The 72,089-nt window shown below is 31.8% G+C and overlaps 2 protein-coding genes across 2 annotated transcripts; one reads left to right on the top strand and one right to left on the bottom strand.

The window, feature by feature from the left end:
- Positions 1–17,522: 17,522 nt before the first annotated feature.
- Positions 17,523–57,611, top strand: LOC132753551 (gamma-aminobutyric acid type B receptor subunit 1-like). Its single transcript, XM_060744029.1, has 16 exons — positions 17,523–17,805; positions 35,044–35,181; positions 38,555–38,725; positions 41,927–42,028; positions 42,637–42,702; positions 43,652–43,847; positions 44,341–44,487; positions 45,409–45,570; positions 46,269–46,358; positions 46,812–46,962; positions 47,410–47,524; positions 49,893–50,000; positions 52,009–52,131; positions 52,981–53,127; positions 53,968–54,156; positions 56,687–57,611. Exons 1-16 carry the CDS (start codon positions 17,566–17,568, stop codon positions 56,798–56,800), a joined length of 2,259 nt encoding a protein of 752 aa, XP_060600012.1. The 5' UTR covers positions 17,523–17,565; the 3' UTR covers positions 56,801–57,611.
- A 5,446-nt stretch (positions 57,612–63,057) lies between these two features.
- On the bottom strand, positions 63,058–65,013 carry LOC132753550 (uncharacterized). The gene is made up of 3 exons (XM_060744028.1): positions 64,802–65,013; positions 64,153–64,518; positions 63,058–63,826 (listed from the first exon to the last, which is right to left on the bottom strand). Exons 1-3 carry the CDS (start codon positions 64,992–64,994, stop codon positions 63,600–63,602), a joined length of 786 nt encoding a protein of 261 aa, XP_060600011.1. The 5' UTR covers positions 64,995–65,013; the 3' UTR covers positions 63,058–63,599.
- Between the last annotated feature and the right edge of the window lie 7,076 nt (positions 65,014–72,089).

Below are 72,089 nucleotides of genomic sequence, written 5' to 3'. Positions count from 1 at the left end.
GACAAAACTATTTGTGCTATAACATTTGTTTACAGGTATTGATTTTTGATTTAAAATTATTTAATTGACAGTCCGTTTAAGTTTTTGTATTAGGCTGTTACCAATTTTTTTTTTTGTGCGGTCCTATCAATTTTACATACAAATTTTTAATGATAAACGTACTGAATAAAGAACTTACTTATAAATATAACGTTTACTTCGTCATTTTCTTGTTTTTATCCTTTTCTTTGAATTATATTATATATTTTTTAATTTGATTGTATTGTATTTATGTATATTATGTAAATATTCGGGAATAAATATGTTTAAACTTAATGTATAATAATAAACATTGTATAAACGAACTGCTTGTTTGTAAAGAAAACAAATATCGATTATTCTGTTTATAATAAATAAAAAAATAAATACTTTTTGCGTCTATTTTTCGAAACTCCACAAAGGGACACTGAACCTAGACCCGCTACTGTTATAAAAATTATTCATCTTAAATTATATTAAACTTGTCCCAATGTAGTGTGACCTATTTCTAAACGATACTAAATGTCATTATACAAAGACAGTAAAAATATTTAACACGCCATTAAATGTTCATCTTAAATGATATTAAACTCGTCCCAATGTAGTGTGACCTATTTTTAAAACGATACTTAATTGTTATTTTACAAAGACAGTAATCGATATTAAACTCATTAACTTATTAGTAAGCGTTATTTTTAGACTACATCTTCCTATAAAAGCCCTATTTATCAAGACCACGTAGCACAACTTACGGTGACAGTATTGGTAACAAGAGACCACTAATTTATGAAAGAATAGAGTAACGGTAAGATTTCTTGCGCTACTATTTTTATTTTTTATACCTACTTGAAAAGCAAATATTTCTTAGATATTTTTAGTTCGTTAGATCTCTCGCGCTATTTTGTACTTATATTTTTCGCAAGGTATTGAAGGTCATTAATGACATAGAAATAAAAATAAGAGCGAACGAGTTACTTAGCTCATTTTTATTTTAGAATTCTAACAAGAAACATGGAAAACACCTTTGAAGCAGTATTTGAGACTTTGATAAATACTTTTACTGATGAAAGTCAGCTGATGAATTTTGCGGCAACGTGGGGGCAATACATAGCAAATACACAATATAGGAAATTTTAACAATAACTCGCTTTGCATGCATTTAAAATCCTGATCAACCGGTACTTATAAAATAAACTTTAACATTGCTTTAAAATAAGGACGATGGAAGAAAAGCTTGATACCAGCTTTATTATTATTATAAATAATAAATTCAGTAAAAAATGTTACAAATTATGAATAACCAAAACAATAGTTTTTTATTTCCAAATTGATATAAGGTTAAACATATCAAAATAGAACCAATGAAATTGATTAAAAACATGACGTCTTTTCTAAAAATAGGAAAGGCTTTGTGGAAAGTATATAACAATGCATTTACCTTATTTTGATCATTCTGATTTTTAAAGTTTAACGAGAAACATTGTTTGTTTTTTTTTTCAGCCTTTAAATTTTTTTAAAATATCAGTATGGATTTAGAATGATTTCGGGGATGAGTATACCTCAGAAGATTTGTTAGCAATTGATCAAATAGAAAAAGCGATTGTTACAGTAAGCTCAAAAACAACGGAGGGACATAATTCTCGGTTACAACTGCAAAAGTTATTTTTTAAAGAACGCGGTACCTAGTTCATTGTCAATGTTGGCAAAAGTATGGGTGTTCCTTTCCGGGTGTATGACTGTATAGAGGTCGATTTTCAACGCAAGTGTTTACATAGAATGAATGAACTGTTTATTGTATAGTATCCACGCGCAAAAGAAATAGGACAGAAGAATGGATTATTACCTGTACATATACTGGTTCATGTAAAGTATACACACCCCCATTTTTTTATATTCAATGCCTGTATCCGATAAAAAATATGAAAGAATTCGTTCACGAAAATGGACAACAAATTTCTAAAGTTTATTGATCATATTCACGGTGTGTTGGAGAAAAGAAGCTCTATCTTGAGAGAGAACAGTTTAAAACTGAAAACGACATACATAAAAAGTAAAATGTATATAACTTTGTATTATTATATGTTACCATATAGAAAATAAAACATATTTGACTTGAAGTAGTATTTGTCTTCTTTATATTTTAAGCGTATCAATCAATTACATTTACATGGTATCATTATACATAACAAGGCAATATTTTTCTTTACAACCTTTTATTGGGTACCTTTACATTCATTACACATGAAACTAAATAAAAATCGAATAAAATCGTCATTCAATTTCCTGCATTGCAATCAAATTGTGTTAAAAGGTCCTTTATGTTTCTATACATGATGTAATATACACAATTTTTTGAATTTGAATCCTGTATTGGACTGCAATTCATCCAGTAAGGCTCTTTCCAACAATTCCTCAAAAGTGAACAGTATACTGACTGGGTCGTTTACTCAATGAATTAAAAGACTTGTCTGGTCCACGACCTAATGTTTTCCAGATCCTTCACTCGTGTCTGTATTTGAAATCACAAATCTTTCCTTTTTGTTTATGAATTTCAACAGCCGCACACACTGTCACTAGATATCTTTTCTAGCTGGTAATTATCCATTTTAGAAAGTGAACCGAGTCCAGTCAACATCCGTTTTAGCTTTTTAGGCGCGCCGACTTTTCTATATTGGAATCACGAAATCGTTTTACTTCCGACTTTGCCATTTCAACCGCTTGTGTCAACGGGGCTAACCATATTGACCACAGGGCGTTGTGCATTTTGAAGCTTCTCTTCCGTTTCTTAAGCTTTTTCTCCGTTTCTTTTGAGCTTCGTTTCTAGTGTCACGAGCCTTCTTACGCGAATTACCGCTACCGATAATGTAACGACTCTATGATCGGGTGTGTCACGTAACCGTCTCTCACATCTTTAAAATGCTGATACCATTTCTCGGGGTCATCTATATACGGCACCCATTTTTGTTGTTTATGATCGTACACCTCTACGGAACCCATGTTGTGTTTTGAAAAGTAAAGGAGCAAAGATCATTCTTACGGTATTTTTATTCTTCATCTGATATGTGATCTTCATCGTCATCATCTTTATATTGTCACCATTACAATCAATGTTGTGATTGGGCCATAACGCCTCAAACAGGTCTTTTCTAAGTTTAACGGCTTGTCGGATAGATTCTTCAATGGTCATATCGTGCTGATGTCTAAGTTTCTTCGCTGACTGGAGAATTTTTTGCTGAGTGGGGTCCTCTTGTAATGCGTAAAGTCAATCAAAAACTGGGCATAATTTTTGTCTCATCTTCTTTCTCAAATGTGGCAACGCATCATTAGCAGTGCGAGCATAAGCCTCATCAAAAGAGAACTCTTGATCTATGTACTGTTTAGCCCGTCTTTAAAATTGTTCTTTACAAAACTGTCGTAAAGGCTTTTGAAATCTTCTATCCCATATGTTATGACGTTTGCGTTCTTCTCTTTGAGCTCTTCTTTTATACGCTTACCAGGAGGGTCCCGTAAAGAAAGACTTTCTTTTCATTCCAATATTTTTCATCGTCTGACTTATTCACCTCCTCCTCCATAAAATCATCATCAACATCATCATTTAAAGTATTGTCAGACAAGTTTTCTTCTCCCACTAAACTCATTTTCGGAATCAGCCGCAGGCTGTCTTTTCCTACCTTGACTTTCAAAAATGTTTTCGCGCAACGGTCATGTTCTGAAGTAGAGGATTTCAAGTCTAGCACTAGATAACCGTGCGGTCTCGATGTCGCTCGTTCGAAGCGTTTCATAAAGATGTTATATAGGAGGAAGGATATATTTCTCCTCGCTAACGTAGCCACCTGCTGTCTGTCAATAGGGTTATTGAATAATACTAGGTACTGCGTATTCAACGCGATATCTCTGCAGGCTTTTCCTTGAGGAAATAAATTTTGAGTCAGATACACAATAGATATGTTCCTGTGGTGACTGCCTTTGGTAAAAAGATTGGCAATTCTCTGGTCACATTTGGCCTCTGTCATCAAATCGTCAAAAACGATCAAGTTCCTTTTACGCCCGTCAATATACTCTGGACTATTCAAGTAGTCGGGAATGCCATGTACAAATTCTATCCCGGGTATTCTACGCTGAAGTTCGTCGTATAGAATCTGCCATTGACCGTAACACCCAAAATGATGCGCTCCGGTGGCGGACTTACTATATCGGATAAAAGCAATGTTTTTGTCCATTCAGTTTTTTCCGCTACCGCTAGGCCCGGAGACGACCATCGAAAACGGATGCTGAAACGTCATCTTTTCTGACCAGGGGTTATTTGTGGTGATGGATGGTTATCTCTTACTATTTTGTCAGTCTCGTGCAGGTTACGATGATGTCTCAACATGGCGTCGCGTCTTGAGAAAAGTTGTTGACAAATTGGACATTGATTCATTATTAAAAAAAAGACAAAAAAGTACACTGAAGTATTCGTTCTTATACTGGTTAGTCACCCTTCTTACGTTGGAGTGAAGTGTTGTTGTTGATGGTGGGTGGTGGTGGCGGTTGCGGTGGTGGAGGTGGTGGTGGTGTAGGAGGTTGTGGTGGTTGCGGTGGTGGTGGTGGTGGTGGTTGTTGGCGGTGGTTGGTGGTGGAGGTGTTGGTGGTGGTGGAGGTGGTGGTGGAGGTGGCAGTGGTGGAGGTGTTGGTGGTGGTGGAGGTGGTGGTGGTGGTGGTGGTGGTGGTGGTGGTGGAGGTGGTGGTTGGTGGTGGTGGTGGCGGAGCAGGAGATTAATAAAAAGACAAATCCTGTTTCCAGTCATACATGTTTATTGATAAAATATACGCAGATAAACATATTCTTACAAAGAAACACAAAAATATGTTACAAAACAGTAGTACACTATCAAGTGTTATGGTTATACAAACGAATGTCAACATTTTTTTCGTCTAATTTGATACAGTAGATTGTCGTTGAACTTTAACCACCGAATCCTCCAAAACCGCAAGGTGTTGACCTAGTTGTTGATACAAACGCGCCAAATCCGCCTATTGGGGGCGGTTTGGTGAACAGATTTCTATGTTCCTTGTATTTATGTAGTTTGGGTGCTTTTTCTTTCGTACCTTTTATATAATATGATTAAGAAAGGCTAACATCGTGTTAACATCATTTAAATTTTTAGTTATGGATATAAAATATTCATATTTGATTTTAATGTACTTTTAAAATAAGACTTAATACAGCACGCTTGTCACACGGTACAGCCTACGGGTATATAAAATGTGTCATTTATTAATTAAAGCTGATTTCAGCCGCGTTGTTTATGAATTAGCTCCGATACATATTTTTGAATTCAATATTACTTCGAATATGTATATAGAGATTGGCCAAATACCGGACTCTGATAAAAGATTAAATTTGTATATTAAAACTAAAACCTCCAAATGACTGTTGCGTTTGTGGGCTTATTCCGTTATATGTAAATGACGGTCATTTGCGTAAAAACCGGGTAAAAGTATATTTTCATGTCACATATACCATATAAATAATTTATCTAGGACCTGTGTGCATCGATGGGATATTAAACATAACTCAATAAAATAACCGCCGCACATGTACCAATATTCGCATTATATGCAAATATATTACTATGTATGGAAACAAGATGGCCGCCGCACGTGTGCAGTCTTACCGCCGCACGTGTGCAGTCTTGGGGCTTAGTTGTACAGCCTATGGGTATATAAAATGGGTCATTTATTAAGGATTTATTACTTTTAGTATTGTTTAAAAAGGCTAACATGGTGCAAACATCATTTAAATGTTCAGCCTTAAGGTGTAAAATATTCATATTTGATTTTAATGTACTTGTTACACGGTACAGCCTACGGGTATATAAAATGTGTCATTTATTAATTAAAGCTGATTTCAACTGAGTTGTTTATGAATTAGCTCCGATACATATTTTTGAATTCAATATTACTTGGAATATGAATATAGAGATTGGCCAAATACCGACTTTAATAAAAGATTAAATTTGTATATTAAAACTAAAACCTCCAAATGACTGTTGCGTGTGTGGGCTTATTCCGTTATATGTAAATGACGGTCATTTGCGTAAAACCGGGTAAAAGTATATTTCATGTCACATATACCATATAAATAATTTATCTAGGACCTGTGCATCGATGGGATATTAAAACATAACTCAATAAAATAACCGCCGCACATGTACCAATATTCGCATTATATGCAAATATATTACTATGTATGGAAACAAGATGGCCGCCGCACGTGTGCAGTCTTACCGCCGCACGTGTGCAGTCTTGGCGTTAAAGTGCACGTGTGCAGTCGTGGCGTTAAAGTGCACGTGTGCAGTCGTGGCGTTAAAGTGCACGTGTGCAGTCGTGGCGTTAAAGTGACGCATATACTACTAATATCAATCGCATATGTTTACTATTGCATTAAAAATGCACGATGTATACAAATCTCGTAGAGATGATGATTATGCTTTAATAGTGCTATGTTGAATATGCGTTATCATAATTATGTTTTTTGAAATGAAATACGATACTGGCATCAGTGATAGCTGTATAAGCATCTAAAGTATATCACACAAAAAATTGTATAATGAAAATGAAAATACTTGTCTTCTCATATAATCTATATCTATTCGATAATTATATTTAGTTTAAGTATAAAAATTAGAATTTGATTTTTATACTATTTTCACTTTATATTTTCATGTTGCATTTGATCTGCACTTAACCAATATGTTATGCATGTTATTAACACCAGTGTTTCATAGTTATGCAAAATTGTATATATGTGTATTTGTTAGTTTCACATTATGTAAATCACTTAAATGTGGACATAAAGAGTATGTGTATATATAGTTATAACTATATAGTCTGTCCCATCAAATTTGAACATTCCATTTTTTATTTAATATAATAGTAAAATCATTTAAATTAATGTCTTGTTAACCCTGACGTCAATATCTCTAGGCATGTTTTTCATTTTTTTCATAAAGTCACGAATATTGTCAAAATGCTAAAATTATATTCTTTCCCGTTGACTTACGTTGTAAACTGACGTGACGTCCATTTCAAAATGGCGGCGCCCATATAGACGTCATTTAGGGTTCGTCTCACAATTAGCGTGAAATTTACTCGGTAATTATAAAAAAATATTATTCTTATTCACTTACTGATCAATAGCTAAATGTTATCATTAAAATGGAAAAATGACAACAAAGTTGGAGTCAAAAAGGCAATTTTACTAGAAACCATTATTTAAAATAATCAAAATCATTTGAAGTGAAAATATCAGTAAGGTTTAATCAGTATAAATTCTAACACACAAAGATTTAATTCGTTACCATGATATAATGTCGTATTTCATATTTTTTAAGAAAGTGATTTGATTATAGCTTTTCAATCAAGCGCGTATCTTGAATACCGCAACGCGTCGTAGGGGAGCGGGTATACTCTAGCTAGAAGACTATAAAAATGGTTCGCTAATTAATGTTTAATTTAAATATTCTGTAGTTGTCTGAATTCTGTCCATTAGTGTGCATCACGTCTATTCAAAAATAAATAAATTGACCAGGTTCGATGGGATACAAAAATATGTTACCCTTCTTATTTCGGGTGCGATGTTCGTGCGCTAAAACTTTCCGTAGGTTTCAACTTTCACAAGAAATCGCCAACAAATACTACATTATCATGCAAATCTGGCAAAAAATATAAAGAAAACTGATTCACTATACGTTCAGCATTGGTTTGCTTGTTATTTAACTAACTCCGTCGCGTTTGAGGAAAATGTAAATCATAAGAATATAATATCATGCTTTCTAGTTTAAGCAATCAAACGTAGGCCTATACACTTTAAGCTTGTAAGTACATATTTAACTTTCCGTCTCGCAATTAGTTTCTGAAGTTTTGAAAATGTTTCATTTACTTGAATTTATTATATTAATTATATTAAAGTGTATGATAAAATTACTTTATGACTTCGTGAATAACAAAGCATATACGAGTAGTAAGTAAGTAAGTAAGTAAGTAAGTAAGTAGGTAAGTAGGTAAGGTAAGGTAAGGTAAGGTAAGATAAGGAAAGGAAAGGAAAGTATAGTAAAGTTGTAAAGTAAAGTAAGTAAGTAAGTAAGTAAGTAAGTAAGTAAGTAAGTAAGTAAGTAAGTAAGTAAGTAAGTAAGTAAGTAAATTGTTTATTAAAGTGACATGTGTTATGAACAATAGAATATAAAATAATGAAGACAATTATTAGTAAGTAGGTAAGTAAGTAAGTAAGTAAGTAAGTAAGTAAGTAAGTAAGTAAGTAAGTAAGTAAGTAAATAAGTAAGTAAGTAAAGTGTTTATTAAAGTGACATGTTATGAACAATAGAATATAAAATAATGAAGACAATTATAAGAACACCCGGCCCAATGAGCCTATATGTCATCTATTACATTTACACATTTATTCGTCTAGAAGTGAGAGATATATTATACTATTTACAGGTTGATATTAAAGAAAGATTTTGTGAAAGATCAAGACATTCTTATACTTGTATACATTTTAAAGATTCTTTTGTGATAAGCATTCATTAGATATTTAGCAACTTTGCTTGGATGTAGGTTAAGCAGTGTTTTTAATTTATCAGTGGTATTTATCGAGGTAAATTGACTATCCAACCATTGTTGATAAAATATACTATTATGTAGAACAAAATTCTTTACTCGACTGAAGGTTAAATGAATAATGCAATTTAATGTAGCTTATAACATGAAGTTTTCATTTCAGTATATTCACTAATTGCCATATTTAATGGAATTGCTTTCCTGAATTAAACATACTATTTGTGCTGAAGGCGATTAATTTTATCTTAGTTCTTACGGAGCATGTATTTTAGTAATAAATCAAACAAATCGCATTAGGCTGAGATAAGTTGCAACAGGTCAAGGACACGATATTTTAAAAAAAGAATCGCCATTAAAATAATGAAAAGTTGACGTCTTCTTCAATACATACGCTCGCATAATAACATTATGCAAAAGAAATAGATAGTTGTTCCTAAGAAATAAGTCTACGTCCATTCCTGTTGCAAGGCGTATTTCACTTATCTTAAAAACATTTAAGTTCATCACTAAAGTTTTACCTCCAAGCATGAAAACGGCAACAGCATGTTGGTAAATGACTTTTGATCTTAAAGCTACTATCCCAAACATTGTACTTTTGGCGTTTTTGAAATAAACTGTCATCAAAAGATGAAACTTCACCACATGCCCGCATATTTTATATGGAGCTGGATTATTAATACATTTCTTGTCCGAAAAAAAACAACATATAAGTTCAGTTTTTGCAATCAATGTTCATGATGCTGTAAATTTAAACAATTGCAACGTTTTATTTTGTAAATATTGACTTAAATCATAAACCCGTTAACTGGTTGCAAGTAGATCCGTTGGTTGAAGGTAGAACAATTGTGTTCTTGTTAATTATCTTATCCTGCAATCAGTTGCTGCACAATATATCAAAGAAAATTATGTCTATAAAAAGAGACAAAAAAGAAGAGCATATATCGGTAATCCGGTTTCAAACTGACAGTTATATAAAATGGTCTGTCTATACTTGCAACATGTTCACGGGTCTGATAAAAGGTTCTGTTCTAGTAGCAGTATCTTTATTTACATCTCATCATTGCATATACATGTTAAAATACATATATCTTTTAAATCAAAATAAATAGATGCAATGACATTCCATATGGAATTATAAGAGATGGTCGTGATAAATCACATTAAAATCGAACAGTTTATCTAAACTAATCATGTTGTTAAAATAAGGTATAAGAAAGACAATGTTTTTCTAATAAAACGTATATCAAAATATAGTTAAATTCTATGTCTGTGTCAAGTGAAACATAACAACTGTTAGGTCACAGTTATCTCGTTAAAACTGCAAATTTTACAACTATACATATTTTAATAACTGTAAACAAATAAAATTATGTTGATGTTTTAAGACCCGTTTTGTGTGGGAGATTTTAAATAGAAACAAGCTTTAGTCCTCGCATCTCCATTTGAACTATGTAGAATAGAAACATCTGACAACATGCAATAAAAATAGTAATTAATAGAAACAATTAATACAATAAACAATGAAATGTTTTTGGACTTGAATCAAATATCTATGTAAAACTATACGAAAGTGGAGCCTGATAAGCTAATAAGATAATGCTTCAATTTAAACCTAACAATGGTAAAAGAAAGATCCAGCCTGGAAGATATTCTGCTGAAAAACATTGGCAGCAACAAAGTAAGGAAACCATCATTGAATTGTTTCAATTTATATTTATGGTGATGGCTGCAATAATAATTTATTATATTAACATGACGAACTTCTCTGATCACTTCGTCAACAAAGTGGCGTTAGAGCTTACTAAAGACACCATATGCAACAAGTATGAAAACATTCAAATAGTTCAGTATACATTTCAACTGGTAAACAGAGGAATTTCTAGAAGGGTTTATGACTTTTGTATCTCAATTCAACCTTAAACAGATAACCACTTCTCTTTGAAGCAGTCATGGACTTTTTTGGGATTTGACGAGCTTTACCTCCATTTTACCACCTACACCAACCTCTAATAAACATATCGAGGTTAATCGAATACTTTTTGTGTGGGTCGTCAAATGCGACATCATCATCTGCCATTTTGACGAAGGAATGTCTACTTATCTTATAGTGTATAATAGTAAAACGAATTGATAATTACGCAAATTGTTAATGATGACAACCTCACAAGGAAACCAAGCAACTTTAGACTGTTTTAAAAGAAGCGTGATAAAAGACCACGTAACCAACGGCTACGCAAACGCTGCTCAATAAAAAGAAATTGAAGTATTAACTCATCATCGCTTTGAAACTTTTAGTTATTGTTTTAAGTAATGATATTTGATTAAAAGAATGTGCCATAAAGAGCAAAACGCAATATTTACCGTTCATGATGTAGAATTACATTGTTATTTGTGCGTGCTTCCGTAGCAAAAGATTTTTTAATTTCTTTACATACACTATTCATATGTTAAAATACAGAACCATTCTTTGTATCAACTCTTTGGAGCATAAATTTATGGAAACAATGTTTTTTTGTATGTTTCGATAATATTTGTATAATTATCAGTTACCTCTAATGATGTTTATTAAGCACGTCGATGTATGTCAGTTCCTTTTTAAATGTGGCTTTCATTTTAAAAACAATCAGATTCAATTAATTACAATACGACAGAATTCGCTTTATGTCTTAAAAACGTTTACAAACTATCAGTTAAGAATCTGTTTATCAGCCTTTATCGAGTTTATCGTGGCCATATAAGTTGACACCAACAACACCAGCCGATTTACGATTAACAAAGACTAAAATCCATAAAAAATATTATAACGAAATTAAACGAAAGACAAACTTTTAAAAACCACAAACACCAGTTACTGTAACCTGAGTTTGTACATGCCTTAATGTTTGCATTGCGAAGTACATAATACTGAATAAAAATAGGCCTGTAAATCGTTCATTCCCATGCACATTTGTTGTTTGTTTGTTTGTTTATTTCATCCACCTTGTTTTAACTCCACCTATTTATTATATTTCTTCCATGTTTGTAATATGTACCGCCAGTATAGGTGTAGCATTAACAAAAAAATGTCTGGGTCACAAGCTTATCTTAATCAGTGGTCGTTTTGCGTTGTCCTGTTGCGCTCTAGCGTAAGGGATTGACGCGACCATTGGACGGTGTAAACCAACTTTGTCGATGGCTTTCCTCTTTGAACATGTTAGTAACTGTATGAACCGCGTACTTATAAATGACATATATTTTTACATCATTTACGGTCACATACTAATTTCACCGTGATACTCGAACAATTCACAGAATAATGTTATCTTTAATTTTGATGCCATTATATCAATGACACAATCAGTGCACTGTTATTGGACCATGTTTAATATGGCTTTAGACCTAATAAATCTTCAAGATTGCACACATTGATTTGCAATTAGCAGCATTGGTTACCCGTAGCAACATGTAATTTTTTCATATTGTTACCAATGCTGTGAAAACGATTAATTGTTTTATTCTGGTGAAAATTTGCATTTAATCAGCAGTTAGAAATAATAAGGTATTAATTTCACCAAGTCAGTAATTCCTTTACAATTCAGTGAGTACAATTTAGCTTGAAATATCAAAGTGAGTTATTTCGTTAGTGCATTAGACAATTTCTTAAGATTTTAATCAAAATAGGAATCATTGTATATATTATTGTGTTGACATTGAAAAGAAATAAGCTTTAACAGGATGTTTGCTTTGCTAAAAGACCCGTAATTGTTCATTCCAATTTCACTGATTTGTATATACTCTGAAAAACTATACGTCCAAACGTCACAAAGTACACTACGTTTAATTATTATGCACGTCCGTTATATTCATAAATTAATTATGTATTGTTTCAGTTCTTCCAATAAGTCCAAAAGAGGAATGTATTGTAAACAACTCTAAACAAAATGAGTCGCGTGCAGTCCACATTCCACATATATATCATAAGGATTACAAATATAACAAAAAGTCAATTTATAGAAACAAGCAACCGGTTTAATTGTGTATAATTCGTGCAACTTCGGTAAAATAACAATTGGCTTAGTATTTGTTAATAAAAATCATGTCATTGAAGGGATCCGAAATACATACTTGGAACCATCTTATTAATGTTTAAGCATCTTCAGAAAATAAAAATAATTCTGTTTGATAAAAAGAGAAAAAAAGGATGATAACCCGGAAGCAGTTTACAACATAAGTACAATATAATTGTAGACTCGGTTTGATTGAGTCTGTTTATTAAGGATAATGGAAATGTGCAAAATCCCTCAAGCCCCATAGCACCGGCTTAAGCGGTATTCCATCAATGTGCTTGAATAAATGATCCCGATTATCACAATTAATATAATAACATTAATAAAGATGCAAGTCATCAATAATATGTAATAAAAACAATCACATCACATTTGGAAAATTTTCACGTCTAGATTCGCAAGCTTTGTAAGATTGTTTATACGAAACAACACTTTTCAGTAAGAATAAGAACTTCCTGTTAATTTAGATTAAAGAAAACGATACTTAACATTATTACTTTAAAACAGCAAATTATACACATGAGTCCGGCCATAAAACTGAAAACTTCCATAATTGCAAATAAGTCATTTTATACACGCTGCTTGGGATTAAAGGGATATTCAGGCAAATTAATGACAAAAAAATTAAAATGATCTTTTGTACTCAACTCGCGCTAAAATGACATTTCTAAAAGTTTCAGCATGAATTTCTCTTTAAATTCTATATATTTTGGATTTGACACATAAATATATCTATATATGTTGAACAAAATTTAGACGCCCATAGAATCACCGAATAGTTTTAAAACAAGTCAGGTGACTTGAACAAATCCTTGAAGTTACATTAACAGATATTGTGGATATTGTATGATTGAAACAAGTCAAAATCATTCATTTGACATGTTCTTTAACGTTTCCAGAGTTCACTGTTACAACTATTGTGAAGTCCTAGCGCTCTAACCTGACCCACGCGGGTCAGGTTAGGAAACCACCATTTTATTCTTTATATGGAGGAAAGTTTTGTTCCTTTGACTGTCTAATATATTCATTTTGAGGGCATTTACAGAATTAGGGATGAAAAAATTCAAAACTAAGAAATGAAAATTTTGCCTGTGTCTCCCTTTAAAATGCAATTAATGCTTCAAAAAAAAAACAAAAACAAAAACGCAGAATGTTTTTAAAAACACCGATATTAGATGATGAACGGATAATATTTAGTTACAACAAATTGCATTCTGTCATCTTTTTGTTACTGAATTACAAACTTATTTTTATGTAGCGATTTATATAAAAACATGTTGTTTTTTAGCAATGTAAAATATAAACTGAAAACATATTTGTACATTAAATATGATAAACGAGATTAGCAAGGAAAGGTGGCGTTCAATGGACGCAACCCACACAGGACCCAGCAACAAGAACCATTGGCATGGAGCCCAGGCGGACCCCAAATAAAAAACATGACAGGACACAAGGAAGAGCACGGACAGGCTAATCACTCAAATGATTTTAAACTGATAAGGAATCCAAAGAAAACTGACAAATGATTGAATAAAAGGAACTAATTTGTAACTGATAAGGAAATCAAAGAAAAAAATAAGTGATCGAATAATAGGCCCATAAAGTCAAAGGGCACAGGGGAAGGGGACAGGAGACCCGGGGAAGGGTGGGGGGGGGGGTAAATTAAAAGAAATAAGACTAGGGGCATAGGGGGGAGATACTTACCGTAGACGAGATACAACGAGGGACACAAGCAAAAGTGTCACCAAAACAGTATGAGACAGCATAGACATACATCTGAGGAACACAGATGGCGCCGCCTTGTACTGCTGGGGAGTTAAAACCGGTTAATGGTGCACCAAACCTCAATCTTAGCCCCACCATGTTCCTATAAACGAGACAGTGTAAATAAAATGAATCCCCGCCAAGTTAAATTCTAACAGTTGTTATTGTTACAAAAGGTTAAATAAGTAAAACAAGTTTTGAGAAAGAAAACAAATGCAGTTTGTCAATCGTATAGCGTTAGGCATCACTTGCCGACTATCAAAGGTTCCCCAATACTTTCTTGCATGCTGTGATGTTTCAAGGTTGCTCTTTACTATATTTCAAATAACTCTGAAGGCAGTTCTAACTGCTTTACAAGCACCTGGTAAAAGAAAGACTACACGATTAAATTTCATTGAATAGTGCTGCACTTTTTACTTAGTGTATTGTTGTCGTCGCTCTAAATACATTACCCTCTAATATCTTGCGAATACCAATAAAAATTGCCCTATCTAATATCATGGCACACTTCACCTCACACAATTATATTTCATAGAGAAGATTATAATCTATATGCAACAAGAAGTATCTTACATATCTCACCGTGGTAAGCCCAATTAAATCATTGCTTGGTTATTTCTGAGCAATGTAATGCATATACATGTATATTTGAAATCATACCTAGTAAAGATCACCTCTTTAGTTTGTTGCGTGTTTATTTGTGCCTCATAAGACTTCAGTGTTGTTTTTCTGGTCTCTCATGCTCATTGATTCCAGCACATTAAGTGTTGAAAATAGAGTACAAGCCGGTGCTAAGGGGCATGATTGATGTTATATATACAATCAAACAGAGTCTGCAATTTTCATGTAGATTCTACTAATTTGCTGATTTTAGTGCTTCCGAAGGATCACTTTTTCCAGATATTTCATTCTACCAAGTAAAAGATAATATCTCATTATTTCTTTATAATTGAAATTTGTATATTCAATTTATTTTCCGACGGTTCGTAATGATCGACAAAACCACAACAATGATTATGAATAGTCCATACATTACCCGCCCTTTAAATCCGGGAAAAGTAGCTTACAGACACAGATACCCTACGGTCAGAAAAAGAGAATATCTCCAATATCAGGTGTCGTATACATGTTTAATTAATTAATGCCACATAAACCTCTTGTAAACGAATTGAAATGTCTACTTATAAAAGTATATATCATTTTTGTCAATCTATTTGAAATCAAATTCCTAAGTCACACCAATTAAGGTCTGTTCTTTGTGATTTATTGAAAATAATAAAGGTTTTATGAGGACGTGATTTAATTAGTTAATTGCACGTTCAACACTTAAGTATACCATAACATGATAATATTGTTGCTTATTGCTCCTTTTTATAAACCATTATAAATACAAGCAATATAAAAGGTGTTTGGTTATGTATGGCAAATTGATTAAATTCTAGCTTTTTAAGAAAATCTGATAAAAACGTAAAACAAACAACTTCTTTTTCTATTTTTAATTTTCAAAGCACATCTTTTAAAATGTACTTTGCTAAGAATGTTTTTAAAAAATTTAAAAAAAATATACTCTCAATGTATATAAGATTTTTCACATTCATTTCAAACGTTACAATAGTTGATAACAGTCAATTATTCATTAAAGTTCATAGTTCATTCTATTGATATTATTTGCATTACATACCACGAAAGACAATGAAACTGCCGACAATATACCTAGTTTTAAAGGAAAACTTATAAAAACAATTACCATAATTTGAATTTAATCGTTTTTTTTTCTTTCTTTCTTTCTTTCTTTCTTTCTTTCTTTTTTTCTCAGTCACGGTAAATGTAAAACAAATATCTAAAACAAACTTTGGAAAGTGGGGAGCCATCTGAAGCAAAAGGGAAAAACAAAACGGATGAAGATTGCAGGGTCGTTTTTATTTAACTTGTTAATAAGACATACTAGAAATATATGACATCGCAAGCCCTCTAGCGCCTGTTTTAGCGGTATTCAATCCTCATTTATGATATCATGTTAATGGTAAAATACTGATATATTTTCACCATTTCAGATTAAATTAAATTAAGCTAAAATGATTTCTCAACAAAACATTTTTCATAGTTTTGTCTGTTAACAATCAAAATAATATTTATTAATAATGATATTTTGTATATAGTGAAACAGTCTAATTGACTTGAAATGCTTAAAATACCGAATCATGATTTGTTAATTCCGAAGCACTCGCATATTAAACATTGTTAAGAACAACCTACATTAAAAGTCATTTACGCCAGAATATACAGACCTGTATCAATGCAAGCACCTGATGTTATTGCCATCTTCGCCTACAAAGTCTATAGTTATACAAAAGTGGTCATATCTTTTTAATGAATTTGAGGTATTCTGCTGGAATCGTTCTGTTACATTACCTCCTCCAGTTGTACAGTTTTATTTGTATGGAAATGTACCTGAAACACGATAATGCAAACGTGATTGCTTTTAAACGAATTTAAAAGCATTTCAAAACTTGATATTAACATTAATATCTTATTCTCGACTATCAATTAGTAATATCATTTCATGGAAATATTAAAAAGTCGACGAGACGTATTAAATGATGTGATAGCGTGTGCCAGTCTTACCTAAGATATGATAATAAGAATTAACACATACATGTGATAAACATTTTTCTAAAGAAGATTCATCGCTTATTTTGGTATTGGATAAAACCGTAACGTGATTGAACACTGTCCTCTGTTGTTTATGCAAGCTGTCGCAATGCCTTTTAAATTAAAACGTTGTCATAAGCTAAGTTTATTCCTAGAGTAAGAGAAGCGTGGTGCTCTTTTGTACAACGAGGCAAATTTGTCATCAGAATATCGATATTAGTAAGAAATGTCGCATGAATGAAAATTAATTATTCTGTGTTGTAGAAGAGGAAACCGTTTAGCGGCAGTTATTCACACAAAGGATTTATTAATTGGTATATAAGGAGAATAACTGACAATCACAAAAGTTCTTCTTTTTTTTCTAAAAAAAAGTAAGGAAAAAAACAAAAATAAAAAAACATGAATGTTTATTATTGCTTCAATAATGATTAAGTAAATATTTCATAGATATGTGATTCAACAAATACCTAGAAGAAACAAACTAATGAGACTACAAACAATGGACAGCAAAGTAAGAATGAAGATATATTTGATATTATTAATCGTCGGTAGTAACGAAGGAAATCGAGAATTGAGGCTACTGGGGATGTTGCCAAAGACAGGGTCGGGTTGGGTTGGAGGTGATTCATGTCAAGTTGCTGTCAGAATGGCACTGGACGACATCAATAATAACAAGAATATCCTAACAGATTATAATCTAACATACGACTGGTATGACAGTAAGGTATGTTCTGTTTGTATAGTTGTTTATTATTTTCATTTTTTTATACAATAGTTTGTTGTCGCTGTTATGGGTCATATCTTTGCTTATGAGCATCTGTCGATTTTACAGTATGAATGAAGTTTAATATTCAGATATATTCAATTTTATTTCTTTTACCTAAATATCTGATTTTCTATTTCAAAACTGGTTCGCAAAATGTTGTCAAACTCCACCATAGAATTATTGTTAAAAAGCATTGGTTTATAAAATGATTGATACAAATTGTCGTCAACTTTGAACTGTTTCTTTAAACATTGCTTTCCACGTATCTCGATAAATGTTTAAATACTTCTTTAAAACAACGGTGTCGGACTATTTGATTTAACATTGTCAACAATTTGTAGTTACTGAGACAATGAGATGCGTCAAAGATTGTATGTAACAATTGTTTGTTCAATGTGTCTTTCATTTCGTCTATGATCTATAAGAAAGATGTATGTTTATTGTGTATTTTCTTTTACGGAAACGATTCTTGTACCGTAAAACGCATCCAATACATGTCAACAATTGATAACGAGTATACCGGCTACCAGCTATTGTTCTGTGTTTTCTGTATTTATAATACCGTTTTTCGGTCACTTCCGGTCAGTCAAAAACTTCCTGCCTATTCATAGGAGTCATATATTAAATTAAAGAATATCCTTGCTCTGCATGTCACAATGAAAATTTCTACAAGTGCAGCATCCAGAACCTTTACACAAATGCAGCAAGTGTATTCTTATCGTTATTAATTGTGATACGATAATTTTCAATGGTTAAAGTTTAATAGATGATTTATGGCACTAGGAATATTCTTAGCAAAAGCAAGGTAGTATCTACGGTGGCATAAAGGTGGCATTACGTGCGCACGCGGATATGTATTCCGCATTTGGACCCTGACAGGGATCCTCGCATGTATAGTTCGACGCCCCGTGTATGTGTCGAACCTACAGCGGTTAGGGGCAAGTGGTTTTTTGAAATCACTCGGCCACGGAGGCCCTTAAATGATCTATGGAAGAAAATAAGAAGACCATTACACACGTTTTGTTTTCATCAGAAATATATGTATAAAAAATCGTCATTTTCCAAGAATTGCGGCTTTCAGATCCGCCATTGAAAAAGCACTTACAACATGCATGAGTTCCTAAAATAATCCAGGGTAATGCCATAATTATGGAATATCGGGCCACTCAGAATCGGGCGAGACGAGACATTCCGATGAGACACGAAGCGAGGCACGATATTGTAACACGAGATCTCGCAATGTCGAAGTATCCCGTACCACGAGATTTCAGAAATGAATTAATTTTTATTTCTTTAGATAGGGCAAGTATGAATTTATTAATATTCAAATAATGATTTCTGAGGAAGTTAGATGCTTGTAACCCAAAGGAATTCGCGTTAAATGTGAAATAATGCGTCATAAAAGTAGCAAAATGTAAACAAAAGTAGTATTTTGACTTCAATACAAAATTCTAAATCACTTCAACTGTACAAACTGCAAAAAGCAGCAGATGAAAAAATGCTTCAGGTAATTAGCCAATGAGTATCTCTTTAGAGCTATAAAAGTATACCAAAAATAAAAAAAACTTTAATTTTGAGAAATACTAAGGTCATAATAAGCCAAGGGAATACTACATAGTGGTATATGACCTGGAACTAATTTCTTGTCTCGCGCCGACGAACGAGATGCGAAGCGAGACGCGAGAATTCGGCGAGATGCGAAACGAGTCACGATATTTTATCATTCAGTATCAACCGATTACGATGTTCCGTTTCTTTCGCCATAGTACCATCACGTTTTCATCATCGAGCCGTCGTTGTTTCACCATCGAACAATCGTTGTTTCACGTTCGTACCATTGTGTTTTCACCATCGCATCATCGCGTTTTCATCAACGTACCATCGTGCCATCGCGCTGTCACCATTGTGCCATCGTGAACGGGATTTAGTATGTTTCAGTCTACGCCTTCAGGTTAAGCCAATCAATTTCTTGAATAAGAGATATTATAATTAATAGTTCACTTTAGGTTTTTCATAAGGAAAACATAAGCAAACCTATTGATGATTACACTTGACATGTGGTAAAACGGCGAACCTCGATTCTAAAAAAGAATTTCTGACGTGGGGAAATGTGTGAAAAATAATTCATAAAAATGACATGAGACAAATATGCTTTCTTGACCCTTAAAAACACATGAGACAAATGTGCTTTCTTGGCCCTTAAAAAACTTGAACGGAGCACATTTGTCACACAAATGAGCTTTTTCGGGTAGACATTTGAGGTCCCATTTGTCTTATGTGGGACAAATGCGACCGCATCTGTCTTACGTAAGACAAATGTGCTCCGAGACAAATGTGCTCCTACACTGCTTTATTGAAATTCGTCCTCGAATTTCACAGAGTTACAAAGCAATGTAAATTAAACTCTGAGTTATATCCTGTCACGGCCCCACGTTGGGCGCCAAATGTTACAGGGTGAGAAAAATGTGATTGACCGGGTCTCGAACCCGGGATCTTCTGAATACCGTTCCGCGGTTATCCGGCCAATTACACATCTTCCATCCTAATAAGTGAACAGTTCTGAACCGAGACATATACTGAAACACATAATATGTAAGGATTATACAGCCATATCACAACATTATCATATTATTCTAAGTCTAAGAATTAATGCGTAATTATTCCAAAAACAATATATTTATGTTTAAGTTCTATTGTTTTATATTTGAATTAATGCTTTTGAGGACTATAAATCAAGAAACTGACTTCCTGTAAAATTATTGTTTGAATCCTGAAAAAAAAAACTTGGAGAAAATAACTACTTATATAAATGAAAGAAATGTATTTGTACATCTTTTGTGCTTTGTTGCACGGTTTCTATTGTTTAGGTAATTCAGGAGTTGTTGCCCCTGTTTTTGACTCTCTTCCAAGACATCTAAAATATCAAGAAGAATATGTGTACTTTCCTTTTTTTATTTTAAAGAATAAAACACATGTAAAGTCCAACATAAAGTGAAAATGATAACATCAAACATATGGAATGAAATATAAAACATGTTAAAATGAATTATAAAACATGTTAAAATGACACAATTAAATATAGAACATGTTTTCATGAAATATAAAACATGTTGCAATTAATTATAAACATGATTCAGTATAATCTATTTGTGTCATAAACCTTAGATTTCCTTTATATCCAATGACAAGAACAATTAACAAGTAAATGCAAATATAAAAATAATGCTAAATTTAATGTTCTTCATTTTACTACAAATTATCAACAGTCCATATTTTCGGATAGTCAGAGATAATCAAAAGCATAAATTATAACGTTGTCAATGCGTTTCGTTTAACTAGTTAAAGTTAAATACATACAATTAAATAATTCAGAATGAATTGTGCAAATACCTGTACTTAATAGTTCCTGCATTATTGCTTAAATGATTAAAAACTTAAATTACAATGAAATCTATTTTGCTTGCATCATTACAATATCAGTTTAGCCAAAAGAGGCGCTTATCACGGAAAAGGATAAATCAGCGGATTCGAAATTGAATTATCAATTTACACTGGGTCCGTTAACAAACAAAAATAATAAAAATGTTAAACTATTACAGAAACATAGACACATTTACAATTCACAAAATGTAATCTTGAGAGAACATGTTACAACATTCTGAGAATTCAAGTTTAACAAAATCTGTCAGAAAATCAAAATATAACATTCTTACCTAAAATATCAAGAAGAATATGTGTACTTTCCTTTTTTTATTTTAAAGAATAAAACACATGTAAAGTCCAACATAAAGTGACTTTACTAAGGAAAGACACACTTTTTAAGGAAAGACCAAAAAAGATTTGAACCAATAACCATTGACGTTACAAAAAAAAACAACCAATCACAAATTATATATCGAAATATCCCGGACCACTGCCGGCGGCTTATGCCGAAAAAAGGTGCTAAAACACTTTTTGTTCGCCTTATCAAACAAATATGGCTTCAGCCGGAATGGCTGTCTTAAGCCGGAATGTATGTCTTCTATTTCAATAAAGACTTATCACCAGAATTTGTACAACAGATTACTTATCAAAATATGCATTTTTAGATTGCTCAACATCCAATTGAGAAATGAATGACACCTTAGCCTGTGGCAACCAAATGTGTTTTTTTAGAATTTGAGAAAAATATGTTTCAATACAAAAATGACAATTACAAAAATGTACAAAGATTATTTCATTGAGAAAGATTTTGCAAATTTTCATCGCATAACACATCCTTATGAGCGAATGTAGACTACATGAAGTTATATAATTTCTAACCAGTTAAAATTGTAGCAGCATAATAATTTGTTCTGGAACATTTCACTATGTTTAAGTTTCAAATTTCAATATTAATGTATGTTAAATAATAGAGACATTCTATGTTACACATTTTTTCGCGAATCAGAAGCAGCATAATTGATCTCATGAAAATATTTCGTTAGATTTAGGATAATCCACTTAAAATAGTATTAGTATCCTAGTTAATATAGGCTTAATTACGGGAGAAGTTGTAAATCGCAAAGAATTAATTGATCTTAGTTACCCGGCACTTTACTCACATATTTCAACTCATTTGAGGGTTGTGCATAAGGTTATTGAATCAATATAATTTTACCGATTATAAATCACATAAATATATATAAATTTCATTAGTTGTATACTTGTACTCTTTTAGCACTTTTACTTTGTTAATTGGTCTTATTATCTATGACATAATGTCTGTCCTAACATAAAAAATGTATTGGAATGTCGCCCATCTTTTATAGATCCTGTTCTTTTAAATCTGTCAACTTTTTTATTTTTATCTTCGATAAGCCCTTTCCCTCCGTATGCCTTTTGCCATTTATCGTAGTAGACTAATACAATTTAACAATTTCGGCGTCAAAATTATTAGACGACGCCATTGTGAATAACAAGTATCAGATCTCCCATTATGCCCTCAACTTCCAAGAAGATTAAGATGATATTTGCTTGTTTCTTTATAAGATAGAAATATTTATGAACACCAGACTCAAGAATGGAGTAAGCACGAGTTACAAAATATTACCTGTGGCTGGTTTTCCCATTCAAAACGAATGATTTATTCCTCCATTTTTGTAATGTTATTTTGCTCAAGTAATTATTTACATTTACTTACGACGAAGTATATTTCTACCATAATTTGTATTCAAATACGATGATATATGTTCAAATATTGTTGTCTTACAACAGTTACAGTGTGATAATCTCACTGTGGAATTATTCAACTATAGTTCATTGTTGTAAAAGTCCAGCTAACTAATTGAAAGCATGAAATCATTTGGTTTTATTTACAATTTTGTTTTCAACCGGCTTTTTAATTATTTTCATTTCGATTGTGAGAGTAAAACTATCCCATTCCAAAGTACGTAAATAAAAAAAGCATTCACAGAAAGCTCATAAAACAGGGTGAAAGAGAACTTACCTGTTACCTATAGATCTGTGACACAGATTGTTTTTATAATATCAATGTCTGGAAAAAAAGCTGTAATTAAAACATCAAATAAATTTGTTTTAATCATGACAATGCTGTGCTCGATTAGAAGAACAATCCGCTTAACGCAAGGACATAGGCACTGAATGTTGACAGAGTAATAGATCGAATCTTGGTCAGAAGACTTCCTTTATTCATGACTAAACCGAAAGAATAAAAGAATCTTGCATTGAGTTAGATGCAAAATATGAGGCTAGAAAGTATGTATGCAAGATATTCTTTAAAAATAAAAGACGATTATAGTAATTATTTTTAAGAATTTGTCCACATTCTATATATCCGAAAATATCAGTGTTACTGATAAAAAATGGTAATAAATCATTGTTTTATTTATGATTGACTTGTGTGAAAAATATATTATATAGTGATAAAGAAAAGTTCTGTCCATTATTTTAAACATATATAGTATCAATCAATAAATATATCATTTTTTAAAACACGTGATAAAATCCTACAAATCTAAATGTAGCACTTACAATGTAGTATGAGTCAATATTCTTTAATAAAGGAGATGTAAAACCTATAAAGAACAATCGCCGACTTTTAAAAGTTGAATCCGTATATGCCACGGAACGTATATGTCACGCGTGTGGGACATATACGGCCGAATGTTTATGTGCCATATACGTTTAGAACTGCAATTTGGTAGTAAATGCCTGACCGTATATGTCACACATTTTACACAGTAAACTAACATTATCATCGCCGTTTTAACCTACCTTCATCAACGTTAATAATACATCATTATCATCATCATCAACATCATTATCATCAATGAAACATCATCATCGTCATCGTAAATCAGTAATAGTTTTGTTCTTGCTTATCATTTTACCAATAAGATGACACTGTGTCAATGCACAGTTACTGGCTTTGTAGAAAATACTGCTCAATATTTTAGGCATTAATATTTAATGACTTGAAGATAAAACTCGACTTTTCATGCCTCCACCCAAAGGGGGAGGGGGGTTTAAACGTTTTACGTGTCCATGCGCCTGTGCCTGATTACGCGCGTCTGTCCGTCCCGGAATCTTTAGTGTTGCTCGATAAATACTTTAGTTAGGGGTCGTGAAATTTTACATGAACGTTGGTCAACAGTTTGTTATTGTGCTTGTCGATTCGGACAGTCATAGAGTTATTGCCCTTGACTTAGTCAAACTTGTTTTGCGTGAAGCATCCACAGCTATGTATGGCTATCTGTTCACTTCACATTTATAGCTTGCTGTTATGCCTAAAACCACCATGGTCATTTTCGAAATGACGGTTGAACGCGTTGAAGTTGTTTCAAACAAACTATTTGACAGACTTTAACATGCATTCTACATTTGCGTTTTGCATGGTTGCAGTATATGTGCCATTAAAGCTCTAGCAAAATGCGATTTTGTCCTGATGAATTACAAAATATTGATGATACAATGAGTGATGTTTTGAAGTAGTTGTGACCTAATGGCTAGGAGGACTGTGGGTTTCGTAATCGAGCATAAATAAATATGTTTAAACCAATAGCTTGTAAATTTGTTAAGGGCCTTTGAATCATTTTTTATTGTTCAAGCAGCTAGAAATATAGAAGAAAAAAAACCTATTTTAGTGCAAGAAGAATATTTATTCTTGTTTACAGTACATAGCATATCTGTTATAATCTGATTTTGTTCTTCTTTTTTACTTTGTTAACATAAGAAATTATGTTTTAGGACGAGTATATCACGAATGTAAATCTTAGACTTGTACCACATGCACATATCAATTTTGATATCAAACATTTTAAAATAAACTGACTTCATACATATTAAGTACATACAGATATTTCTGATCGTGCATGCTTTACACTGATTTCATGGAAGATAGTTGTTTATATTTGCGGAGGATGAACATTTATTTTATGGAGTGGGCTTCAAAATCAATATTCACAAGTTTGTAGCAACTACCAGTGGAACATAACGTGCAATTTCATTTGAAATCAATCAAACAACACTTGTCTACGTTTTGGTAAGATTAAACTATTAGAACAGTATAGAGACAATTCAATATACTTCTCTTTTTTTAGTAAATTCAGAAAATGAAATGTTACATGTCAAGAATGTCGAATGAATACGTATTTTTTTGCAAAACCGGCCACACCTTTCATAATTTTGGTTCCCGTTCTAAATTTTATGCATAACACAATTAAGATCAGAGCCAACGTCAAAAATATTCCGGCACTTCAATATATGGTTCCGTTTTTGTCACTGACATACGGAATTTTCCATCCGTTGAAGCGTATATACACGTATTTTACGGAGAAAATATATAGGTGTATGCTTAGACCATAAAATGTGATTACAATTTCACACTAGAATATAAATTTATACTTATTCTAGCAATTTTATGCCAAATAACTAACTAAAATGATTAATAAACATTCTCTGCTTAGTATCATTTTTTCTTGTGCTCGCTAATTATGAGAGGATATCATCAGTTCAGCTTGAGATAAACATGTATATTGTCATATGTCTAACGAACAAAAAGATAACTTGGATTTCACAGCATGAATCATTCATGTTATCATGTGAAATTAAGCTCTCCATTTCCTTTATCATGCGCTTATATAGATATCATGATGGCTTAGAAAAGAAATATTGGCAAAACTTTTACTGTTGATAATCGAAAGAAAAAAAACTTATATCAATTAAGAAACTGAAGCACATGAATTCTCTTAAGTGCTAAAAGTGTAAATCTATATTAAAGTATCTTGTGAAAAAAAATGCGTTTGAATAATTGAAACATCATGTCAAATAACCGGATATTTTTCTGCAAAAGCCACATTAATCTTAAATAAAAGACAAGCGAGGTTTTGCGCACGCGTAAAATGGCTGGCTGCGAAGGAATGGTCAGCTGTGCACTGTATACTTTTAGAATTACAAAGAAATTGCCCGTAGACGAATGTCTGTTTAGATCTGCGCAGTTATTGAAGTTAAAGGGGAAACATAAAGACACGAAAATTTCATTATGTCGTTCTACTATTAAATACTGTTGCATTACGGGTACTCTTTTGTATATATCGTATTGTGCCAGGAATCCGACACCATGTATCTAATCTATATCTAGACAGAGCAAACATGGCTGTAATGGTTTATTCTAATGCCTTGGACATTATTAATTTTATCCCAATTAAACGATATATAAACTTTTAACAAGCAAATGACCTACTATATAAAAAACAAATTTGATTATTAACATAATATACATGTAGAAGACATTAAAAGCATTAGACCTGTTACCAAATCTAACCAAAATAAAAAATACACACGTGTGACCTCGCCTTACTATATAAAAGGTGACTAAGCTGCACAGCACTATCCAAGTCATCTCAAAAGAAAATTTAAGAAACTTTAAAATATATAAATTTGAATTTCTTCAACTAGTTTCAAAAAGTAAACAAACGTATAGATTGAAGAAAAAACCAGACGCTTACAATACATTGCAACATCATTGTGAAACAGTTCCCGTTCCTCTTCATATGTTTACCTTTGTCATTTATAGATTAAACGTGTTTACGTATGATTTAATTTTAGCCTAATTATTTTTTTTTTATTTTTTGCAACAACATAGATCACAGTTACATAATAAGATGTACATATATATAAAATAACAGTTTAACAAATTAAAATATCATTTTATATAAATAATAAATTAAATAAATTAAGTTAATGACTGAAATCAGATGAGGCATTGGATAAATTTATTAAAAATAAATAAATAAATAAAATCACAGTTCAGATTAAGACTACAACAGTCAAAATTATAATTAGCACAGAATATTGTTTAAAGTTAAAAAAAAAAAGAAAAAAGAAGATATTAAATAAATAATAATAATAAAATTTCAATAAAATTTCAATACATGGTTCCACGATATTAAATCTCGGAAAACTACTCACAGTTCAGTTGCACAGACAATTATTTGTTTACGGAGATAAGTAAACAATTTCTTTCTATTTGAGGAAAATGTAAATAAACAAGAAGTATCTTTAAAAAGATACTCGTCCGAAGTTAAATTGATTAACATGCTAAATTATGTTATTTCTAAGTTTTCAGTACTAAAAAAAAATGTTAGCAATGCTTGCATAACAATTACTGACTAATGATTTCTTGTGGCTAAAAAAATACACATTTTGTGAGCATTTAAATTAAATTATAAAATGTTGATATTGATGATTTTTGAAGGTAGGACAAGGTCTATTTTAGGTTTCTCTGTTATTTGTTTTATGTTTGACTTTACTAATTGTGTACATTAACATTTTATTTTAGAATGGTTATAACTATCCTTTACATTTTATTTTAGAATGACCAATGAGATTCACTGATTTCAGTTTGTAATCTTAGATGACCAATTAAAATTCTTCTTATATTCAGTCCTTCCCTGTTAATTTTGCAGGATATCAAACTGATAACAGATGGACTTCGTCCGAAATATGTTTTGCAATGAAGCAAGATATTTTTAATTGGTCCATAAGTGTAAAGCTGATGAATTTCAATGTTTTTATATACTTTTTTATTTTTCAAAATCAATAAGACTTGGCTGCTTTGCAGCCGAGTAACATCTGTACGGTCGTATTTTTTGTTTGCCTTTTCTTCTTCATTTTATTTGGTGTCTTTTAATTTATGCCGTTAGGGGATAAAATTAACATATCGTACAATGTAAAAATTTACATACATAAACAAATCTAAGACACGAATTGTGTTTTGAAAATTCACATACAACCATTCAAAAAAGCGTTTGTTTAGTTTATTTGATACCACATTATTTGTTGCAATAAAAAGTATTTTTTCTCGTAGTTTTAATAACACTTAGAATGCTATAAGTGATGACCAGGTCGTGTCTGATCATGGTCTGCACTTTCACCATTCAGGCAATACATATTTTGAAGTTATCCCTAAAAGAATTAGGCAAGGATTTGTAAAGATTGAAAGACGAAGCTTAATATTGAAAGATACATTATGCGTAAGATATTCATATCTTTTAATTCTTTAGAAATGTCAAACATGTGTTAAATAATGTTTTAAAAATGGGTTAAGAGCATGTTAGATGTTTAACAATTCAAGAAGTTGCACTAAACGTGTAGTAATGTGGTGTACTCGTAAAGGTAGCAAAATGCAAACAAAGTAGTATTTTAACTTCCATACAAAATGCTTATTTACTAGAAAATGCCAATTGCAAACATATCAAAATTTAGAGGGAAAAATATGTATATGACAATTGAGTATTTTTGAAAACTGTACCAGATACCAAATCTTAAGAACTTTTAAAAAAAATAAAAATGATAGTATTGTTGGGTCATGATGGGAATGTAGGATATTTAATGTGAAAATGGTTTTAAAAAGCTTTTCCTCTTATACCTTAGCTTATTAAGTATCCAATTCAGACATCGTAAATTAAGCTGATTGGAAAAGTAAATTGTTGTGAGAACTAATTTTGTCGTAAGTAAAGACTCTTTTCAATGTGCCAGAAGATTAATATGGTATGTGTACAAATAAATAACCTCATTATGATGTCGAATTGTCTAAAAATGAATGGCAATTACTTTTGTAATATCTTGTATTAATGACATTTTTTTTTCATACATGACAGCTAATTAAAGCATTGGTATATCGTTAAGTTAATTAGCTATAATGATAAACTTTTAAAACAGGTATTATCATATAGTCACAACATTTCTTAAAGAATGATATGGTGACCTTGTCATTGATGACCTTATCTATGATGACCTTGTCATTGATGACCTTATCGGAGATGACCTTGCCATTGATGACCTTTTCGTTAATGACCTTGTCATTCATATTTTTTGTCATTAATTATCTTGTCACTGACGACCATGTCTTTGAAAATCTTAAAATATTTGACCATATCTTTGATTATCTAGTCATTTCTATTTTTGCCGTTAATGACCTTGGCATTGACCTTGCAATGGATAATTTGCCAGTGCATTGATAGCCTTGCCATTGTTGTTAATGTCGTGGATGACCTTAGTTGACATTATTGTAATATATAATATTGCCATTTATGACAGTGTTTGATATTCTTGTCATTGATGATGATTTTATTGATAAACTTGACCATACCTGTGATAGCATTGCCATTAGTACATTGTATTATTGTAAATGGTGTTGCCACTGGTATAAACGTGTTTTAAATCAATACTTTAACAAACCATAATTTTAGTCAGATTGCTGATCAGTTGAAATATGAATTAAGATGTTCTTTGTATCTTATCATTACTCATAAGACATTATCAGACATTTTTCATCGGAACCAATGTAAGTGAACTGGAAAGTTCAAAGTCTTGACAATTTTTTTTCTGTATAAAATTCTCACGTCAGATGTGCATGTTCTGTCTTTTAGATATAAGAGATCTGCATTTCTGATTTCTGATGAAATATTTAAAATGCAAGGTTACTTATTTTACAATTAATCGCTTCTTTGATCTTTGCTATATCCCCTTGATGCCATAACTTAAAAGGAGAAACGGTTCATAAATTTTAAAAATTATATTTAACAAACACTTCACTTCACGAGAAATTATAATGCATGTTTGCGCATACTTTCAAATAGATATAGCGAGCTCTATAAAGATATTAAACCAATATTGCAAAGTATTTTAGAACATATTGATTTATTAAAAGAAATAAAGTAAAATTTTATTTAAGAGGTATGTTGTGAACAACTAATTTCGGATGTGTAGTAATGTTTATACTATTATGTATTTACTTAACGACAAATTTACGATATGTCGAAATGTGTGTCTAGAATGTGTGCTCGTAAGTTCAACGACACTATTTTCAAAGTTTAAATTTAGAATTGTCACGTGACTGTCCTCATTTGTTTCTGCAGATTTATGAACGTAAAATCTTGCTTAGCATGACATACTTTATATTTTCCGTTTATATTTGATGTTAATATCCGACATGTCAGAAATGCTAGGAAGCAATGTTGTTTTAGAATCTTTTGAAGAGTTTATATAACTGTTTATTAACCTCATTTGTTGTTGGTGTTGTTGTTGCTGCTGTTGAACCTTCTGTTACAAAAGAAAAGTCCTATTTTGGTATCACTGTACTTTCGTAAGTTATATTTGCGTTTCTAAATAAAACAACAAGTTACAATAACAAATGTGTGCCTTGGTATTTTGTTCTATACTCAAGGTCAAATTTGTTCTTTCCTCCATATCTTACATAAAATCTAAGAGTTTATATACAATCTATAACAGGTTTTTTTCAACACTTATTTTATCACGCCAATCACGTCGACTTGACGAACAGAGTAATCGACCCAATGTACCGACGATAGATCAGACAGTCTTTTAAAATGAAAAAAAAAAAACGTTATTTAAGGTTTATTTAGTTTAAACATATTTCATTTAGTAAATATAGAAGCATGTATCATGTTACATCACAATAAATATGGATTTTAAATTTATTTAATCATGGATCATTTAATTTATTAAATATTTAAATTAAGATATGCATTTATTTTATCTGGACAAGAACAAAACGAAAAGATCCAAAATACAGTTAAGATAAGGATGAAATAATTCTAAAGAAGCCTAACTTTGCTGTAATACCAATACGACCAATGTACAACACAATCAGCCGCTACTTATGTGACCTGTTCATCTGTACTTTTCTTAAATATTTTGAAATTGTCCTAATAAAACATGATGAATTGTTAGACCAGAGGGAAAGACATTCAAATTAAGTTTTCCAGGAGTTAGGGCTTCTAAATACGTGTACTTAGTTTAGATGAAACCATCTTAAAGGCTTCGTTTCTTACTGGATATGTTATGATATGTTATATAGTATAAAGTACGTATCATTAATTGAGATATCGATAAAATCGTCCATGACTGATCATGAAATATCTTAGATTAATTACGTCCTTGTCCTATTACCTTGTAATACCTTTGCTTTATGAATTCTCTTTAAATACATGCGATGTAGCAACTGAGAAGCCCGCGCGAAAAATTGCGCTGATGACAGATACCTTGGACAATCATTCCTGCTCACATATCATTTACTAATTAGGTAACTACAGGACCTTATTCCAAATGTTTTGTAAATCATTTTTACCATATAGTGTGGGAACGCAGTTTTATTCAAAACTTGTCCAAATCGTGATAACTGTTTTCAACGAATGGATGGAACGTTACTCTAAAATGGTCAAACTTCGCCAATTTTGACCAGCTACATAGGTGCAATGTTGCCGCTGTATAACAAATAATTTCCTTTTTGACAACCTACGTCGACTATTACTTACATTGGACACATGACAATGTGCATTTTTAGATAGAAATAATTATCTGACACAACGGTTCTCCCTACGTCATATTAAAAATGAACATTTATAATTATAATTATTATTATAAGTATATGAGAGAACCGGTCAAATAATAATTATATCCTTCGGAGAAGAACTATGTTACACTTCATATCTATCGTTCTAATTCATTTCAACATTGTATATATTGAATGAATGTATATTTTGTACTGTGTTTGATTATGAATAGAACATGTTTAAGCCAAAATCATAATAATAATTATAATAATAATATCCCGTAAGGTCTCTATAACTATAACTAACATTACACTAAGGATCAGTGACTTTCACTATAGTAATAAAAAGGTAAACATGTTGAAATTATTTCTATTTTTCTTAATCTTAACTATTGTATCTATAAGGAAATGAACTACTATGAGGGTTTTGGTTTGTTCATTAATAAGATTCACATATCGTGTATGCTGAAAGATTATTAGTCTAAATATTAATGAGGAAATAAGGTTGATTTTTTCACATTTGACCATCCAGTAAAAGTTTTTTTTTTAAAATCTTATTAAACCTTAATATTGATGTTATATATTTGTATGCAGTGCAGAACTGCACAAAGTTTACTGAATAGCGCATGAATGGTGACTTTGTCATTGATACTTTTGTCACTTCTTGCCATTGACGGTTTTGTCATTAATGCCCTTATCGTTGAAAAACTTGACATTTATGACACTGTTATTGATGATCTTGTCATTAATTTAATTATCTTGTCGCTGCTGACATTGCCATTGATAACCTTGTTATTGACAATTTAGTCATTGCATTTATAACCTTGACATTGCTGTTCTTGACGTAAATGGCCTCGTATTTGCCAGTGTTGTAATTAATAATCTTGTCATCGGTGACCTTGTCATTCATGATCTTGACATTAATGACATTTCCTTGATAACCATGTCATTGATAACGATGTCACTTACAACTATGTCATTGATAATGGTGTCACTGATAACCATGTCATTGATAATGGTGTCACTTATAACCATGTTTTGATAATGTTATCACTAATAGCCATGTCATTGATTACGTTGTCACTTATAACAATGTCATTAATAATGTTGTCACTGATAACCATTTCATTGATAATGCTGTCACTTATAACAATGTCATTGATTATGTTGTCACTTATTACCATGTCATTGATAATGTTGTTACCTATAAATACTATAATTATGCCTTTGTCCTGTTAATGATACTGCTTGGTGGTTCTAACGTCCGTCTCAAATCTCAGGATTTTCATTGGTCACTGTACATCCCACGGCAGTCTCAGACCAATCAAATGACTAGTATCTGCGTTTCAGCATTGTGAAATTTCTTTTATACCTCTTGTGTGAGTAAAGGAAACACGACCATGACGCCTGTAAGGCACAATGTCACGATCTTATAACTGAGAGGCTGCTAAGCCATTGAAAACGATAGTCAGTGCTCACAAACCAAAATTGTTATGCATGTTATGCCGTAGATTTTGAGTACAATTTAGCTTTGCTTTGTTGAAGATACAAGTAATTTATTAATTATGAGACTACTCATAAAATACAAAATAATGAATGTAACAGAACATTTTATCATTATTAGTATTGTTGTTGTTTTTGTTGTTGTTGTTGTAATTATTTTGTTGTCATTTATTATTATTATCATTATTATCATTATTATTATTATTACATGTATTATTATTATTATTATTGGCGTCCGCGCCGAAGCGCGGCGCCCCTTTATGGAATGAAATCAGATTTTGTGAAAGGGCGACAGCAACTTCTCGAGCCTTTTAGTCGGTCATAATAAAAGCCGATCATTCCGATCGGTATGAGGCTGCTTGATTATTAATTAAAAGTGAAATGTCGCGATATGTACAATGAATAGCGAACTGGAGAATTTCGCAATGCTAACATTTTCAAATGAAATAACCTTTTCCGTCAATAAATCGCGCTCTTCGGGGTTTTTTTTATTTCATCATTTTGTAGTTCATAGTACGTTATTGTTGTACATGTATCCGAAAGCTATAAATAGAATGATGAGTTGATGACCTAAACATTCCGAAAATCTATTTATAGAGGGATGTACTCCTATCGGAACATCCCGGTCTCTCCCGGTCTATTTTGACCGGGATTTACTAGTGACCGGCGAATAGTATCACACGTTTATTGTCCGGTCTCTCCCGGATTTGGAGTAGATGTTTGATATCGTTACAGAACAGAACAAATTTTTTCCAAAACGAATGTTTGTCACTTAGTTTGGTTACAATAATTAATAAACACAGATAAACTCTATAATGTATTGATTATTATTATACATAAACGTAATTCGAAAAAACAACAACAACAATAGCATGTTTCATTTTATCTATATGAGATAAAAACAATAAATATGTACAATCATTGAGAAAAAAAAGGTACATTTTTATGGTATTAATATGACACTATCAACTTTGAAACATTTTATTTAATTTGTTATTCATGTTTAGTAAAGATGCCGAGGAATTTTCAAGTTACAAATTAGATTATATGAATTATTCCAATTTAAAAAATAATAAAGAAAAATACAAATGTACATGTACATTGTTTAAGAATAAGCAATATTATATCTTGAAAGATTAACCATAATTTACTGACTTTTTCCAGTTAAGTTTTGACTTATAATCATCGGTCAATATGACAATTGAATTCTTAAAATTTATTTTACAATTTAATAAAAAAAAGGGTAGAAAACGTAAAATCTCAGTATTGAAATAGCACATAAAACACAAAAAAGAAAAGAAAACAATATTAAAAAAATCTGTATTTTTTTTATTAAAATAGATATTATAATTATTGTATAATAAACAATTATGCTCAACATGATCAACATGGTAATATAACCAGTGTCATATTTTTACTAAGTGTGAACAGATACCTTAGGAGGGGTCTTCGCTAATAGCGATAACATAATGAGGGACAATTACACAAGTGTGCTGTTGATCATACGTTTCACATATGGATTATAAATGATTGTTTACATGTATATCCGTTGCTATTAATAATCACGATCATAAAGAAATAACAAGTAATATTCTAATATCTAACATGCCAATCAAAGTTCATAATGAATAAAGTCTTTCATCCGTTCATTGATAAGTGATGTACAATTCTGGTAAAAACCAATTAACAATTGAAAAGTTGTCATCATAATTATGTCTACTAGTTCATCTTCACTTGCTGCATTTCTTGCTTGGACGCCCTTTGATGCTTTGCATCAATGCTCTTCTTGTTATTATTATTATTATTATTATTATTATTATTATTATTATTATTATTATTATTATTATTATTTGTAGTGTGATCCAGGGACATCAGTATATCAGATGTTCGAGATATTTCACGAGAATCCACCCTACCATATGCTCCTGGGCGGCGGATGTTCGATCACTTCTGAGGCTACGTCACAAGTGTCATATCTGTGGAATATAACCCAGGTTTGCATTAATGAGAAACATTGATTTTTACTGCCTTGTAGATGCAGTACTAAACATTATCACGATTGCTGGTAAGCTTGAATAATTACAAGTATAATGACGATAAAAATGATATTGATAATTGTCCTGTAACACATGACAAATTGATATTTATTGCTAAGTTGCTATTAGCAAACTAACTTATTTAATTAAAAAACTACACTTACATCAGAAGCAATTTTCACGAAAAAAAATTTGACGTCACATCTAATGGTGAACATTATCGTGTAACTATTATGAACTCGACCGCAAAGGGAATTAAGGCATTTTCGATATAGAAGACGCAATGTCAAATTCAAATTTAAATAAAGCCCTGTGAAACAGATAATTGATTGGATTATTTTTATGATCATGGTATCTTTTAGGTCCTGATTGCGTGTGTGATGTGATAACAATAATTGTGAAAGGATGGTTATGCTCAGACGGTCGATTATTTAAGTTGCTCGTTAATATTACAATCTAATTTTTGCGTCGTGGAAATGAATGTGAATGAAATGTATTAATGTACACTCACAGGGAGTGGTCGCCTAGTGGCTTAGGGGTCGACCTCTATCTCCTAACCAGGGACTTAGGGTTAAAGGCCTTTTGGGGTCGTGCTCATGGCACCAGTTCTGGTAAAATTTAAGTTCTGACATAAATATGTTTAAAACTAGGCATAAATATGCAAGACATCGTAAAAACAATATTAAAGATAAATATTTCTAAACCTGTTTTGTGAGTATGAGTTTATACCTTTAAGTAACAAAAAGTTTATTGCTTAGAGTCTTAAAAAAAGTAAGAAATAAAAAAGAAACAATAATTGTATAGACTAGGAAAATATCTTTTAAATCTCTTGTTTTATCACAACATATCGGGTGTCCCAAAAGAAAGGTAACACTCTGATATCTCAATATTTTTGCGTTATATTCGACTATTTAAATGAACAATACACCGTTTAAATGGCTAAACTATGAAGTCTTTATAGTTTGTAAAACGGCGCTAAAAATCGTATAACGGCGTCTTGTATCGTTGGTTATCTAAAAATTATAGTTTATATAAAAAATGCGATATGTCCTTCTGCATCATAATTTAGCTCTGAATACTGTGATGCTAGAACTATTGTAAAGCTAGAAAAAGTTTGAATTAAAACTACCAAGGGAAAAATAAACAAGTAAACAAAAAATACAAAAAGAGGTATTTTGAGGCCACTGGGAACAATTTTGCTTCACACGGCTCACTCGTAAAACATTTTCCTCTTTATTAATGCTGTAATCACAATATGCTAAATCTGTATTTTACTTTTAAATGAACCCGACTTGATAAAGTATTTACTTCTTATCGGCCTTCGGGAAATTAGGTAAAAGCTTTACTGATAATATGTAAAATGCTTTCAAAATGAGGATTCAAATGAAACCATTGACATTATCTGTTTCAATTCCCTAACATCGCCATTTGCATGATTTTATGGAACAGAATCGTCAGATTGGACTTAAAAATTTGATAGGTTTCAATATCTCTATAATTGAAAAGAAATGACTATTTCTGATAATGAAATCGTCACCTGTAGAAAGATATGCCTATTGATTTTGTGCGTTTTGTATTAGCCGTCAGGGCTGGCCTTTCCTTCTTCGATGTAATTATTTAAACCATATATATATTTCTCTTATTAATTATATAAAGCTCGACGTTAATGTAAAGCTCATACGTAGATCTAATTATTTTTTGTAAAGAAGCGAATAACGTGAGTAATTCAAACATATTGTATAAAGGTTTCCATTAAATTGGTAATGAAACCAATTTTTTTCTGTGATAGTTTCGTGGATTAATCTTTGTAGTCATAGAAATACAGATGCGAATTAAATTAGAATTATTTCTTATCTTGTATTAGAATATTATAAGAAGTTATTGAATGAAAAACAATTGTATGAGTTATAGATTTAATAAAGTTTGTATTTCAAAATTACAATATTTCATATAGCATGCTATGTATGATAAAAACAGATAATTTAGTTTTAATAAAGTTATTTGTATCTTAGATTTACGATGTCTTTGTTACAGGATTCAAATTATCATCAACCTTTTAAAGACAATAAATTATACTGCTGATAAAACTTGTATATAATACTTATATTGTCATCTTTTGATAGAGATACCCTCATTATTAATATTAATGATTTATATTGTCAGAAATTTCTAAAAGTAATTTAAAAAAGAAATTTATGTCATTCATTAATATTATATTTTCCCCTTGTAATGATACTATTTAAATGTCCTCTGTATTGTTAAGAATAATAAAAAGGAGTTGCCTGCTCATTTAGAATCTAGCCAAGAACATGATTTTTTCATAAAAGCCGCGTCACGACAAAACCAACGTAATGCGTTTGCGACCAGCATGGATCCAGACCAGCCTGCGCATCCGCGCAGTCTGATCAAGATCCATGCTGTTCGCTTACAAACCCTATAACAAGTAGAGAAACTGGTAGCGAACAGCATCGATCCTGATTAGACTGCGCGGATGCGTAGGCTGGTCTGGATCCTAGCTAGTCGCAAACGCATTATGTTGGTTATGTCGTGACGCGGCTCATATATCGACGGATATTTTAATGTCACTTTAACTAGTCCGTTCTGAGTATTTGTGTCTATGTCACTGAAACAGGTCTGTTTCCTTGAAAGTAGTGGGTAAATAATGATTGTGGAGTCTGGTGAAAAATCTAATAATTATCATATACCATACCATTACCGGCCGTGCATATATTTTGCCGTGACGTCATTTTCGTTATATAAACATAGTGTAAAGACGCGCTAAGTGTTAGCGTTGCACTATAGGCGGGTAATGAAAAAATATTCTTAAGCACTTTGAACAATTTTTATTTTAGGTATATGATAAATTGAATATTACATTCGTGTAGGTTCAGTTCTGAATTTATTGAACTCGTTGAATAAAAAAAATAATTTGCTCGTCAAAGGCTCGCATAATATAATTTTATTCAACTCGTTAAGTGATTTCAGCATTGAAGCTTCACTCATTAAATATCCTCTATTTGTGTCTTTAAATGACTATTTTCTGGTCTAATAAAATACTTTAAAGAAGCTGGTAAAAACTACTCACGAATCTCATATCTGTTGCTGTTTTTACCTGAATTGCACTTACAAAAAAAAAGAAAATATAAAGTCCTTAAGATGAACATTGTTTAAATTTTGCATTTTGAATGGCATGTTTTATTTATTGATTAATTTACATGTATTTTATTTATTTTTATTTATTTTTATTATCATTATGTTGTTGTTGTTGTTTTAGATATGTAGAAGGTAAACACTCCTTTGCACTAACATATTTAATAATTATTTATTTCAGTTTTCTTATGGCTCCTCATCGCCAATACTTTCAGACAGGAAAAGATTCCCGCGTTTTTTCCGAATAGCTTTACCCGACCAGAAACTAAATCCGGCACGTATAGACCTGATGAGAACATTTAACTGGAAGAAAGTTGCAACCATCAATCAAGCTTTGGAGTTCTTCTCAGTAGTAATCAACACTTTCTATTATTATTCTTTAAAGAAAATGCTATAGTTACATATTGGCATAATTATAGCAGAATGAAAATTGTATAGTAGAATTATTTGTATCATAGTTTGGGGTCATTTCTGTTAAAAATGTGTCAGAGTTAAATTGTATACCAATATATGCTCAGTGCGTTAACTGGAGTGATAGGTTTTAGTTACACGCACTCCAGAGCATGTCTATTGATTGGCTTACTTTTTGCTGGGGTTTACTTATTGTGACGGCAGAGAAAGGGAAAGCGACAGAAATATCATATTCAGATGCTCGTTCATTTGTTACTTTTTCTGGGGCTTTATATTGTGACAACAGGGAACGACTATGATACAAAAAAAAGAAAGAACATCAAAACACTCGGCAATCTTATTAATACTAAATAGTCGGGGGCTACGCCAACCGCGATGCTCTTTCTATAACATAACCTTTGCATTATCTTAGGAAATGATAGAGGGATAACAAATAAGGTGTAACCGAGGTCGTGTTCGAGTTATCTGCCATTAAACTGGAAATGTTTGCTATTTCAGGTCATTTCTATGTCAGATATCTTATCTATTGGTGAATAGTTTTTACATTTTATTCATGGTCACGATACAAAATTTATGACATTTGATGATTTGTTTTAACTTTTTATTGTAAGTAAATAGACGGAACATTCCGTAAAGATAGGTTATTTTTAAAGAAAGTTTGCATAGAAGGCATAGAAGACAAAATAACCAAACTTCTTCTGTTAAATGCTTGATATTGTTCTCAAACACATATAAAAACTTATCAAATAAGGATTTGCCGCGTTCACTGAATAATCTGCCCTTGAAATTCAAAACAAGGGGCAGATAACTTAAAAGGGAGAGCGATCTCCCCCTTCGTTTAAAATGTTTCGTCGGTAATCATATTTCAAGATGATGCAAGTTTTCTTAAAAAAAGAATGATCAATAGATATTTCAAAACGTTGATTGAAACAACATTTTATTGTTTAAGATTTAAATGACGGTGGTTTATGTATACTTCTAGCGTCCATGTGCAGGGTAAATCAAAATCAAACATAAAAGTTTCAAATTTGTGACATTCGTGTGAGGGGTACACACAAAACTAAAAAAACAGCCATTTTGCAATTACTGTATCTCTGTGTCACACATATGTCGTATATCACATTATCATCATTTTTTTTACGAAGTACTTCAAAAGTTATGAGACAGATTCATGATTATTACAACGGAAATTTTTTATCCTACTTTTCACAAATGATCTATCGTAAAGACGTGACATCAAAGTAAAAAATAAAAACATTTGTAGCTATAAAACACGATCTAGTTATTATTATGAAGTGATTTCTTAGCAAATCCGTAAAGCAATTTTCCTTGGCATCACACCGTAAAATATCAGTAGCTTTGTCAGAAACTGTTTTCGATTGCATGATGAATTACTACGTTACTATGGTAACTAATGGCGTAATCTTGCGTGCGTGTCTTTGTTTGAAGACGTTGTTACTTGGATAGTTATAAAAAGTAAATTTAGATTTAGCACGAGAGTAAAAACAATGGTCTGTTTAATAAAAATATTTTCGGATGGCTATTCTGTTATCTTTATTTTAAATGAATTCTACGCATATAATTGAATAATACTCATATAATGAATATAATTATATAAGACAGTATTTGGCGCCCTGTTGTGGACTGAGTAGATGAGTTGATTATAAGAGGACCTTACATTTAGCTTTTAAAGTAATTCACTCGCTAATATTTTAAGAGAAATTTGTGCTGACTTGCTTATATTTAGGATATATATTAGAGATATACTTTGTTTTTGTTTGTAAGGTTGTCTCATAATGGGTTTTTAACATAAATGCTCATCATTATGGCTCATTACAGTAGAAATAAGAATAATGATTGAAAAATAACATGGCTTATATTTTATGGAATAGATTTCTTGTTATTTGATCCATCACAAACATTCGAAAAGAAAAAAGGCAAAGCATTCACAAACACGAAAGTTAGTTCATATTACACAATATCAATAGTTAACAACATTTAAAATCTGAAATTTCGTCTTTAAGACACTAATTATTCTGCTAACTATAATTATATTCCCTATTATATTGTATTTCTTCACTAATTATACAAATAAAATGTAAAACCGTATTGCAAAACATATTTTACGAAACAAATACGCAGTTTTTCATAATCATCCTAGTTCGGCCTTTTCAATTTTACATATTTGGGAAGGACGGACTTGCGATAAAATGACATAAAAGCACAAAAACACAACGCAAGATGGCAATTTCGTATATTTTTTTCTTCTGTGCAGGGCTACAATTACGGTAAGACGATATGCGAAAATATGATGCGAAACTGTGAGACCAAAACGAGAAGAAAACCAAACCCGAATCTAGAATGAGTTTGTGTAATGCCACCTGAGATTTTAATTTGACATAAAATGCCAAACCCCTCTCTGGTATAATCATGCATTACCAATTTATCGATATTTTAAAAATATTTTTGCGACCCTCTCCAGTAAAAATCTTGGTTTCGCGCGTGTAGAAAATACATTGTATAACCATCATTTATAGTGTAAATCACAGATAAATCAGTCTCATAATTATTTGTCCGATTAGTTAACAAAAGGCGTAAGAACGGTGGTTTATATGAAATCTGTTGCTGATGTTTTACTTGTTCATAAATGTTGCGAGACTGTCAAAAGAAATGGACTGACACGCCGTCTGAATGTTGATTCAGTCTTTTCGATTCTTTAATGCCATTGGTTTATATTTCTTTTGGGCTCTGGGACTTTAAAACATCAGAAGCCTGTGCTAAAGATGCTGCTTATTAATTTTCATGAAAAGTTTGAACATATGTTTAAAAGCAAAATATTGTTAAACGAAAGAACTGTATTTTATTTTATACAATGTAAATTGCATTTGCAATGCACATAAATTACCAAAAAAGTCAAAAATGCAAAAAAAGCACGCAGAAGAAATACGGTGATAAATACTGCAAAATCAGTTATTAATCGCACATAAGTCGAAATTATCACTGGAATCTTAATATATTTTTTTCAAGTTACAAAAATAGCAAATCAAACTCAAGGTAAATTTTATGTTCATTTTTTTATTCTTTCTCGCAACATTTTTACTTTTTGTAAAAAGAAATAATATTTTGGTAATTTTTATTTCAGGTTATAGATGACTTTGTACAGAGAGTACAAGGAACTGAGATTACTATAATATCACAGGAGATATTTGTGAACGACCCTCTTACACGAGTACAAAATCTAAAGGTAATTATTAGAAGATATTTGTGAACGACCCTCTTACACGAGTACAAAATCTAAAGGTAATTATTAAAATATATTTGTGAACGACCCTCTTACACGAGTACAAAATCTAAAGGTTATTATTAAAAGATATTTGTGAACGACCCTCTTACACGAGTACAAAATCTAAAGGTAATTATTAAAAGATATTTGTGAACGACCCTCTTACACGAGTACAAAATCTGAAGGTAATTATAAAAAGGTATTATAAACGACCCTCTTACACGAATGCAAAATCTACAGGTAAATATTAAAAGATGTTTTTGAACAACCCTCTTACTCGAGTACAAAACCTTCAGAAAATTATTTAATTAAAGATATTTGTCAGCAATCCCTTTCTGAGAACAAAAAAAGTAACATTTTTTAAAGGACAGCTCTTTAGTACGTATACTGAAAACTTCAATAAAGATATTATCGTACATATTAAAACTAATTTTAATATCCATTTGACACGCTCAATTAAAGTACAACGATAATTTTTATGTTCAATTTTACTACAGTTCTATGAACAAGCACTTCATATGACATGGCTGTAAAATCATACTAATTGATTATTATACTGTTCTTTCCAGACACACGATGCACGGATTATCATGACAGCAATGTATGAGCATAAAGCACGAGATGTTCTCTGTGCGGTGAGTATTTAGCGTAATACCACGTGATTCATTAATATCACGTGATCTATAAATCACGTGATCCATAAAAATATCTATTGTAGTTGAAAAACGACAACGTTCTTGCATTATGTCTGCCATGGCCTTATATCATAATATACCATACGACGCTGGACAATCTTTCAACCTGGACAAAACAGTTCATCACTTATTAAACAATTTCAAAGTATTAAGCGAACAGTGCAGACCATGATCAAAGGGAAAGAAAGTGTCCGCTGGTCTGCACTGGTCACATGGATATTTCATTTATTAGGGGTTATCAATTTGTACTAACGGACAGACGACATTTAATGTGTTTAAATTACAACGGAGAGTAACCATATTAAACCACTAAATGTGTACAAAAGTGGGAAGTAATTTTTCTGATTATAATCGGCAATGTTCACCATTCGGCCCCGTGTTCACAAAGATTTAAGGATAAAGATCGAGATAAGGATCAAAATTTATGTTTGCCATTGTTTATTCTCTTTTATCCAAATTTCAAAATTAAATAGTGGACTTTTGAAATGGCATATGTTAAATTATAATTTAGAAAAAAAAGGTATTATTTTGTATCAGGTTTCCAACATAAAAACGGGGAAATTTATATTTTAAAGGGATTAAACAAGAACATGTTTTTCAAAAAAGTGTTCTTCGTGAATTTTCCTTTCCATTATTTTTCCCGTTCAAGCACATATTTTGTCATTTCACAATAATGTGTTACGCGTGAGAATTTAACCAACGTGCTTTTAAAAACCTTATTTTAAAATGCCTGTGAAGAATAAAGAATGCAGTTCTTGCCATCCAGTTTCTATATTCAATTTGTAAAAATCATTGTTTCTTTGAAAGGTGTATAAACATCTACTTCTGAAAAACCATCTCATGCAATACCTTAAAAACAATACAGATTTCCTTATTATGTTTGCTTTAGGCTTACAAAGTTGGGTTGTACGGGCCAAAGATTGTATGGGTATTCGTTGGATGGTTTTCGTCGTTTTTCTGGAGAATAAATTTAGAAAACGTTGGGTGCACTGTACAAGAAATGGACCTTGCAGCCGAAGGATCCTTTATAACTGGACCTGTTTATCAAAACCCTATAGAAGAGCGTGGAGTTGCTAACCTTACCGGTAAAATTTTTCCCCTCTGAAGATGACATTAGTATTGTCGAGAGAGAGATGCTTTTGAGCTGATAATAATCACAAAATGTTGTCCATAGAGATATTCCTTGTTATAATTCTTTGTTTTTCTTCTCTCAACTTCATTTACTTAGCTAGTTCCCTTCACTTCCTTGACATTTGCAAGCAAAATAACGAAATGATTTTTTTAATGATCAACCAACTCATTATTGGCGCATTTTTTAAACAACCTCTGCTAGTATGTAATTATATATCTAGGTCATTTTAAATGAAGGTGCTTTTTGACTTTTCAGGATATTAACGACATGATAACATTTAATATTACTTATGATACATATGTTTACTAATGAAATAAAAAGAAGATATAGTTACATTAATTATTACGAGTATTACATTGAAAAATAAAGACGTTATGTGACATGTTTCTGAATGTTTTCTTTTAGAGAATTATTGTGAAAATTTCTATACATTATAATATTTCAAGCTAAAGAGTTCGATGCGTTGTATCACAGCCATAGTACGTACCTACCAGCATATAAGTCCAATGACTTTGTGGCCCACCAATGTTATGACAACATATGGGTGTCGGCAATTGCATTTAATTGTACTATAAAAAGGATGGCAGAAATTGGTAAGACATTTATATATAATGTTACCATGGACCCTCATCTTTTGCATATTTCATAATAACTTTCTCATTAAAATTATCCTTATAAAATGATAATTGTATAATGTATATATTCGAGCCGCCCTACTTAAGCATCTTATACGAGTATTATGATCTTTTGCCCAAAAGAATGAATCAACTTTTGACAATCAACTTTTGACCAATATACTAGCAAAAGAACATCTGAAGAACGTTGCGTTTGTGTTTGAATTCGAGGTAACTGGGTTGAATATTGATCATGTCACTATCTAAAAAGGCGTCCGCCTGATAACCTCGATAGGGAGAGCAGCGGATTAGTAATCCGGCAGTCGGTGGTTCGATGCTCGTAGGAGTCGCTATTTCTATTTTACAATTGATCTCAGATATTGATTTAAGGATTAATAGAGATAAGTACTCAGTATTCGGTCACATGCGGAGAAAATGAAGTACAAAAGAGGTATCGAAGTGGATCAACTGTCGAGGTATGACTAAAATATTTGTTAGAATCGGCGTAAAGCTCGGGAAAGTAAAGAAACTGCCAGATGAAATACAAAATCTAAAAAAGGCACTTGTTGTTCCCGTCCAATACTTAAGCTGCTGTATGGTTAGTGATTCTGAGTTTTGACACTCAGCTTAACATAGGAATACTGAATAGATTCACCATTCAGTGTGACTATTATGCAATACATCGATTTAATCTTTTAACTTGATAATTAAAATGGGAGATTGCCTGAGCGTTATCGTTTGTAATGCAAACAGTGAATGCTTTCAAGTGGAATTTTGTCTCGTAGGTACTTAGAAATGCAGCCATGACAGGAGATTTGTTGCTATTGATTATTGCGTATATTGGCAAAGTGTCTGTTTTTACTTTCTTTATTCTTCAGAATCTTAACAATTTTTTTGCAGGTCATCCTAAAACTCTGGATATGTTCGAATATGCCGATAGAGACATCAATGATATTATATTTGAATGTATGGGCAATACGTCAATGACAGGCGTATCGGGACAAATTGTTTTCACTGAAGGTGCAGATCCTAACAGAATTGTCAAAATGGAGCGCATTCAAGGTACAATTGGTGCTTAGAGCTGCGTTGCTGCGGCTGTACAAAATTTCTCCGTATTTCAGACTGGTTTTAAACCAGTATGTCGGTGTTGATGTTGTGACATATATACATGTAATACCAGGTGATAGAGGTGGCTAACTGAACTACTTGAGCAGTATAGAATATATGTGATGATGTATATTGATGATATATCTAAATATACCATTTACTATATATAGCTTTATAACTATCATGCCTTTTTCAAAGGTAAAATACTAAGAAATTAAACACATATGCCAATCAGATGATTTAACTGTTGTGTTGGGTTCTAACAGATATTTTGTCATCCTCAAGACAATTCTGGTTCTATTTCCTCTGAAAGAATCAACATCAAAAGGATAATTAACAAAGTGTCGCTGACCAAAACATTGAGGTGAATTGTCATTCTACAATACAATATCAATTAAAGAATTTCAATAAAAAGTATAGTAATACTGCACATATTATCCTACATGGTTGCACATGCAAGTTATGTTAAACCTATCCCTTGAATTGGGGAAAGGGAGCTCCGTTGCATTGAAGTTTACTTTGCTGACTTCAACTTCCTTGCTTTCATAAATGTGGATAGGTCAGACTCAAGACCTTTTAGATTTGTAGGGTTTGGCTTAAAACCCAAAAGTACAATATTACATATAGATGTTATAAGACTTATACAATTACAGGTGGAACACGGGAGCTGATTGGTCATTACAGACAAGATAAATTTCCAAATGGTTACTTTGAATGGATTGAAGATTCAATCAAATGGAAAGGTATTCATTTATAGAAGCAACAGTTATAAAAAATTAATACTGTCTTAAGTCATTGAAATACTTTGTTTGATACTAGCTATATTTTAGGTGACCCAAAAAAGATTCCATAAATATTTTGCAGTTCTGACTTCGATCATCAATTATACATAATACAAAAATTGGGCGCTGAAGGAATGTGGAGTACAAAGAAAAAAAATATAAATATTTAAAAGCTTGTATTTGCAAAATAAATGAGTTGAGACATTAGAAAGGTCCAATCCATCGTAAATTCTAGCTTTGAGAATAATTCTTAGTTAGCGATTGCTCATCAAAAGGTCACTTTAAAACAATGACACTTTATCAATTATCCCTTGATATTCAAATATAGAATATCAATTTCCTGCGTTGTCAGTTATATTTTTATATAACATCTCTTTGAAGAAAATTCTTAATTGCAATTCTTTATTATTTAAGATGGAAATATACCACGTGATTCAACGTTAGTCACGCAGAGGGAAGTGAAGATTCCGTTAACACTCTACATACCAGTGTGCGTACTGTCTGCAATCGGGATTTGTCTGGCAATCTCCTTCTTTGCCTTCAATATCATTTATAGACAAAACAGGTATTTTCATAGTTGAAACAAATATTAACATATATCCTGGATTGATATACCGTTGAATGTATACATTCTTGAGTCGTGTATAAGGTCTTTGACAAGCGTTCACTTCTTTAATTGATGCTTAACATATGACATGCATGATGTCTTGAAATGATGGTTAAAATGATAATTATGATGAAAATGTGGACACTGATGATGATGACGATGACAATGTTGTTGTTGTTTTTGTTGTTGATGATGATGGTGGTGATGATGATGATGATGATGTTGTTGTTGTTAATATTGTTGTTGTTGTTGTTGTTATTGTTGTTGATGATGATGATGAAGATGATGGCGTCAGTTTATGATGATATTGACGATGATTTCTAAAATTACTTATTACCCCGGAATCCTTACCCTATCCATCTGATAAACATTTATACAGAATATAATTGTATGTATGTATTACAGGAATGTGAAGCTGTCATCGCCAAATATTAACAATATTATACTTTTGGGATGTGTTTTATGCTACAGCTCTGTCTTCGTTCAAACAACGGAAGCTGATAGTTCTGTCACTTGTCTGGTAAGTATTCAGTCAGTGGCTTGGGAAGTGGCTATCTAATTTAGTCCGGCAACGTGCATAGAGGAAACAGGCAGTTTCCTGTTAAGCGACATGTTGCTAGTTTGGTAGTCTGAGTGGAAAGTCACAGACTGAAATTCCTGTTATTGACATTTTCTGTTGCATTTATACCAAGACTGTTCATATTGCGACTTTACAGTTTATTTGATGGAGTAGGACCTAAGGTGTCTTTTCGTGCTTATTTTAGATACAATAAAGTAGGCATTTTTGTATAGATCAACCTTCCGTGAACTAGCCGGATAGTTTCCTCACTTTCAACATCAGGCTTGGAATCGAGGGGTAGATTATGTTAACCATACGGTTACGGATGACTTTAAGGAAAAATAGTCAAAAAAGTGTATCATTATTAAGTGATTAATCACTAGAAACTTTATGGTTAATTCGTTTATTCTGCAATTTACAGATCCCTTTTTGTCAAATTCTAATTATCAGATAAGAATTTCGGCATAACATATTTGTTAACAAGATAACACTTGTCAATGTCTGTGGTAAAATAATTAAGGCCAGAGTAGGAATATTTCCATTCTGAGTTAACTGTTAAAATAGTAGTTATAATAGTATATCAACAATAGAGGATTAAAAAACCTTTGGCCCTCAAACTTACTAAATCCCACGCATTTACATCTGCATAGACCAAACACGGATTTAAAGCCCGAAGGGTGATAGATTAAATATGCCGGACGGCTTCTGCAGATGTAAGTGTCCACAACAACAATAATAATAATAATAATAATAATAATAATTATTATTATTATAATGAAAAAAACAAATGAATAAATAAATAAAAAGGTTGCTTTGCGGCTATTCTTTCATTTATAAAAGATCATGTCTGAATTTGCTTATTCTGCAGTTCATTATTTGTTTTACGTACTCTTATAAAAAACACGGTTTCGTCATGCTTTAAATGTGAGTACGGTTTAGTCTTGATAGGACCGTCGTTATAGTCGGCTATGTTACATGGCGCCCTAAGTCACGTATATAAAACACGTGCAACAACAACAGCGCGTGCTTGCGTGGTTTTATCAGTAAATACATGTTTTCTTCTCGGTTTACTCCGATTTTTATGCTAGAATATTGAAAAAAAAGTGTTGAAATATTACTTTTGAACCAGAAATATTTCTTTGTGTGGATAATTTTTCTTTATTCTCTAGATATTTTTGTAAATAATTTGTAAGGAAATAACTTTGAAACATTGCCCGTGTTTCCGACATGACTGTGTCTACATCATTAAAACTTTTATATGACCTAATTAACAAAATGTCTCATATCGCGAACACTGAATCTTTATAATACCTACATCATTTATTTAGCACGATGTATTGTGACATTAAGACTTGTGTGATAATGGAAAAAACGTAAAATCCTTCCATTTAAAACACGGCAAAGTATTTTTTAATTGGTAGTAAATCAAGATTTTCTTTTATCTTACAAACCAGTCAAATTTCAAATTAATTTTGGAAAAATGTATAGCATATTGAATTATTTCTTATGTCCTGAAAGGTTTAAAAAATATTATTTTTTATGTTCTTTGTCTTTATTTGTTTTTGTTACATACATCAATGAAGTTGACAGTTTAAGAACTCATAAAAACTTAATAAAGAGATTCCCGGCCAAAGATTTGAATCATTAAAACTATAATGATAGCTATTATAAAGAAGATCTATACTACTAATTCACATTTAATCCTTCTGATTTTGTGAAACAGTTTCGCATTCCTTAAAATATTGATACGGCTATTCTATTTTAATTAGTTTTCAAATAAGAAAAGCATTAATTTCACCCTTACCTGCTCTGCCAAACACAAACTTGCTTTTTCCTAACAGTATAGTGTCAGTGAGCCTTCTAATCCTTAAGGTCTAACCATGCATGCATGGTACTGTTGGTATTCTAAATTGAAAATCCTTACATTTTGAATGGTCTGTTGAGCATATCTATTACACGAAGTCGGCATGTTGAGGTTAAAGTTGCGAGTAGTACATTCTAAAATGTAGTCAGAATGTCCGGATGAACAAAACAGGTCTGGTATTTTTTTAAAACATTGTCAAAATGTTGATCTCCTGGACTTTTAATATCAAATGATGAAATAAAGCAAACATTAATGTTCGAGTAAAATTTCGGCAGAAAATCCGGGTGTATTGAATGTAGAGGTACCATAGACAAGCCATAAATGCCAGCCGGATGTCATAGAATTCATTCATCATTCACCGAACCATTTTGTGTACGGATAATACCTCTAATTTCTTTTATTATTATGCTTATAACATTATTATTAAATATTATTATATACAAATATTACATGTATTTTTTTCAGACACGTAAACTTTTATTCAGCCTTGGATTCACGGTGACATTTGGAGGATTATTCTCTAAAACTTGGCGGGTTTACCGAATATTTACAAATAAGAAGCTTCTCAAACGGGTAATGAATATGAGCCGCGTCATGACAAAACCAACGTAATGCGTTTGCGACCAGCATGGAACCAGACCAGCCTGTGCATCCGCGCAGTCTGATCAGGATCCATGCTGTTCGCTATCAGTTTCTCCACTTGTTATAGAGTTTGTAAACGCAGCATGGATCCTGATCAGATTGCGCGGATGCGCAGGCTTGTCTGGATCCATGCTGGTCGCAAACGCATTACGTTGGTTTTGTCATGACGCGGCTCATATAATGCTTGTTATAATAGTTATTCTTGTAGGGTGACATTTTTTTATAAAATTGTGAACAAACCGTAAGCCTTTTTGTTAAATAAAGATAAAATTCGGTGCATTTGGTGATTTGTGGTATTTTTGATCATGTAATGCTTGACTGAATAAAGTGAGAAATAAAATGTGTCAGAACTTTATTTTCAGAGCTTAGGGATTACCAATTAAAATCCCTTCACCTGCTGTAAATATAACTGATAAGCCTTTGCTTCCACTAAAGAGAGCTAGGCCAGCCTGACCCAGTATAGAGCTAGACCAGCCTGAATAGCCGTACAGTCTAATCAGGCTTTATACAGCTTTGTTGTTTTTGTTAGAAAACTAAATAATTTTGTGAAATATAACCGTCAAAATGACTGAGAATGGAAATAATAAAGAGAGGATATTCAAGTTTTTTTTTATAAATGCAGGATTTATTTTCATAGAGTGATATGAAAATAAATATTTTATGAGTGGCGTAAGCCTCGAGTGAAATATGATAATTTTCATACCACAAGATAAACATTTTTTTTGACAATAGAATTTGAAAGATTTCCCCTTAAACTTTTGTGCTTTGGCTGAATTTAGAAAAAAAAGTAGTCCGGCAGGACCAGTGAAGATACGGAAAATGTGTTTCTCTGCAGTGAAAAATAGATTTTTTACAGTGAAAATATGGAAAATGAAAATAGGCATTTTATTTCATCATTATATCTCAATATTACATCTATGGTATACAGTAAACTTCACTTATAGCAAACACGGTTATAGCGAACTTCCGATTATAGGGAACAATTTATTTTGGCCCGAATTTTGCCCTTCTTTATTTAATATGAAAATATATGGTTATAGCGAACACGGTTATAAGGAATTATTGCTTATAAGGAACTCATTTCTTAGTCCCAATTTAGCTAATAGTACAGAAAATTACACTTTTATAACGAACTCCAAAATATTAGCTATCCGTAAATAGATCCCGCATTTTCAGCTTTCGTTTTCATTCGCACGGATTAAAACTCGGGCGAATGAACCGTTTATCGTTGTATATGTACTTCAATATATATATTCAAATGAATTTGTATAGTTTTCTATTTAGCATATTTGTAGCATGAGCTCTTTTCACCTAGAAAAAAATGGTTATTTATTTATTTTCTTCAATAGTTTTGCTCAAGTAAAATAATTATAATAATTTATAATCGGTTTTCAACATAATCATGCAGGAACAATCGAAAATCTTGTTTATTCTTAATCATGTAAAGAAAACGAAAAGAGTTTAGAAACAAAATATTATATTTTATGTGAAATTGAGATAGGGAGTAAAACTAAAACTGAAATAGCAATGATTTTCAAATTCCAAAAAGTACGCTCTCGGGTATTGTGTCAAAAATAAAAATAAATGACGAATATTTCTATTTCTTATTCAAATGCTCTTCAAAAATGGCGGACATTGGTAAACAATCAGCTCGTTATATGTAAATCTGTTCGCTATAAAAACTCCTGATACAAGGACCTAATTTGCTATATGCTTACAAGGAACTCCGGATATAAGGAACAGGTTTTGAATGTCCCAGTGAGTTTGTTATAAGCAGAGTTTACTGTATGTATTTTTTTGAAAAGAAAATGTCCGAAGGACCATTGCATTATTTAAACCCTGTCAAAAAAGGAAAAAAAAGAACTTGCACGAAATGCGTTTTAAATGAATCTGTTATTACAATAATTTTAATTATTGTACATTTATAATATTGTTATAGACAATAAAGGACTACCAGTTACTGGCTATAGTTGGTGGGTTGGTTGGTGTTGTGCTGATGGTGATGATTTTATGGGCAATCATCGCTCCACATACGATCATTGTCAATTATCTCGATAAACAGGTATGTTGAAAAATTAACTCAACTGAAAAATGTTTACAGTGTGTTTTAGACGATTATTTGCTGAAACCTTTGTGGAAATGAACAGTTTTTTTGTATATCTTATGCGATTTATTTCCCCTTACGTCTTAACAGTTCTATCCACTTTATTCACGGGGTGCATGTTGTTGACCGACCGTCATTTACAAATCACAGGCATGTTTTCAATTTACACATTTTGAAGTAATTACAGAAAAAAGAAAACATGTCTGCGTCTGATTGAATTATATTGGATATAATACTTTAAAAATGCTCATTTTGTCATTTCGTTTTGCTTATAAATAGTTATAGATAATTGTCATGTCTTGAATGTGATCGAGCCAATTATCAGTATTAAAGATATAGAAAAGGTATTGAATACTTAAATTTATTCTATTAACTGTAATGCATTGATTTACAAGGAAGCATGGCATGGAAGCTACAACATAAGCTTACAATAAATGTTAAATTGATATACAAATTGCTTGCAACAACTTTGTACGCGATTAATCACTGGTGAGTGATTTTTTGTTATGTGGTGTTTCATTGATTTTGAGGGTTCTTTTTGTGTAGGCGTAATTTAAAGCAAATAAATTGTTTCTTTTAAGTCCCATTAAGCTTTAGAATGATCGAGTATTTATAGTAAATATAAGCCAATTTGTGATGAAGGTGGCAAAGTATTTGACCACCATAGTATATACTTAATCATAACAACTGTAATAATTGCAGAAAAAATGCAAATGATAGAGATATGAAGCCAATGAGTAACGTTTAATACAAGCTTTCTGAAACTTAAATGGCCTTTAATGTAATATCTGGTCATTAATTTTGCAGGTGTACTTGATAGGTAACGATGCTGAAGTGCACTTGTTTGTACGTGTCTGCCATTCAGAATACTCTTCGTATTTTGGATGGGTTTTATACATTATACAAGGGGCCTTGCTTTCGTTCGGTGCATTCCTTGCATGGGAAACAAGACATGTGAGTAGTGTTGTTTTTTTTCTAGATGGAAATTATTTTTTAGTTTCACTTACTCATTAAATAAGCCGAGAGACTTCATTAAAAGGTCTCCAAAGGTGAATAAATCTGGCGGACTGCTGATCAACTATCAAGATCTTATCAAGAATCAGAGCTTTAATCTCTACAAAGACAAAACAAGACTTTATGATTATCATGCATATCAAACTACTCCGCTTCATTAGATTATAACCTTGGGCTGACTAGACGACAGCAGACAAATTATCTAATGATATATCAGTGAATGTATTATTACTCGAGCTATTCCAATCTAGCATGTGAAAGTCAAATGTTACAGTCGTTAGATACTCATTAGAAAGTTTATTGAATAGTACAAACTGTCACGTGATATTCCCATTTATTGTCCCTTTTCTCACACAAAATCTGAAAAAGTAGGTGAACGAATAAAATATTTCAGAAGTCTCCACTTGGGCTTTTTTCATGAATTGAACTGGATTTTTTAAAATATTTGTGCACTTATAAATGAAGGTTTGGTCCTATAACGCGTGTGCAAATTTTTAGATAATTTGCTGACTCTGTTTTTTCCATAATTATCATTTTTATTATTTTTTGGATGACTCATACGATAAAAAAAAATCATATTAAATGTTATACAGTACAACTTGTGCACAGCAACACTCTTTGGGAGACAAATATTTTGGTTTTTGCTGAGAGAATAAATCTTTATGAGTCTTACTTTGGGAAAAATTGATACGGTTGATGTTAAGAGGTTACTGCTCAACAAAGGGTCGCAATGCACAGGTTACACTCTTCATAATCATATATTTCAAATTTATTTTTAAGGTGAAGATACAGGCTTTAAACGATTCTCACCAAATTGGTTTGTGTTTGTACAACGTGGTCATTCTCAGTGCTGTCGGCCTCACACTGTCGTTACTCCTGGCTGACCAAGAAGTCATGATGTATGGTATAACATCCGGTTGTCTGATTATCGGTACTACTTTAACACAAGTTGTGATTTTCATTCCGAAGGTGAGTAGTAAATGTTGTGTTATACTTATTAGCCCTTACCTTTCTTACAGTGAATAGAACCAACAGTATTATGGTCAATCTTGACATGGTCTTTTACTTAAATGGCCCGTTTTCAAAGCCGCTGGTGCAATTTAGTATCGGTTTGATGTAAGTTATAAGAAAACATTCACAGAATTTAATTGGTTAAAAATAGCTAAGCTGTTCGACCAATCCAATTTGGCAAACTATCCGGAATTAACAGTAACCGGTTCAATGTTTGAACTTATTTTATAAACTGTTACAGTCAAATTAAGAGATCTATAAATAGTTTTACCAAAGTAAATATGTTATATTTCAAGCGCTTTCGTGCCTATTTTTAAAAGACTGGACCTGTTTTGGATAAGCTAAAGAAAGGTTTAATCTTGTCGCAAATTTGATACAGCCAGTCGTTAAACATTGTTGTAATATTGAAGAAATTAGAGCCCGTATTAAAGTTCGCACAAAACTCTTTCATTTGGTACAGCAGAGCAGATTTTACTCAGTTTGGGGAAGTTTATGGGTCTGATAAAGTCCTTATGAGTAGTAGAGAAATCCATTTCTGACTTGCACAGATTCGGTCAAAGATGCAGTAAAATATGTTTGACCTGTGACTGTTACAGGCAAGACAAATGTCTAATAAGTCAGGGAGAAAGTTGAAAGTGATGACAGGTGCGAGATTCGTGGTATTACAAAAGCTGTTTGCATATCGCTATCGCGGGTGCATTTCATTTTGAAGTTGATTTTGAAAGTAACTTGTAAGGTTTCAACCTTATGACTAACCTATATATTGACAAATGACCAGAAAAGGTACGAGAACACCCGCTATGCAACTGCTTAAAATGTGTCCAAACAGGGGTTAACTATTTCAAACAATTCAGAAAATTGGAAACAAAATATGGCTAACCAAAAAAAATTCAGAAAGAATTTTTACATGAGCAAAACGTTTGTATTAACCTGGATAAAAATAAGATCAAAACAATCTCAATGGATACAAAGGTAGGGCGACACCAGTGATAAAATGACATATCTGCATTTATTTACACAAACTTGACCGGCTGATGACCTTTTGTGATTTTATTGTGATTTGCTGCATTAACAGCGTTATTTCCGAAACGCCTTATATGGTATATACTTTCTAGGATTGCAAAATAACAAAATATTGGATTGGTCATAAACAAGATATTGAATTGAGCCGCGTCATGACAAAACCAACATAGTGGGTTTGCGACAAGTATGGATCCAGACCAGCCTGCGCATCCGCGCAGTCTGATCCGGATCCATGCTGTTCGCTATCAGTTTCACTACTTGTAAAAGGGTTGGTAAGCGAACAACATGGATCCTGATCAGACTGCTCGGATGCGCAGGCTGGTCTGGATCCATGCTGGTCGCAAACGCATTACGTTGGTTTTGTCGTGACGCGGCTCAATTAATTATAAACGTAATCGGCTTTTCAAGAAGCAAACGTAACCATCTAATATCCATTTTTTATCTTTGAACTTGATCGCATGATTTTTTTTTCAATTATGAAAAATAAAAGCGGGTAATTTAATGCTAATTATTTCTTAATGTGTTTTGAATTAGTGTGCGTTATGTGACAGAAACACGCAATAACAACAACCTTCATGAGATGTAAGTGGAACAAGCTTGTTATTCAAGTTACTAAAATCATACTATTCCGTGATGTTCATCATCAAATGTCTTTTATCAATAAGTATTTACAAAAATCCCGGTCAGTAGTCATTTTCTTCATTACGCCGACATTTGTTTGAACACATGTCGGTAATACTGGAGTTTGACCCATTGGCATAACGTTTGAATCACATACATTTTCAAGTAGAATAAAGCCTTCGACATTCCATAAATGAATACTACGTATCTGTTACTTAATGCTTTACTGTAATATAAAAAAAAACTGAAGCCGTGGTTGACAAGTTTGTTATATAATATTACCAATTTTTTCAAGCGATATAGATGATTTTGTTTTCTCTTTAAGTCTTGTCTTTTATGTGTTTGACAAATGATATTAATTTTGTTCTTTTCATTATATTCACGATGAACGTCACAAGGTTGATTTATGCCTACCAGGTATAATGCGCTGCTTACATTTAAGATTTATACTGCAGAATAGAAAAGATAACTGTACAAAATTAAGCGATGTACATGACTTTGTATTCATTAAACAATTTATACCTTAAGGTTGATAATTTGTTACCACCTTTTAAATACGTTCCTTTAGATTCACTCTGTATATAACACGTATAGTAAGTTATCTTCCCTTTTTATCTGAATTTTAGATAATTGTTTAGCTTGGGATTCAGGCGTTGATATTTTTTGCTTATTCATAACATACCGCTATTTTATACTCGATCGTGTTTTGATAATAGCAATTGATACGACAGGGTAAATAACTCCTGATTTTACTCTGTATACAACAATAATACTCATTTTCTTCCCTATCTTAAACTTATCTTTATACCACAAGGAAGACAACTCTGGATTTTTACTTTTTCAGATACACGCTGTATACCACAAAGTAGACACCAATATTACGACAATGAGTACAGGTGTAGCTGCAACGTCAATGAACAACGATTCACGTACACACGAGAACGAAGGCGTTTCATAGTCCTGAGAACAACTACAATAAGAACAGTGTCTGCTTTAAAAACTAAAATCCTAATTTAGATAACTCATTTATACATTCAAAACAATAGTAATTTTTAAAGATAGTTTTATCACTTTGATTATGATAAAAGTTTGAAGCTTATTTGCAAATGAGCTACCATTACTGGTGTCATATGAAGAAACATGGACTTGACCCCAGGGAGTCTCGAACACAAAATCCCTTGATTGGGAACCAGATACCATAACAACTACCGGCCCCATTCCCCACCACACCTCCTCCTTCACTGTCCATTAATTCTTGAAAATACGAAGCAATTCGGCATTTTCGAACCACTGTGTGTGAGCATTGCCAAGGGCGACAAGAAAGACATGTTTGATTGAGTACAGCGAGTATTTCATTCGAAGAAAAGTGTTAATCAGGCATCATATTTTTTCAGACAAGAATTTAAGTCCATTTTTGGTGTTACATTTGCTACTCTTGAAAAGCTTGTTTTACCCTTTTCAGCCCACATATGTAAAAAGTCTTCTAAATGTTTCTTGGACGTTTAATTGCTCATGATGAATGTTCCATATAGAAATAATAAATCCATTTCACACATTCTGCTTCTTCTGTTACAGTATATAAATACCGATTACAATGTAACATATTTTGTCATTATTCTTAAGATATTTATTATTTATTTACGTTTTCCGGTGAGCTTAAAAAATCAGTAAGATTTATGTCATATCACACTGTTTGAAATTGAATAAGATATAGAATTTGTGTCCCCGTTCTATGAAATTTAATATATAACAAAGAAAAACGCGAAGCAATTGAAGAGTTTCTTGACTCATGAATGACATCATTATTATGCGTTACTTGTCAAACTTGTGTAATATAAAAATGCGACGTAAAATAAATGTGTTTACATAACTTTATACCGCTAGAAGTGACACTTTTCTTACATGTTCGTTTCTTGTACGTTTGCGCTCTTGTTAAATATATTGAAATGTATTTTGAAAATTTCGCATTAAAAAAACTCAAATTGTACTTTGACCGTAGACGAAATATATCTGAAAGCGGATGAATTACATATATCATAAATAAATGAAAATTTCAGCAAGAATACAATCTTTCGTAATTTAAATGTACATGATTTCGCTTCTTGGAACAAATGTTACAAAATTCGAAACATTTTACAGATCTCGATATGAATATTGAGATGATTTGAAAACGCCATTGAGAAGATCACGTGATGAATACCGCAAAAATATTTGAAACAATACTTTAAAAATAGACCATAATGACCCCGTCACACCGACGTGTTTTTCTTATGGTGATTTATGTGTTTATCCTTATTTCTTCACATCATGATTTGTACGAAGTTTACGTGCTATGTTGATATAAAAGTTATTGGACCGCTATAGTTTATCAGTCGAGGTCTTCACATAGCATTGCTTAGTCAATCACGTTTTATAGTTTGATTCTCCTCTCCCGCCCTTTCATGTTAATTTTTCATTGAGCCTTTATAAGAAATACTTTTGAATCAGTTAGTTTGCCGTTTTAATTGATAACAGTGTTTCTGATTACTTGGATAATCCTATACTCCTCTATCAATTCGAACCTAATTTATTTAAACTACTAAATATAGGTTAACAAACACTTGTACAGAATACATATTTTGAATAATTTCAGGTTCATTATAATAATTATGTTATTGGATCATATCAGAGTCGAACGATTTTTATTTGCTATTCTTCTATATTTATACATATGTTTACATATAGAATGTTATAGTGCAGTGCTATATTATATGTGTTTGTTCTTTATATTCTTATTTTTGGATAATAGGATAAGTGATTTATTTCCGTTTGAGCGAAAGCGAATCAAGAAATAAAAACCATTGCTTTTAGGTAAAACGCCAAGGTCGAACAAAGAACCCCGATGTATAATTTTTTGGTAATTCAGCATTGGCCGTCACTCCTGCGTTCCGCTACGTGCGTTTCAAGTTCGTTTATGACAATTGTACTGCGTTTACATGGCGTTTATATATTACGTTCCTAAGAAGTTTTTATGTCGTTTTTTGCGACCCTACGGAGTCTTCAGTGCGTTCTTGGAATGCGCACTACGACTTCCCGACGACTAATGCGTTCAAACGGGGTCTTCGGATCTTCGGCGTTTGTTTTGTGCATGTTCAAAATAGTTGCGGTGACTTTGCGTCCTGGGGTATTGTTTCGGTCATTATGGCGACTTAAGTTGTATTCAACTCGAACCTACGGCGTCTTTGGTGTTTCTAGTGCGTCCTAGGTCGGCCTTGGAACGTAGTTAGGTCGCAGGTCCTGTGTGACAGGAGTATAGAAAAGACTTTTTATGTTTCAGATAAATAGTAGTTCATTCGTTCACCGTTACTTCATTTTCACTTGACTACTTATAAAAATATATCATTTTATTATTATCTTAGTTTTCTATAAAACATACCGCGTGAAACAAGTTTTTACCTAAGATACTGTCTTTGTGCATAAACAACATAATTGCAGATTTGCGTATATGTATATGCTTTTACGGTACTTGAAATATATCAAACAAACAAACATACAAGTAAACGGTTCCCCTATTATGAGATCACATTCACTTAACACTTGTTCTGTAACACTTGAACGTATCTAAGCTATAAACATATTCAAGAACAGGTCATTCAAATGACGTCATTACAAACACTTATGTATATTGTCTATAAAGTATCCTGCTTAACCGGAAATAATAAACAGGAACTAGCGTTCTTCTAACTGCAGTTTTAAAGATATCATAACAACTATAAGTACAATTTAAAGAACAAGATGACGCACACCAGAACAAGATGACGCACACCACTTACAATGCTTCCTTGTTATATTAGCGAATTACTGATTCAAGACCGATGCTCTCGTGTTCAGCTATTCGTTTACATTGTGTAGTTATTTATTCATTATTTTATTTAGCCTTTCAGATAAATGTCTAAGATATTTGGACTGAAACTGTAGCCTCTGAAGTGTTAATACGTAGTTATGAGTTTTCTTTTTTCTTTTTTTTCTTTTTTTTTTGGGGGGGGGGTCATCATGTGACCAAGTTTTTCATCCGCGTTCGATTTATTACTGAGGCAAATATTCTGTCTAAGTTTCGTGACAATTGAGACAAACATGTTACCACTACAAGAGTGTTAACAAATTAAATGTGGACGACAGACGACTAACGGCGGACTTTCATCTAAACCTAAAAGCTCAAGTAGTGATATATATGAAATAATTTCTCACATAAGTAGCAAAATGTAAACAAAGTTGTATTTTGGCTTCCATACTAATTCACTAAAACTGTACTTATTGCCAAAAAGCAACAGATTAAAATGATTGTTTAGGTAATTGGCATATGAATAACTTTTGAAAACTATAAAAGTACACCAAAATTAAAATGTTTTGGGAAATAAAAATACAAGCAATTCTAAGACATAATGGCCTTTAAACTTTAGCTTGATATTATACCTATATTTTTATTGTCAAGTTGAGCTGAATAAAGTACATGTATATATTTCAAAGGATTGACTGTTTTAATGGCGATTGACCAACAGTCCTTTAAAAAATGTTAAAATAAAGTAGAAAGACTTAACCACTCTTTTTTATAAATTGAATATTATCGGTAAACTCGATGGATATTATAGAAATTTTGTTGGGCAACGTGATTTTTTTAACAATCGCTTGAAGTTAGTTATAAAATTGAAAGGAATTATGGCAAAATGTAATCTTATTTTCACCTGTTTACTCACTATTTACACTTGAATGGACATGATATCACTTTAAGCAATTAAACTAATACTGTTGTATACAGTATTAATTTGAACATTATTTATTTATATAACAATACATACATGTAAGTTGCTTTTTTCTGGAATATCAATTTTTCAACTTTGATTTCGCTTTTTATTCATTACAAATAAAGAAGTGCAGCTCTGCATTGACATATTTCGTATAAAACATTGTCCATGTGTTACTTCTGGTTTCTGAGATTGACAACAATTTCAAAATCATAATAAGTAGCATGCATAATTCTTTATTAATAACATGATTCATTCTTTTTATTGCGCTACTCTTTTTTTAATGCACAACTCCTTTTTAATTGCATCATTTGCATCATCAATTTTATTTATTTATTGTTTATTTATTTTATTTTTCATTTTGTTTTGTTTTAAAAATATACACAACACATTGTAAAGGTACATTTTTATTAAGCACTTTTTTGGATACACTTTTGTACACAGAGAAAAAAGACAACACAAATGATATTTAATTATATACAAAAATATGTCATTGGGTTCAACAAGGTTAATAATATTTGCGATCTTTCAAATTAATTGTTCCAGTTTCTTATTTCTTTGAAAACTGTTTTAAAAACTATGTTATTTTTATGTGATTTTTAAATAATATCATACAATGACATTGATTTAGAATACTATGATAAAATCACGATCAATGTATGTTACATTTAATCTGAATTTGAAGTCCTGAATAAAACGTGCGTTTAGACTTTTTTTTAAAAAAAGTTAATTGTTTGAGTTATTTATAAAAAAACAATAAAAAGTAAAAAAGCAAGCGATCATAAAGATAAACAAAACAAAGACCAAAAAATAAGAAATATTTCCTGTTAAGCATTTCATATGTTGATTTAGCAAAAAAATACAATAAGCTAAGGTGGACAATATCCAAAATGACAACTTCAAAAATCAAACAATCAATAAATCTGATGATGATCCTGGCGCCCAGGCTGAGGCGTATCTAGGTTAGTACAAAATTATCATGATCATTATATTGATCTTTCAATTCCAAAATACATCCAAGAAATGCTACAAAATTGTATTTACAAAATAAACTTTCTCTTTTAATGACAGATGATTAAATCGTACACAAGACTAGCATTTTGCAATAAGTGAGAAAATACAATATTATTGTTTGAAGTTAGTAACTTACTTGTTAAGACATACAAACATTCTGCAATAATGCTCTATTGCACACAAATACATTCTATGCAAAAATATGAATGACAGATGATAAAAATTATATATATACTTCCAGGATTATTTCACAAAAGGGATAAGCCGAACTTTTTGAAAAGATTAAATGTAAGCGTTGTACAACAGTACTATTTAACCGAAAAACACAACAAATAGGCAAAAAGATTTCTGTTGAAAACAATGTTAATTTTCACAAAATGAAAGGCATACATTCAGACCAATTTTCTATTATTTCCGTAAAAGCACATTCGTTTGCTACTGTGGTGAATTGAATCAACACTCTCCAGTCAAAATTCGTGAATATTCCAACTCGCCACTCAAAGTTTGTGAAAATTAAACCATTTACAATCAAGTCATTTTTTTAAAAAAATACACAAAATATACACACTCATTACACGTACCAAATACCAAAGAGCACATGGTTAATGTTCCAACAACATAATGGCAATTTTAACTGTACCTGATGCTATAAAAAAGTAAGCAAAACACATATGAGCCGCGTCGCGACAAAACCAACATCATGGGTTCGCTTACAAACCCTATTACAAGTAGAGAAACTGATATAGCGAACAGCATGGATCCTGATCAGACTGCGCGGATGCGCAGGCTGGTCTGGATCCATGCTGGTCGCAAACCCATTGTGTTGGTTTTGTCATGGCGCGGCTCATATTATGTAAGTGTCTAATGATAATCCATTCCGCCAACTACACACTCCCTCAATCGACCCACCTGTTAAATTCAATAAAAGGGGTGACCTAAAATAGTACAATACTCATCATTCAACATCAATTATCTCAGAAATGTCTTTTCCCATTAGTTCTATGATAGCAAAATACTTCAAATCAAATTGTCGGGACAATATCATTTTGCAACCAAAGAAAAGCAAACAAAAAAATCTGCAAAATTTAAAACGTTACAGACTCGGTTTGATTGCGTCTGTTCATGTTCAGCCATATTATGGAGTTAAAATATAGGTAAAATAGACATTCTTACTAACCGACAAAGATATAAAAGCTCTTAACGACATGTACAGATTTTGGAATCAGCCGCGGGACCCTTAATTTGCTTGATTGGTCCTACACTCGTCACACTGGGCTGGATGGCTTTCCTCGAGCATTCTCCTTCGATTGGACCTTTTCACATTCCTTCAGCACTACAACTTGTCAGGTTCTTTTTACCAACTGATATTTGATAGTCTATGTGTGGTAAACTAACCACAGAATACCGCTTCCTTTTGTTAAAACTCATTTAGAAATCAACAATTTAAATTTTGATAGAATTAACATGACACAAGTTCTTTGACTTAGTTTGAATATGTACGTATCATTAATTAAAATTTCAAAGTGCAATTAAATTATTACAATTTTTATTTTTATAGACTTCTTTTCATACTCTGATGGACATCTTGTTATGTTGTAACCCTATCGACTTCTGTAAGCTCATTCATTTTAATGTCAGATGCAGGGAAAGTGCGTTTATCAAACCCATTTTTGGCTGACGAAATATCCAGTCCCGATTCTTTTACTGCCGACTCAATACCGCCCTTGTTTGTTATTTCAGTTTGCATTCCTTTTCCTTTAATATCAGAGTTTTGGAATGTGGCACCACTTATTCCTATATTTTCGGATACATCATCTTGTTCAGTCTCCTTCGTTGGTGTTGTTATACTTTCTCCTTTTGCTGGAATAACTTTTGGCCCTTGACCGACCGATATCTTCTCAGTGGTACGACCTGGCAATGGTTTTGTTCCCTTTCCTTTCTGTCTAAGAGCGTTTTCCTCAGTCATATCAATATCATTATGAATGTTACACCTAGTCCCTCTTTCTGCAGCAGTACTGTCAACAGATTCTTCTGTACCCTTTTCTCGTCAATGCCTTCAGCATCATTTTTTCTAGGAATATTATCATATGGACCGTTTGCATTTCCATTGTCGTCAGATTGCCTGTTTCCATCATGTAAGCTTGATGCGTTCATGTTATATATCGCCACCTTGATAGTTGTATTTTTGTCTGTAATGTACAGAAATGTAAAAAAATTGTATGAAATAGATTTATTGTAACATTTTATCAGACACATTTTCACAAAACACTAGTTACGAAGTAAAAGTAACTCTTACTATTTTAAACTGCAACTAGAGTAATGTTTTGTCCATGCGACAGTGCATTCTCAAAATATTTTTAAGGTGAGCGTTTAAATATGAAAGAATGTTTATATATAGGTGTGCCTTTTTCATAAATACACAACCTGATTTTCTTTCTTGTACTTTAAATATCTTTCAATGCAGATTAATCTTTAAAACATTAATATTTCATTAGCTAACTATCAAAGAAAATACCTCCTCTTGTTTCTTGGTATTTGCTCGTGTTTGGTTGTTTACCGTCTTTCTGTTCATCTAAAGGTGGGGCAGAAGGAGCAGCAGGTACTGTGGGGACAACAGGAGTCTTATTTGCTTCATTCTGCTCACGTGACTCGTCATTGAGTGCACTCATTTTCAATGTTTCATCTTCATTATTTATACATTGGTCTTCAGCTGCTAACAAGGGTTTGTCAATTTCTCTGCTTTCGAATGAACTATCAGTGTTTGATCTTGACACTCCTTGTCCCTTTCCTTTTTTACAGTGTGTGTATTCTAGTAAGATTCCAATGATGATGCACAATACAAAAATAGCTGTGCTGAGTGCTATAATTGCACGTTTGAAACCTATAAACACAGTAAAGTATATTCACTTTCTAAATCTTGTTAATGTATAGAAGATAATCTTTGAAGACAATCTAAGAATTAACATTATTCGAATATCATTTTTATCCAAATGATACATATCTATTGTTTTTATCAATATTTGAAATACTTATGGAAATTGTGTCCATTGAAGACCAATCTATATTAATTTTCAGCAGAAAACAACATTTGAAAATATTTGCCGAAACTTAGAAAGTGATAAAAAAGATTGCAGAACAATGAAAATAACGTAGCTTTTCCTTACCAATCCAAGATAGATCAGAACAGTAAGGAAGTGCCTTGTGACTCCAAGAGTCATTGCCTAAGCACACAATTGTATCATTTCCTTCTAATCTGTAATCAACGTCGCACCTATACACAATTGCAGATTCTGATGGACTTCGGCTACCATTGTAAGATGGGAGCATGGCATTGCCGTGTGCTTTGTTCAGCAGCATTGGTAAAACTTAACAGGAACTTTCTGTAAAAATAAAAAAAATACACTTATATACAGTATAAAAGTCTTAAGGAACTCATTGTCGCAAATCTCGAAAGAGATTTTTTACAGAGCATTGTCGTAACAGTTTCTAGTTTTATCATCAAGTTTTAGATATTTACATTTTGTTGATATCCAGATACATGGACATTTCATTGGTTAATTGAGGAAAACTCGTCATCATTTTTATATGTAGCTTTTTGGGGATGTTTGCACGAGGCTCTGAACAGATTTACTTGGGGCGTTGCCTTGAAGTTTCGGAGTTTTTTTTAAAAATGTAGAAGTATCATCAAACATGTATGTAAGGATAAAAAAGATGTTAAAATTTCGGATAATTTAAAAAAAAATAGAAAAACTGTGTACAAGGTAGGAAAATAATTACTTTAAAAACTGAATTGTGTTAACTTTGATATGGCTGAAATCAAAGAATATATAATGGGTCGCCACAGTCTTGACATATTTTTTTAAACATTTATCGGTTTCTGTCTGTGTTTATTGTAAATGGTATAAATTGACATCTTTAAAAAGACTTTAACCAATGCTAATTTCAATAATAATCTATAAACAGATTTTTTTGTGGGGAAGGGGTATAAATCAATTACCTATTTCTTTCAAGTTCTTTGTTATTGCTCTTTCAACAGCCAAATCTGTAAAAAAAAATAAGTGCATCGATATTAATGAATGAACAGAAACACTGTATATTTATTGAAGAAACAATAATCTTTACATGGAAATAGTGGCACTCTTATTATGGCAGATTTAACATATCTTCTCATCATCTAAAGTATCTAAAACTATCATTTTGTACCTTGGCGATATTTTTTTTTAAAAACTATTATACTTTATCTCGGCATTATTCTTGTCTTGGCATTTTACTATCTACTATTTAATACCTTGTTAGTATTTCAATCTATTATTATTTAGAAGTATGTTGTACCGTGTTTAGGCCCATTTTTAATTTATTCTTTTTTCCATGACAGTATCTTCAATTGTTACTTTGAATTAGTCTGAACTTTTTCTACCTTGGCAGTATTCTGTACAGTTCCTTGGTTGACTTGCTGTGCCGCATCCCTCTTTGATTTCGTCACAATATCTACAGTACTTGAAAGTCTCTGAGCAGAATTGAAGCTTATCAACACTGAAATGACATTGTGTTGTGTACGCACGATTATTTGTAGGAAAATTAATCACATTTAAAACAGACATAGATCAACTATTCCATCTTCTGAGAATAATATTGACATGAGATATTAATTATGTAGCTCATCAACATTTCGAATGTAACTATTAGTATGTGTATATAAGTTTCATTTTTAGTTCAGAATAAAACCTTGCTTTTAACAAGATTACACTCTTTAAGATAACAAGTTACTGCAAAAGTCACAAAAAATGTTATAAACACAATTTATTTATGTATTTCCATATTCGATAGCATTTCACTACAATACGGTATAAATCTATATTTTAATAAATGCCAAATTGCACTAATCAACTACTCAAACATTTAGTCTATTATATGAAAAATTGTGTATTTGGGCATTTGAACTAACTCACAAAGATAGGAGAAATAGGATAGAAATAGAATAGGCATTGTTCATTAAAGTCGTTTTCAATGCGACTTAATGTACATATAATTGCGTTATAGGAACTTTTTTTTTGTTTTTTTATGACATGGCGGGACTTGAAATATTTTTCAAGACTCATGTTCAATTTGATGTAGGGCTATGTCGGACCGTATATGTCACGGAACGTGTGGGACATATTCGGCCGAATTAATCACAGTTGTATGTATGTATGTACCATATACGTTTCTGCAATTTGGTAGTAAATGCCTCACCGTACACATTTTACACAGTAACTACCTTCATCAACGTTAATAATAAATTATCATCATCAACAACAACATTATCATTATCATCAATGAGTCGAAAATATGTGCTAAATATTTTGAATATTAATATTTATTGACTTAAAGATAAAATATCGACTTTTCATGCCGGAGGGGGATTTAACGTTTTACTTGTCTTTGCGGCTGTGCCTGAGTACATGCGTCTGTCCATCCCGGCATCTTTAGTGTTGCTCCATAAATATTTTAGTTACGGGTCATGAAATTTAACATGAACATTGGTCAGCATTATGTTTTTATGCACCTGGCATTTCGCTAGTCGATTCGGGCAGTCATGCCAGAGTCATTTCTCTTGACTTAGTCAAATCGGAAATAGCCAACTTGTGTTGTGTGAAGCATCAACAGTATTTGAACTAGGGGCATGGTCATGAAACTTGTAAGTCTATCTTACGCACACAAAGAGTGATTTTGACATGTTCTTTACAAATGCTGTTATACCACTAAATAAGATAAATTACTTTACGCCATGACTTAGATATAAGCAAAATCAAAACTTTTTTCATCACGAAAAAAAAACGATTTTTGAACATTTTCATAAATCATTTTATTAACACTGCAAACCAGATGTATAGTTTTACAGTGATATACACGGGAGGAGAAAGAATGAATGACGTTCTGTTAACTCCATATTTAAACTTGCCTCTTACACGTTATGTTATGCCTATTTTCGAAATGACGATTTTAAAAACGCGTTGAAGTTGTTTCAAACAAACTGATTGACAGACTTTAACTGCTTTTCGCATGGTTGCCACTAAAGCTCTAGCAAGATGTGTTTCCTTCCTGATGAATCACAAAGTATTAATGATACAATGATAAGGGGTAGTGGTGACCTAATGGCTAAGATGTTTGCCAGGATTTTTGATTCTGCCAAACTCGGGTAACGACTATGTTTCCTCATGTGATTCTAGTACTGGTAAGTTTCTCTAAAGTGATAAATATAAGTAGAAAGAACGTGTTTCGCAATCAAGAATGAATATGTTTAAACTAATACCTTGTAGATTTATTAAATGGAATTATTTTTTTTTTGTTCAAGCAGCTAGAAATATAAAAAAAAAACATATTTAGTGCAAGACGAATATATGTTCTTGTTTACAGGGATATTGCAGTACGATACTCACGAAATATATTTTGCGCTTATTATTGTGAACTATTTGTTTATAATGTACTTTAAAAAAATCGATGAAATATTTAATATACACGTTTAAAAAAAATCGGTGAAATATTTGTTTTATTATACATTTTTAAAAAATTCGATGAAATATTTGTTTATTTTACACTTTTAAAAAATTCGGTGAAATATATGTTTATTATACACTTGTGATGATGATGATGATGATGATGATGATAATGATAATGCTGTAGAAGATGGTTCCAATTTCGGCTGAAGACATCTGACGTCAGTGAATATACGGTCCAACATTGCATGTCTGTAATAATCTGATTTATGTTCTCCTTTCATACGAAAGAATATTTTAGGATGAGTATATTAAGACTTGTACCACAGGCACTTATCAATTTTCATATCAAACATTTTTTAAAAAAATGACTTCATACATATTTAGTACATACAGATATTTCTGATCGTTTATTTTACACTGATTTCATTGAAGATAGTTGTTTATATTTTAACATTTACTTTATGGAGTGGGCTTCAAAATCAATATTCACAAGTAGAGATTACCAGTGGAACATTACGTGGTATTTCATTTAAAATCAATCAAACAAAACTTGTCTACGTTTTGGTTAGATTAAACTATTAGAACAGTATAAAGGTGTATTGTTTGCTTAGACCATAAAATGTGATTGCATTTCACATTTTCATTTTCAGTACAAAAAATAAATTTATATTTATTCTATCAATTTTATACCTAATAACTTAGGATACTAAAATGGTTAATAAACATTCTCTGATCAATATCATTTTTTTCTTGAACTCGCTAATAATGAGAGGACATCATCAGTTCAGCTTGATAAACATGTATATTGTCATATGTCTAACGAACAAAAAGATAACTTGGATTTATTCACAGCATGAACCATTCATGTTATTATGTGAAATTAAGCTCTTCATTCCCTTTATCATGTGCTTTTATAGATACCATGACGGCTTAGAAAAGAAATATTGGCAAAATTCTGACTGTTAAAAAAATTATATCAATTATGAAACTGAAGCACATGAATTATCTTCAGTGTTAAAACGCGTAGATCTATATGAAAGTATCTTGTGAAAAAAATGCGTTTGAATAATTGAAAAATCCTGTCAAATAACCAGTTTTTTTTCCTGCAAAAGCCATATTAATCGACATATTAAAAGACAAGGTTTTACGCACGCGTAAAATGGCTGCGAAGGAATGGTCAGCTGTGCACTGTATATTTTTAGAAATACAAAGAAATTGCCCGTAGACGAATGTCTGTTTAGATCTGCGCAGTTGATAAAGTTAAAGGGGAAACATAACGTCACGAAAATTTCATTATGTCGTTCTAATATTAAATACTGCTGCATTACGGGTACGTACTCTTTAGTCAATATCGTATTGTGCCAGGAATCCGACACCATGTATCTAATCTATATATAGACAGAGCAAACATGCTTGTAATGGTTTATTCTAATGCCTTGGACATTATTAATTATATCCCAATTAAACTATATCTTAACCTTTAATAAGCAAATTACCTACAATATAAAAACAAATTTGTTTATTAACATAATATACATGTATAAGACATTAAATGCATCAGATCTGTTACCAAATCTAACCAAAATAAAAAATACACACGTGTGACCTCGCCTTTCTATATAAAAGGTGACTAAGCTGCAAAGCACTATCTCAATCATCTCAAAAGAAAAATTAAGAAACTTTAAAATATATAAGTTTGAATTTCTTCAAGACAATGTCGTTTCCTAGTTTCAAAAAGTAAACAAACGTATAGATTGAAGAAAAAACCAGATGCTTACAATACATTGCAACATCAATGTGAAACATTCCCGTTCCTCTTTATATGTTTACCTTTGTCATTTATAGATTAAACGTGTTTACGTATGATTTAATTTTAGCCCGGTTCCAATCTTCCAAATCTCGGAAAATATACACAGTTCAGTTGCACAGTTCATTATTTGTATACGGAGATAAGTAAACATTGTCTTTCCATTTGAGGAAAATGTAAATAAACAAAAAGTATCTTTAAAAAGATACTCGGCCGAAGTTAAACTGAATTAACATGCTAAATTATGTTATTTCTAAGTTTTCAGTACAAAATAGAAATGTTAGCAATGCTTGCATAACAATAACCTACTAATTATTTCATGTGGCTGAAAAAAACAACCAATTTTGTGAACATTTAAATTAAATTATAACATGTTGATATTGATGATTTTCCAAAGTAGGACAACTTCTATTTTAGGCTTCTCTGTTATTTGTTTTATGTTTGAATTAATAATTGTGAACATTTACATTTTATTTTAGAATGCTTAGAACTATCCTTTACATTTTATTTTAAAATGATCAATGCGATTCACCGATTTCAGATTGTAATCTTAGATGACCAATTAAAATTCTTCTTATATTCAGTCTTTCCCTGTTTATTTTACAGGATATCAAATTGTTAACAGACGGACTTCGTCCGAAAAATGTTTTGCAACGAAGCAAGACATTTTTAATTGGCCCATAAGTGTAAAGCTGATGAATTTGAATGTTTTTATATACTTTTGTTTTTTAATGACGACTTGTAAAGTTAATCGTGCCATTCTGCAGTAAATCATGCGTCTTGTAAATTATTCAAAATGTATAAGACTCGGCTGCTTTGCAACCGAGTACCGTCTGTAATACTAATTTCTGTCTACTTGTAAAAATTCATCTGTCGTATTTTTTGTTTGCCTTGTCTCCTTCATTTTATTTGGTTTCTTGTGAGTACTTTTTGTCGTTGAAGGATAAAATTGTGTTTTGAAATTCACGTACAAACATTTAAAAAAGCGTTTGTTTAGTTTTATTAATACTACTTTCATTTTTTTACTTTTAAAAGTCTTTTCTTCTCGTAGTTTTAATAACACTTAGAATGTTGGCAAAACATTTATTGATGACCATTTCTTTGATGGCATTGCCATTAGTATATTGTATTATAGTAAATGGTGTTTACGTGTTTTAACAAACTGTAGTTTTAGTCGGATCGCTGATCGGTTGGAATATAAATTTAAATGTTCTTTGTTTTCTTATCACAACTTATGTAAGACTTTTTTTATACATTTTTCATCGGAACCAATATTTGTGAATTGCAAAATTCTAACTCCTGACAACTTTTCTGTAACAAATTCTCACGTCAGATTTGTGAATGTTCTGTCTTTTAGATATAAGCGATCTGCATTTCTGTTTTGTGGTGAAATATTTAAAATGCACGGTTACTTAATTTACAATTAATCGCTTCTTTGATCTTTGCTATATCCCCTTGATGCCATAACTTAAAAGGAGAAACGGTTCATAAATTTTAAAAATTATATTCAACAAACACTTCCCTTCACGAGAAATTATAATGCATGTTTGCGCACACTTTTAAATATATCATTTCAATAGATCAATTGCGAGCTCTATAAAGATATTAAACAAATGTTGCAAAGTAATATAGAGCATATCAATTTATTAAAAGAAATAAAGTAACATCTTATTTCAGAGGTATGTTGTGAACAACTAATTTCGGATGTGCAGTAATGTTTATACTATTTTTTATTTATTTAACGACAATTTTACCATACCCCAAAAATGTATTTCTAGTATGTCAACGACACTATTTTCAACGTTTAAATTTAGAATTGTCACGTGACTAACCTTATATTTGTTTCTGCAGATTTATGAACGTAAAATCTTGCTTAGCATGACATATTTTATATTTTCCGTTTATATCTGATGTTAATATCCGGCATGTCAGAAATACTAGGAAGCAATGTTGTTTCATAATCTTTTGAAGATTTTATATAACATTTATTAACATCATTTATTGTTGTTGTTTTTTTATTGTTGTTGCTGCTATTGAACCTTCTGTTACGAAAGCAAAATCCTATTTTGGTATCATGCTACTTGCGTAAGTTATATTTGCGTTTCTAAATAAAACAACAAGTTACAATAACAAATGTGTGCCTAAGTAGTTTGTTCTATACTCAAG

The sequence above is a fragment of the Ruditapes philippinarum genome, unplaced genomic scaffold (assembly GCF_026571515.1).
Source record: "Ruditapes philippinarum isolate M1 unplaced genomic scaffold, ASM2657151v2 ctg7928_1_1_1_1, whole genome shotgun sequence".
Classification (NCBI taxonomy): Eukaryota; Metazoa; Mollusca; class Bivalvia; order Venerida; family Veneridae; genus Ruditapes; species Ruditapes philippinarum.
The sequence above is the reverse complement of the archived record's forward strand: the minus strand, read 5'-3'. Positions and strand labels throughout refer to the sequence as shown.

Excerpts from the sequence above, each read along its gene's own strand:
- LOC132753551 (XM_060744029.1), top strand. The coding sequence starts at position 17,566 with ATGAGACTACAAACAATGGACAGCAAAGTAAGAATGAAGATATATTTG. Across the intron at positions 45,571-46,268 it reads CAAAATGGAGCGCATTCAAG|GTGGAACACGGGAGCTGATT; the intron begins GTACAATTGGTG and ends ATACAATTACAG. Across the intron at positions 50,001-52,008 it reads ATAAGAAGCTTCTCAAACGG|ACAATAAAGGACTACCAGTT; the intron begins GTAATGAATATG and ends ATATTGTTATAG.
- LOC132753550 (XM_060744028.1), bottom strand. The coding sequence starts at position 64,994 with ATGCTGCTGAACAAAGCACACGGCAATGCCATGCTCCCATCTTACAAT. Across the intron at positions 64,519-64,801 it reads TTCTGATCTATCTTGGATTG|GTTTCAAACGTGCAATTATA; the intron begins GTAAGGAAAAGC and ends CTGTGTTTATAG. Across the intron at positions 63,827-64,152 it reads ATACCAAGAAACAAGAGGAG|ACAAAAATACAACTATCAAG; the intron begins GTATTTTCTTTG and ends TGTACATTACAG.